The following is a 72,089-nucleotide window of genomic DNA, read 5'->3' as shown; positions in this document are numbered from 1 at the left end:
AATCAAGCCAAAGGTAGAATCCAAGCAGTCTAAACCCCAGATTGAAAATCAAAAGGTACCAAAAAAAATGGTATGGCAAGTTAAAAACTCAGAGAATGAGGAAGTAGACTATAATCGCTTTGATCCACTGGGGGAGAATAAGGAAGTGTCCTCAACTTTTGTCTCTAGCCCTTCAACCCAAGAAGTATTGAGAAATAAGTTAACCAAAGTCAACACCTCGATTACAACTCGAACAGAGGAACTGAAAGATCAGACTGAATCTTCAAATGACATAGCTGAAGTGGTAGCTGACACTAATGCGGGTAGGAAATGCAAGAGAAAGATGACCAACCTGAGGAAGGGGAGATCCCTGGCTCCCAAGAAGAAAATATTGACTCTTCACTGCTCATGACAAGTTCTGAAATACAAGAAGCCCAAAAATGTGCAATACTGGGTATGAACATTTTGGACTCAGACCAGAGCTCAAAAACAATAAACAATGATTTAAATGCTTCCAGAATCCCTAACTAGGGTAACGAAGAAGAAATTTCCAAAATCCTCAGTAACTCGGAAGCAACTCTTGAGATAGATGCTGAGTGGAAAATACCAAAATACAGGAACAAGAAAGGAACCACTCCCTCAGCTTCTCACCTAAGAAAATCCAACAGAATAGCTCAAGTTGATGTTGGGTATATCTCCTCTTCCCCAGGTCGACCCTCTAACCATAAAGTCAGGGACAAGGAGGCCAGTAAGAACATTGCAGATGGGACCCAAAAGACTCTTAAGGAGTTAGGAATCGGTAAGTAACTATGAAGATTATCTCTTGGAATATTAGGGGACTCAATAATCCTCATAAACATGACATCATTAGGAATATGATAAGGGACAGTAATATTGATGTTTTTCTAATTCAAGAAACCAAAATGAGTAGAGAAAAAGTTGAATCTTTGAAGTTTTTCAAAAATGGTAATGTTAGTGGTGGTAGTTCAGAAGGTGCTTCAGGAGGCATAGCTACCATCTGAAACCTTAATACTGTCAAAGGCCATGTTCTTATTCAGGAAAATAATTTCTCTTGTATCAAATTTGAGCATTTAAAAGATGGTACTTTATGGGTCCTCACTAGCATTTATACTCCCAATACTTTGAAGGATAGAAATTACTTTTGGAAAAAACTTATAGAAGCTAGGGACATTTACAAAAATCTTAGTTGGCTGGTCATGGGAGACTTCAATACTCCTTTGAGAGAGGAAGAAAAACTTGGAGGAAGCCCCTCTCAGCTGGAAAGTAGGTTGGCCCTTATGGACTTACACTTGGACTAATAGGAGAACTGGTAATGATCTTATCCAAGTTCGTCTTGACAAGACTCTCATCTCTGATGACTGGTATAGTCATTATTTCTGTTCTCTATTCGGCCCACATTTGGGTTGGGTCAGATCACTTTCCTATCACCTTCATTGCTGACTCAATTAATAGAAGGAGACACTTCCCCTTCAGATTTGAAAAAATGTGGACCCTTCACCTAGATATCAAAAGTAATATTCAGAAATGGTGGGGTATCCAATTTGAGGGAACTGCTATGTATAGAGTTGTTAAGAAGCTTAAAAGTGCAAAGGATAACATAAGACTCTAGAATAAATCCAGCTTTGGGAATATCTTTGAGGCTAAAGGTAAAGTCCAGGAAGACCTTAAAAAATACAAGTCCAAATTCAGAAGGATGGTTTCAGTACTGTGTCCATTGCTGATGAAAATGAGACTCTCAAAAAATACCATGATATCATTGGTAAAGAGGAAACTTTCTGGAAGCAGAGATCAAGATGCATTTGGCTTAAGGAAGGAGATAGGAATACTAGATTCTTTCATATGTCGACGATCAAGCATAAAGAAACTAATAGGATAACCAAACTAATGGTGGATGATGGGGAGTTGGTCAAGGAGGAAGAAATAAGGAACAAAGCTAAAAGGTATTTCTTGGATTTGCTCAAGAGGGATCACAAATTGGATGCTGAAGCTCAAACTTCTTTCCTTCATAACATCCCCTGTCTCATTGATGATCAAATGAACGTCTCCCTCTCTTCCATTCCTTCAATCTTGGAAATCAAAAATGTTGTTTTTTCTTTTGATGGTAACAAAGTGCTTGGCCTAGATGGTTTCCCCATGGTTCTTTTTCCAAAATTTCTGGGACATTGTCGGAAAAGATGTCTCCAATGGGGTCAAGGAATTTTTTGGGGCTAGAATTTTTTTGAAATAAATCAATGGTACTTTCATTGCTCTCATCCCCAAAACCCAAGGTGCAGACTCTATGGACAAGTTCAGATCTATCAGTCTTTGCAATTCTTTTTATAAGATTATCTCCAAGGTTCTTACTACCAGAATTCTGTCTGTCCTTCTTGGTTTGATTAATCACCAACAAAATGGTTTTGTCCCTGGAAGACAAATTCTCGACTCTATTATAACTGTCCATGAGAACATTCATTCTCTTGTTAGAGCTAAGAAGCAAGGTCTCATCCTCAAGCTTGATCTCTCCAAAGCCTATGATAGGGTTGACTGGCCTTTTCTTGTGAAGGTTCTTATGGCTTTTGGTTTCTCCACTAGAGTTATTGACCTCTTCAGATAGCTTATCACCTCTGCCTCTTTTGTTGTTCTTGTCAATGGTTCCCCATCCCCCTTTTTCCAAGCTTCTAGAGGACTAAGGCAAGGGGATCCCGTTTCCCCCATCCTCTTCATCATTATGGCAAAATGTTTTGGAAGGTCAATGGAAAATATGGTTATGCAAGGCTCCTTTAAGGGACTCCAACCTTCTTCTGCTGACCTCATTTTCTCCCACCAATAGTTAGTTGATGATACTCTTATCATGGGGTAATCTAGTATCTCTAAAGCTAAAATCCTAAAGAGTACTCTTTGTAAGTTTGCCTCAGCTTCTGGTCAGCTTATTAATTGGGTCAAAAGTGAAGTTTTTTTCATCAATACTCCTGAGAGAAGACAACAGAGAATCAACAAAATCCTAGATTGTAGGATTGCTGATCTTCCTGCGACCTATCTTGGTCTCCCCATGGGCATTGCACCTCCTGATCCTTTATGGAGCTCTCTAGTGGATAAATTTCATAAAAAACTAGCTAGTTGGAAAGGAGCCCTTTTAAGTCAGGCTCGAAAGCTCCAACTACTAAAAGCTTCTCTTCAAAGTATACCGATTTATGCCCTAAGTATTTTCAGAATTCCAGTTAAGTATGTTGACGCAATTGAGAAAATTCAAAGAAAATTCCTATGGTCTGGGATTGAGGACAAGAAAAGAATGTCTCTGGTGGGTTGGGACCAGGTTTGTAGACCGAAAAGTAAAGGAGGTCTGGGCCTAAGGAGAATCCAAACCTTAAATGAAGCTCTCTTGTCCAAACAGGTCTGGAGAATGTTCCATTCAAACACTGAATGGTGTAAAATCTGGCGAAGTAAGTACTCTCTTCTATCCTCCTCTCTTTCTTCTTTTATCAATTCGGAATTCAGTATTAATGGATCCCATATATGGAATCATGCCTCTAAGTGCAAAGAAAGCATTGCTAAAGGTGTGATTTGGAAAGTAGGAAATGGCAGGAGAGTTAAATTCTGAGAGGATCCTTGGCTTTTTGATAAACCCTTGACTAAAATCAATGAATGGGCCCCTCATGCTCCCTCCTGTATTAGAATTTTTGGCTTTTTAGTTGTAGAGTATTGGTCTGGCAATAAATGGAAGAACATTGAAAGTATCCACCCTAGCCTTACTAAGCTTAAGATCCATCTGTCTTTGGTCTGGTTGAATAAAGAGGAAGACTCCCTTATTTGGAAACATGAACCCAAAGGAATTATAATTGTTTCCTCAATGTATGGTGTCCTTTCCCCCACCCCTCCTGTTAATCCTTTCTGGTCTAAAGCCTGGATTAAGGGTTTGACCCCCAAAGTCAATTTTTTCTATTGGACCATCCTTCAAAATAAGATCTTGACCCTAGACAACCTCAAGGGCAGAGGTTTTTCCTTCCCTAATAGGTGTGCTTTGTGTCTTCAGGAGGAAGAGTCTATGGACCACCTGGCCATCTATTGTTCCTATTCTACCTCAGTCTGGGAAATATTTCTTAAATGTTTTAGTATTGATTGGGTGTTTCCTAACACTATCAGTGAACTGTTCTCCTCCTGGAATTTTCATTGGACTAATGCCTTTTTGAGATCTTTGTGGCAGCTATAAATCTCTTCCTCACATCCTATGGGGATTATGGAAATAAAGAAATAATCGTATCTTCAGGGACTTATCCCTCAATCAGGATATTGTTTTCCAGAAAATACAATGGGCAATTGTGGAGAATATTGGGATCATTGAGGGTCCCTGTTTCTCGACCAACCCCCTAGAATCCAACATTTTAAGCTCCTGGAATTTTAAGATTGCTGGTAGTTCTGACCCTAATCAAAATAAAAGACTTGAAGCTAGGTGGCAAACCCCCCCTCATGGCTGGTTCAAAGTTAATTTTGATGGTGCTGCAAAATGTAACCCAGGCCCTGCGGGTTGTGGAGCTATTCTTAGAGATGATAAAGGTATTTGCAAGGAAATGGTTGTTGTCCCAATAGGGAGCCAAACAAACCATAAAGCATAAGTAATGGCAGCTCTCCAAGGTATTCTCTTTGCTAAAAAATGGAATTGCCCCTACATATGGATTGAAGGGGATTCAAACAACATCATAAATTGTCTCAATGGGACCTCAAAGCCATCATGGTCGATCAACAATATCATTAAAGTTGTTAGAGACCTTATTAGCACTTTTGAAAAAAGTTACATATCCCATATCTATCGTGAGTCCAATGGCTCTGCTAACTGGGCTGCCAATGCAGTGGTTAATAAACATGAAATGATTACGTGGATGGGAGAACAAGGACTCCTTGAGAATGTCAGACTAATCATTTTTAAGGACCAATATAGAAGCACTCCAAAGGTTTTTGATGGATAGAATAAAAATGAAAAAGACTAAATGGAGTACTTCAAGTTATTATAATAATGTCAGCCTCATTTATTATAATACTTATTCCATCACTTCCCATGCTTTCTGGGTTAAATTGATAGTTCTGATAAGCTTTCTGGCTAAAACTCTCTGCAAGTTTCAAAACTCGGCTCTGAACAACAAAAATATAGGCAGTTTTAGATGGTGATACGAACCTAGCAGCTACAAAAAATGGAAACAAAAGGAGGCAGTCTGGAGCATCTTGCAGAAGGGTGGTTTTTTGAAATTCATGGAGAGACTCCATGGACGGGATGGCACGGTTACCAGTTTTTTCTGCAAAAACTGGAGAAAGGGTATGTTGAAAATGGGAGACCAGACTGTTGAAATTGATGAAGACCTTATTGCCCAAGCCACGGGCCTCGGAAGGGAAGGATGCAACTTCTATAGAGACAGAAAAGTCAGTAAGGAGGCCATTGACAGATATCTGGAAACCGAGAAGGAGAAAAAATGCCTGGTGAAGTTAAGTAAAACTTACTATCCCCCTAGGGCTTTTGTTAAACCTTGGCAGGAGGTACTCTTTGTTTTAATGCGCTACATTACATTAGATGGTAGGTTTACCAAAGTTTACGGCTACCATTTCGTCTTGTTGAATCATTTTAGGCATGATGAGAAGGTTAATTTTCCTTATTTTCTGTTATGCTCGATGAATGCCACTATTAAGGCCTACAAAGAGAACCCCATGGGGGACACTTCCATGCATCAAGGCTTAATGGTCCTCATTTATGACCACCTCAAGGCCAATCATATAACCCGCCCGCAGCCCTTTATAGAGTCTAAGGAGGAGGGGTCTGACTCTGTCTTTTCAGTGGATGAGGATTCCGATAGTGACCCATTGAGTGATTCTGAGGAGAGCTTGGATGTTTCGGATTTTGAAACTGGTAAGAAGAGGAAGTATATGAAAACAAGACCTTCTTCCTCTAAGGGCAAAAAACCTAAAAGTAGAATCCTCCAGATTAACTCTTCCCCAGAGGAGGAGGTCTTTGAAGACGCAGAGAAGGAGAGACCTTAGGGTTCTCCGAAAAAAGAAAACTAAAGTTCACACTCAGTCTAGAAACAAGCATAAGAGGAAGGAGGAGAATGTGAAGGAGCTGGAGGTTCATAAGCAGGAAAGGACCTTGGAAGCCGAACAGAACTTGGAGTAGGTGACCACTGGTGAGGCTCTTAGGGTTGAAGACACAGCTACTATTCAGGTCACTCCAAAAAAGGAACATGATATCCCTAGTAAGGTTGATCCTCCCCCTAACCCTCCTCCAGAGGGTATGCAAGGTTTCATGGACACTATGGAGTGGCTAATAACTGGTTACAAGAAAGTTGTGGATGACAAGAAAAAACTCAACCACAGAATTCAGATTCTGGAAACCATCAACTCTGGGTAAGGGAATATTATGGCTAATTACATTGAGGACCTGAAAAATACAATTGCAAAAGCTGAAAACATAAGAGATTCCTTCAACCCTAGATTTGAGAAAATAGAGAAAGACCTGTTGGAAAGGAAAAATCTTGCTGACGCTAATGATCAAACTATTTCGGGCACTGCCAGTAAAGTCAGCAAAATTGAGGATTGCCTCAAGAGTATTGCGGAATAGAGTTTAAGCATCTTGAAGATTTCTGCTAGCAACACTAATACTCTCATCAGCAAATTGGACGAGGAGAGGGAGACCCTGGATATTGACCTTGACATTGAAGGCATAGGAGACACTCAAGGACCCAGGACCAGAACTAGAGGCAAAAAGAAAGAAAAGAAACCTAACGAGGACCTGGAAGATCTCAAAGTTGTTGGAGCCACCTATGACCAGTTGGTGAAAAAGGCGGAGGACCTTCTGAAGACTATAGCTGTGTAGTGCTTTCCTAGTTTCTTTGCTGTTTTTTTCTTTAGCTGTCCTTTTGGTTTGCTGGTTTTTTTGCCAGTCGTTTTGTAAGCGGTTTATAAGCTCTAAACTTTTAATTGCCTTATCTTAATCTCCTATGTAAAAGGTTTCAGGTCTTGAAAACCTGTTTTTCTTAATTAATTAGAACAATCTCAGCTTCAAGGTTATTCATCTCCTAAGACACTTTCTTCAACTCTTGGATCTCCTGAGACGCATAATCTGCTTTTCTCTTTAGGTTGGCTCTATTCCTCTTCGAGGGGCCGAAATCCTCTTTCTGGCCTTTATCTTTATCATCTTCCAAGTCCACAAACAGGGTCCCCTGCTGGGTTTTTTCTAGCTTATCCACCAAGGTGCTCATTGTAGTAATAGAATTCTTCACAATTCTATGGCTTTGCTTCATGATGGTGTTAATAGTTTCCCAGATTTTGCCAATTTCCCCTTCCAAATGCTTAATCTTTTTCTCATTTTCCTTCTTCATCTTATCTATGAGCTCGACTATTCTTTGTAGGCACTCGACAATCAACATCTTCTCTTCCTCAGTCCACAAAGCCTCAGTAGCATTTTGAGGCACCCCTTTAGCTTCCATTTCATCTAGCTTACTAGAGACAACTCTGTTCTTTATGCTAAGGTTCTTTACTCATGAAAATCCCACTTAATAATCTTGAAGCAGTTAACTGCCCCATTTCTTGCTATTTCTAGTATATCATCAAGAAATTATCGGCCAACCTTGACGTATTGGTCTTCAAGTCTGAGATCTCCATATAATTTGGGCCTATTTTCTTTGTTGGTAAGAGGGTAAGAGGTATGGGAGCCATAAGTGGAATCTGGGGCAGTGGAGGAATCCACCGAAGAATCCTCAGAATAAGAAATCGAATTTTTCTTGGGGGGGGGGGGGGGGGCTTTCTCTTTATTTTTAGCTTTTTGAGAAATGCCAGTGAGGGTTTTCACAGAGGTGACTTTTTTATCCAAAGGCTTGCTCTGTGAGGTTTTCTTCAACACATTCTTGGGGGGGGAAGACTCTCCCTCTTCCCATTTAGTGTCCCATTCATCTCCGTCTTCAGATATACTAATATCAATATTATATCCTTCTGAGGCCAAAGCCAAAATGGGGTTAGACGGGGCCGACATATTTTCAAAATGCTCATGGATTAACTGAATAAGGCCAACATGCAGGATAGGATACTTCCTAGGAATTTTTCGGTGTTTCTTAATACTATGTTTCAAAGAGAAAAACAAGTATTAAGAAAATGAAATCCTCACCTTGTGTCAAAAATGATTGAGGAGGGAAAAATGGTAGTCATAGACTCTGGAAAATATGCCATCCACTGTGATGTATTCCATGCTAAATCTAAGCACCTCCCTCCATAGCATCTTTACCTTCCCAACATCAAAATAACTGTTAGAAATTTTGACCAGCACCTCACTTTCCTCATCAGTTTTGGGAAATTTGACACTTTGTTAGTTCCTGCTCTAAAAAAGATTTTGTAATCAATTGGTCAAATGCTTGAACAAAACTATCAAGTTGTTTTTTATAGGAATCAATGTATAATCAAAGATAAATCACAAATATTTGTAGTGGTTTCCCAAGCATAGATGATAGGTGCTCATAGGTTTCCCCATCATTTTTATTCACCCAAGCAAGTCTGAGTACTACAAAGGTGCATGATAGTAAATTTTTTTGGTGGTTTACTTTTGATTAAGAGGAAGCATATGGTTGAAGGATTGCCATTTCTTAAGAATAATTAGAAAATTTGTGAAGAATGTTTGCTTGGAAAACAAGATAAAAATATGTTTCTAATTGGTTTGTCTAGAAGAGAATGAAAGCATCTTGAAGTTATTCACATTAATTTATGTGGTCCTATGGCAACTCCCTCACTAAATAAATCCAACTATTTTATCACTTGCATTGATGATTTTTCTCATAAAACTTGGATCTATTGTTTGGTTGATAAATTTGTTGAGTTTAAACAATTAGTTGAAAAACAAAGTGGTCAATTCATTAAGGTAATTGGATCAGATAATGGGGGAGAGTATAGGTCAAATATGTTTTTGATTATTGTATAGGATATGGGATTCAAAGATATTTTACCACTTCCTACCATCCACAACAAATGGGGTTGTTGAGAGAAAAAATAGAATTATTGTTGAAATGGATCGAAGCATAATTAAAGAAAAGAACCTAAATAAGTATTTTTGGGGAGATGCAATCATTACAATAGTTTACTTTTGTTATGTGACTATTTATCCAAGAGAAGATAAAGTAATGAAACAACCCTTTTAGAACTAAAAAGGGAGATAAAAATAAAGGATATTATAATCCTTTGGTTAAATGAATATTAATAAATAATGTTTATGACAAACTCTCTTAAGAGGGAGGAATAATTATAATTATTAAAGGACAACTAAAGGTGGCCTTTTTGAAAGGGTATGATGGTCTGGAAACTACCCTTGAAAATATATATAAGTCATTTATGTGAGACTTCAAAGGGGGCATGGAGATCACTCAAGGAAGAAGAAGAAGAAGGTGGCTTGGTGGGATATGGGCATGGGAGGAAATATAGGAATTTAGAGGGCACAAAGGAATGAAGGTTAAGGTCATTGGTTGGAATGCACATTGGAGAAGGGGCACACAACATGTGTCGAACTCTAAGTATGGTGTACACTTGGGAGTGCCCTGGTCGGGGCTACATTTATTTCGTGTCATGAAGGAATGTGAGGTTCTGTGTAAGAACCTGTTCTCCTGGAGTTCTTACTTGTCATAAAAGAGCCTAGACCTATGACTATTCCTTTGAATTGTAGATAATATGGTTGGTTCTGTGTAAGAACCGGTTTCCTCTATGGGGTGCCATAGCCATAAAGGACCCGAGGCCACTAGAATCTTCTTAGAGTGAGAATGACTATTCCAAGTGCTCAAGATTAAGATAAGTATTGGAAAAACTTGATGCTATAAGCTATCAAGAATGCTTTATATATGATTTGCCAATAATATGGTTGAATTAAGTGGTCATGTTATTCCATTTATTTTTTTATTAATTTACTTTGTAGTTATTATCATTTACATATATTTTAATGATATTTATCTTTAATTAATGAACTTTACATTAACATTTAGTCAATTAATTTCGCTGCAAATAATTAATTAAGTTTGGTTGAAAAGTATCATTACATTTGGTATCAAAGCCTAAGGATCATGCCTTCCTACCTTTGAAATTTTCCTTTATGTTTTGAAATTTCATTTTAACTAGTCGTAAAAATGCTCCTAGTATATATCTACCATTATTGCCCTAACTTTGAAATTATAAGACTTGGCTATATAAGACCTAGATTATAACCTTTGTCCAAATGTTACTTTTTGTTTTCTATTTTTCTCATTGGCATTATTGAGATCTTCGATAGTACATATGTATTCATGTTCATAATCTTGATAACTTCCTATTTATACCATTGTAAGAGACAAATTAGGAAATGATTATCATTATTTTATAGGTGATATTTGAATGGTTTTCATGATAATTATTTCCTTTTTCAACATAAAATTTAAACATTAGGGAGTTAAAGGATGTGATTCATTTAAGAGGACAAGATTGCAAGTGTAATATAAGAATAATAATAATAATAATCTAGATTAAGTATGTTATAAGCTAGAAGATATATGATTTGATGTTCAATTCATACTTGATGTTAACAAATATATCAAATTAAGAAAAGAAAGGGAGGTTAACTTATATTCACATAAAAAGAAGTATAATTATTTAAAAATTAATTATTTTTTAAAATTTTCCATAAAATTTACCAATAAACATTAAGAAATGTAACAAAAAAAAATTGGATTCCAATATAGTAATTGTTCTAGAGTGATATTTGATGGATGGTATGGAAATATGAAGACCGAGAAAAATAATATGATGGCACCATCTCCTAGAGTATATACAAGCTTTACTGGTATAGTGATAACATTGAACAAACTGGTTACATGAGAATCGATAAAATGATGGTACATAGTCATTGTTGGATCTATTCACATCTACAATTATCGCAGTTGGAAGAAAATAAGTTTTTAGGAGAACATGATATTCCATTAAACAATTAGATTAAAGTTGAGATATTCTTGTAAACTCGATGTCCCTGAATTTCATAGACAAATGAACAAAGGCCAATCTGTTATGTATGTGTCATTTAGAACTTTAGAGATTTGGAAATTCATTTCATATTCAATAATTACGACTATAGTTGGAAATGACCCTTCCTCAATGGTCGTGACTGATATAACTAATCACTCCATGGATATTTAAATGGTACATCAGAAGATAACATTTGTAAGGTTAGACCATTCACATACTTTGTTATGAGATTGCATTTCTATGATGAACTAAATCAAACTCCATTCCTACCATTCATTCCCCTTTTGCCTAGAGAATATATCAACAATAAGTTGGTCCGACTGACTCGACCATAGTGAGAACTTGGGATATTCCAAGGCTTGCATCGTTACATGGTATCAACCTAGTCCTCTTTTTTTCGGTGTGTTAGAAAGTGAAGACAATTTACAAAAATAAAAACTTGATGTTTTATACATATCATCAAACCCTGTTGTTGACTGCATATATTCACTACTTCAGAGATCATGGATGATGACTTAAGTTTGAGGCACATTTAAGGATGTGGATATTAATTATTAACAAAATCGAATGCAAATTCATAAGCGTCAAGGGTAGGTAAAATCTCCAATTCTACATCACCCATATTGACAACCTCCACTCTAGGGGTATGAGAACCAAAAGATAATAGTGTTTATTATTGAATCATCTTTGGCATGTAGTTGTTTTGTTTCGTAATGTGAATTCATCTTATTAACGTGAATAGTCGGCAATTGTTTTATCAATTTTAATTCGAGTTCCCATTTGAGAATGCCCTTTTAGCCAAAATAAAATGGAAATCTTATCACAATATGATTGCTTGTTAAGAACAATGATTTTTGGGCTGTTTTAGAATAAATTATTCAAGTTTTGTCGGGTTTAGTAATTCATGTAAAGCGGTTGCTATTGTAAAAATAATGAATAGGTTGCTTCATCTTGAATGATTTTGTGTTATTTCAAAATGGTTGATATTAGTATAAGTATTTAGTATTTTCCATGAAATTTCAAAGGCAATCTAAGAAGAGGTTCGACTTTATTTCATTTCCAACAATTAAAGAGCTTATGTGCTATTTTTTATTTTTCTCCTAACATGATATCTTCAAGAAGTTGGTATTGTTAAGGTGATAAATTCCCAAATATCTAACTCAATATTAAATATTATAAATTTTATAATATTGATATTATATGGGTCATATTCAACATGAAAGATGTAAATCCAGCTTTAGTAATTTTCCTCATCTTTACAAAACCTTTTCATAATTCATATCCAAGTTTCTCACTTAAGAATTAATTATATAAATGAAGTATTAGATCATTAAGTAAAAATATTTTCTTTAATAGTCTTATGGTGGTCTATCCCCTCTGTTCCTCATGTAAACACATGTAGCACATTGTTATCAAAGGAATACTATGAGCAATCCAAATTTATGTGCTTATATTCTAGTTATAAAGTAGTGCCTTAAATATAGCTTGTCTCATTTAGTCATTTAAGTCTCTTTCCAAATTTAGATTTCACCAACTAAAATTCATAGTTAGTAAGCCTCTCTAGCTAGTGTTCTTCACTATTAGTACTCTCTCAAAAATGGATGTAAGGTTCACCATGGTTGAAGCTTATATATATATATATATATATATATATATATATATATATATATATATATATATATATATATATATATATATATATATATATATATATATATCATCTTAACCACTTGTCAAGGTCATTTAAAAATATAAATTTGATATATAATTTATATGATAATAGTGATTAGAATTTCCTTGGGAATCTCAAGAAATGTAGCAGCCTTCTAATGAGAGAAATGTTATGATTTGATGTTTTGGATTTGCATAAGATTAGAAAAAACATACATATTTTTTTGTGACTTCCTCCATAACTTGAGTTAATATATGTGAAGTTTAATAATGTCACCTTAACCATAATGTCCCTCCATAAGATTATGTTTGATTGAAGCAATTAGAATTTAAAAGTTGAAGGCCAAAAAGAGTTGTGTTCAAATAGTTAATTTATTGGTTTCTCATTGTAAAAACCCAAGCTTGAGTTTCAAAGTGAAATTTTAACATTGATAATACATGGTGTACCAATGTGGACATGTTGGTCTTTGGAAGATGACAACTTTAGGGATATTAAGTTTAAGGATCATCTATATTTGGCTAGTACTTTCTTAAACATGACAAGTGTCTTAGAATATTGAGTTAGTCAGTTGGTCTTTCTAATGATTAATTTTGTGTATCTATGTTAAATATATTATTGCTTTATAGAAAAAAAATATTTTTATAAATTTATTTATAGTTAACAGCATAAACCTGACATCTAAATTTGTTCAATACAATCTATTTTGTGGGCCCATAACCCATATATCCCAAAATTATTTTCATAACTAGAAAATTAGATATCTAAATGAGTTAAAATATTTTAGGAGGAAACATATGGACATGTTGGACTTTAAAAGGGGAGAAATGAACTTGAAATTTATTTGTTTTTCTTTTCTTTTAATGTTTAGAATCAATATCATTAAATTAACGTTAAAAATTCAAATACCATAGTTACTTAAACAAAAGAAAGGATAGAAATATTTTCTATCAAGCACTTTGTGGGTGATCATGATGCATTATTGTTTTCTTTTAAGATGCTAGTAACTTTTTAGTACTATCTTTATCTACTGTACTTTGTTATTGGACTTGATTAGCCTAATAACCTTGTACATGTGTGCTTTATTTTATACTAAAAGAGGATACTCATGTAGTCCGGAATGCATGATTATCATCTTGGACCATATGTTGAATAGATAATGTGAGTGATTACATAGTATGGGATATGCATGTCATTCCCTAGGTAAATGTTATGTCCACATAGAATGATAATTTTAAATTTAATTTTAAGTTACATGTTAAAATATATACAAAAGAAAATAGAGTGCATAGTAAGACAAATTGATGAAGTTGAAATATATGAGATAAAGAATAACTATAAATTTGGGATATACTTATAAGAAATATGTGTATATAGAATTATTATCATAATTTTGATCGGCAAAATGATTCTATTGAAATTATTTGTTAATATAGAATAAATAAATAAAGGTAAATAGATCTATGAATTAAAATAAGAAAAGAATGTAGATGAACTAAAATAAAATAGAAATGTTATCAAGTATAAATACTCAATGTTGGCATCTTCAATTATTGATTATGTATTTGTTTGAGTTGTGATGTAGATATATTTCATGCTACTGAGGACAACAACTAAACTACAAAGGGATAATTGTTATGTGACTATTTATCCAAGAGAAGATAAAGTAATGAAATAACCCTTTTAGAATTGAAAAGGGAGATAAAAATAAAGGATATTGCAATCCTTTGGTTTAAATAAATATTAATAAATAATATTTATGACAAACTCTCTTAAGAGAGAGAAATAATTATAATTATTAAAGGACAACTAAAGGTGACCTTTTCGAAAGGGTGTGATGGTTTGGAAACTACCCTTGAAAAGATTATATAAGTCATTTATGTGAGACTTGGGAGGGAGCATGGAGATCACTCAAGAAAGAAGAAGAAGAAGGTGGCTTGGTGGGCCATGGGCATGGGAGGAAATATATGAATTTAGAGGGCACAAATGAATGAAGGTTAAGGTCATTGGTTGGCATGGGCATTGGAGAAGGGGCACACAACGCCTGTCCAACTCGAGGTATGGTGTACACTTGAGAGTGTCCTAGCCAGGGCAGTGTTTATTTTGTGTTGTGAAGGTATGCGAGGTTTTATGTAAGAACTTGTCCTCCGGGAGTGCTTGCTTGCTTTAAAAGAGCCTAGACCTATGACTATTCCTTTGAATTGTAGATAATATGGTTGGTTCTCTGTAAGAACCGGTTTCCCCTGTGGGGTGCCATAGCCATAAAGGACCCAAGGCCACTAGAATCTTCTTGGAGTGAGAATGACTATTCCAAGTGCTCAAGATTAAGATAAGTATTGGAAAAACTTTATGCTATAAGATATTGAGAATGCTTTATATATGATTTGCCAATAATATGGTTGAATTAAGTGGTTATGTTATTCCATTTATTGTGTTATTAATTTACTTTGTAATTATTATCATTTACATATAACTTAATGATATTTACCTTTAATTAATGAACTTTACCTTAACATTTAATCAATTAATTCTGCTAAAAATAATTAATTAAGTCTGGTTGAAAAGTGTCATTACAACTTGTTGAATAGGATCTGCACAAAAGTAGTTCATGGAATGACTCCTGAACAAGCTTGGTCTGGTTTGACACCATCTATTTCTCATCTTAAGGTGTTTGGTCATGTTTCTTATGTACATATTCTTAAATAAAAAATAACAAAGTTAGATGAAAAATGTATCAAATGCATTTTTAATAGATATGGTTCTGAAAATAAAGCTTACAAATTATATGATCATGTCAAAAAGAAATTAATCATAAGTAGAGATGTTATCTTTCATGAAAGAGAAAAATATACTCCACATGAAAAGGTTAAGAATATTGAGATTAATTTGAAGAAGTCTAACCCTCCTATGAATGATGTAGGTGAAGAGAAATCTCATTTTCTTGTGTATGACAAATCCAAAGTTGATAATATAAAACCTTCATCCTCAAATGTGGTGACTAGGCAATATCAGAAATATCAAAGAAGAATTGAGAAAAATCACCCCCCTCCTCTCATGTTAGATACTAATTGATCAAAAGGCTACAATATCTCATAAAAAGGTTAACTATACTCTCATGACTCATGTTATGTATAAAAATGAGCCAAAATATTTTACAAAAGCTAGTGCAATAGAAGAGTGGGTTGTAGCTATGAAGAGTGAAATGGCATCTATTGAGGGAAATAACACTTGGTAGTTGGTTGAATTGTCTCCTGGTAAGGATGTTGTTGGTACAAAGTGGATTTACAAAAACTAAATATAAATCTAACGGGACTATTGATAAATGAAAATCTAGAATAGTTGCAAAAGGATACACTCAACAAGAAGGTATTGAGTATACTGAAACCTTTGATCATGTAGGTAGGATGGATAGTGTTAGATTAGTCCTATCTTTGGCTACTCAAAATGGATGAAATATTTATTAGATGGATGTTAAAAGTGATTTTTTGAATGGTTATATTGATGAGGAAGTTTATGTTTCTCAACCTCAAGGTTTTGAAGTTTCGTCCAAATTTTTTTTTGTTTATAGACTAAAGAAGAGTTTATACGGTCTAAAACAGGAACTTCGTGCATCGTACTCTAGAACTAATTCTTATCTTCTAAAGAAAGGTTTTGTCAAAAGTCAATCTGATCCTAATATTTATATTCGACATTTTGGTGAGGATGATCTCATATACACTAGAAATAATTCTTTATTATTTTATAAATTTAGAGCCATAATGGTTTCAAATTTTGAAATGACTAATTTTATATATAAAGAGATTTTCTTAAATTTCTTTAGTTTTTCATTCTTCAAGCCTTCTTGCAAGAGTACCACCGAACCCTTCCTTTCAAAATGTAGGTTGACATATGCAAATATCATATTCAACTTTAATTAATCTTGAGTTTTAATTGAAGGAAGACTCTCATATATATATATATATATATAATTTATTTTAAATTATCTAAATTTATAGAAACCCTTGGTACAATATTATGGGTATGCTATGAATCTTTTGTTACTTAAGAACTAGATTGGTCCCAATGAGCTAAAGTCTCTGGCCAAAGATTTTTTTTTGATATCTATCTATATAAAGCTCACTTGATTGTTTGAATACCATATCATATGAGATGGAGTCACGATCAATATTGATCTTGATAGACTATTAGTTATATATGGAAAAATTATTCTAATGAACAAAAGAGCCTAAATTGGCTATTGTTAATTCATGAGTTTTCAATAAGGACTATTGAATATAAAAATAAGTTACAAATAATTTCTTCTTACTTGTATATAATAATTATAATTTTTTATTTAATCAAGTGGTTTTTTCCCGAGTCCATCATATTTGGATAATTTACATCTTGTTAAGATTGATGAACTTATTATGTATAATTGAAGATAAAGTTTTGGTTCTTTGTAAAAAAAATTGAGGATCAATTAAAATGGTCCTTTCATATTTTATGTTTTTATCATGTTTTGTTAACTCTTATGCTTAATCATGTGTGTTTCTTATGTTTTTGGTATAATCCGTTAATTTTAGTTTAGCTTGTTCTTGCATGCTCAAAATTTAATGCACACAGGATGTTACTGCATTGTGTGGATGTTTGCATGTTGCACTAATGTCTAGATAGTTTAAGCTCTTATAAAACCTAGAAATACTTCAAATTTTTTACAAGGATAATACATCTAGAACATGAATTTACACAAAAAGGGACCATGATAGGTATACCTTGGCACCATGAATGGAAAGAAGTTAAGGAAAGGGCTAGAGGAGTCTAGAAACATGCTAGGGGAGACAAACACCAAAGTGGGTAAGCAATGTAATCTGAAGTTGTAAGGGTATACAATTTTTGATGTTACATAAATATTTTTTAATATATTTATAATTAAGATAATACAATTACATTTAAATGATTTTCAGTTTGCATCCAATCTCATATCAAAAAATTTCTTGGTTTCTCATCTCTTGAGTTGACATTAAACTTTTATAATCGAAAAATTGAATGTGAGAGTGGTCTAGTCATGTATATAGAGAGGCAAGTTTTACAAGGGAATAGGAAAAATTGTTTCAATAGAAAAGTTTAGCTAAGGTATCTAATGAATATTTTAATTTAAAATGATTACAAGAGAGGGTTTTCAAGTAATTAACAAACATACAAATGAAATTAGAAATATTATTTATTATCCTCCAAAAAAATGAGACAATATAGTTTGATTAAGTGAATCTCCATAATAATATATTTCTTTTCATATTTAAAGTACTCTACACGTTATGATATTGTTGGCCATTTGGAGGAATTGATTATGTGTTACATTGATGTTTTGTCATTGATGTCAACACTAGATGTTTTGGTTGCTTTACCATTATCCTTCTGGTCCCGGTAGGTTATTTGGTTTCTGGTTGGTTTATATCTGGTATGATCCGGTATGCTCCAGTACTATGTTTGAGTTATGGAATTGGCTTACTCATGTTCATGTTCAGTCAGTTGGTTTTGATCTGGTGATCGGATGCTATCCTATATGCTAGCAAGCTTGGTTTGTTGTTCCAATGAGGGTTTCACCAATATAGCTTTGTTGAAGATCTTTGATTATATGCATAAGTGGTGTTGGTGCGGCTTCTGGTGGAGATTCAGGATGTTTATGGTGCTCATGTTAGAGACTTAGTTGATTGGGATTATTTCTTTGGTGTGTGTGGACCTATATTGGGTCCCGGTATTGTCTAGGTTATGGAACGACTTAATGTAACGTGTGGATTGGACCTCTCAATGTGTTTCCAAGATGTCTTATGGGTTGGATATTATTTGTTTGGTCTTAGGATGACATGTGTTGTAATTATGTAATTGTTTTATTGTCTGGTGGCCAACCTTATTGTTTATGGTCGAGGGTTTGTATATATATGATGTAAGATCTCACTGTAGATCATATAGGAAAGGATATAGGAATGTGATATGGATATGTAAGGAGAGAATAATGTAATAATCATTCAAGCAGAGGATTTGGTCAATCATTGGTGATCGAGTTGGGTTTATGTAAGAGGATTTAGTCCTCTGGTATTGAGCTTAACCAAAACTGTATTCAGGCATAGGAGATGCTATCTTTGCAGTTCATTCATTTCTCCGGATAGTAGTATGGATTTTTATGTAGTCAATGAGACTCCTTTTGTGATGAGCAGTGCACTCTAGGCTATTGGCCTTCCTGCAAGTGTAGGCCTTTTCAATTGTAATTCACATACTTACTGCAGAAGTATTATCTGACTATGGGTAGGCTTCCCACCGTTGTTTTTCCCTTTACCAAGTTTTCCACATATAAATCATGGTGTCTTGTGGATGATATTTATACTTTGATTGTTGTATATTCTTAATTGGTTTATCTGCTATTTTGGTATTTGGTTTATGCATTCCAGTATTAATCTTTTGAGTTCTGGTAATAAAGTTTTAATTGCTTAAGGTTCTGGTAATCCGGTGACAACTAATTCACCCCCCCTCTTAGTTGTCTTCCGGTTATTTGAACTATCTAACAATTGGTATCAGAGCTCTGGTCCTCTTTGTAGAATATTAACCACTAGAGGAAGGTCCTATGGTGACTAACAATTCAAGTTCATCTAGTTCATCTGCTGCTATCTTTTAGAGAGATATTCCTAGGCTTGATGGAACAAATTATAGAGTATGGACGATTCAGATGGAGACTCATCTGAGATGTCTTGGTAAGGAAATTTGGGAGATCACATAGAATGGTGCTACACCTCATAATCCGACATCTGGCAATCCTCCTTCAAAAAAATTGGATAAGGAGCTTGAGAATGATTGTAGAGCAAGAGAAGCTCTCTTGTGTGCACTTTCTAATCAACAAATAATGGGATTAATTGACAAATCATCTACAAAGGCTATATGAGATAAGTTGGAGACTCTTAATGAAGGTGAACCTACTATGAATATTGCTAAACTTGATGGTTACCGAGTGAGATATGAAAACTCGAAGATGTAAGAAGATGAAAGGATTACTGCATTCATGGAAAGGGTAAATGAAATTGTTATGGAAATTCAATTTTGTGGTGGAACTTTGAGTGAAGATGACATAGTTTCTAAATTTTTGAGAGTTATACAACCGGCTAACAAGATGAAGGCTACTACAATTAATGAATTGAGAACAATGACTAATAATTTTGTCAATAGAGATACCTTGGTTGGTAAATTATCTGCTTTTGAGCTTGAAGAATTTGGACCTTCTGGAGCCGTGAAGTCTGAATCTACTTTTCATGCATCTGCATCATCAACCAACAAACAAGATTGGAAAGCTTTATATGCAAGGGAATTGGATGATATGAAGAGAGAATATGAAGAATTTGAGCAACTTGAAGCCCAACTTGCTAGAAGAGTACCTAAAGGACCGATAGGAAGTAAGTATGAAGGAAAAACACCTTTTAAATGTTTTGCATGTAATAAGATTGGTCATTTTGCATCTAGATGTCCTAAAAGGAATTCAAGATTTGAAGAGAGAGCTAGAAGATATTTTAAGCCTAACCCTGGATATCAGAACAAGTATAAGTACAAGAAAAACCAAGATAAATCATGCAACATAGCGGATGAGGAAGGTGTGACTGATTCTGATGATGAACCGACACAAGACTTTGCTAATGGTTTCGGCAATGGAAAGGAATGGGTGTTCCTGACTATCAAGGAAGATGTTCTGGTACTAGAAGAGAATGTACCTAAAGAGAAGGCACTTTCTACTAAAATTGAAGATAAGGATGAATGGGTAATTGACAATAGATGACCACATCATATGACTGGAGATAAAAAGAAGTTTCTATCTTTGCAAGAATTTGATGGCGGTCTGGTTAGATAAGGAGATGACAAAGCATGTATGATCAAGGGAAAAGAGACTATATCATTGGATGGTAAGAACAATACTGATAATGTTTATTATGTTGAAGTTTTAAGGCATAATTTTTTGAGTCTAGGACAATTGGTGGATAAAAGATTTCAATTGCAATTCAAGGATGGAAAATGCAAAATCATTAACAGATCTAGTTTGGAGATTGCAACCGGCACACAGACAAAAGGTAATATATTTCATTTGAATTCCGGTGAGAAGACATGTTTGATTGCACAAATTGATGAGAGTTGGCTATGGCATTAAAGACTATGTCATTTGAATTTTGATTGCATTGTAAAGATCAGTTCAACTAAGACAATTAGAGATATATCTAAGATTGTAAAGCCCTATAATCCGGTATGTAAAGAATGTCAAATGGGAAAATAGGTCAGAACCTATTTTAAGAGTATACAAGACAAATCTAATGATGTTCTTGATCTTATTCATACTGATTTGGGTGGCCCTGCTAGAATTAAAAGTTTTCAAGGTGATAGATATTTTATGCTAATCATTGATGATTATTCTAGAATGATGTGGGTTACTTTTCTAAAGGAGAAATCTGAGGCTTTTGAAAAGTTTAAAATCTTTAAGGCTAAAGCTGAGACAGAGACAAGATTGAAGATTGCATGTTTGAGGTCAGATCCTGGTGGAGAATTCACATCCGGTGAGTTTAATAAATTTTGTGAGAAACATGGTATAAGGAGACAATTTTCTACTCTCCGGACGCCTTAGCAGAATGGACTTGTGGAAAGGAAGAACAAAACTATCTTGGATGCTTCTGGAATAATGATGATGGAAGCTACTCTACCACATATCTACTAAAGACATTCAACAGAGTACATATCAAAGGAGAAACCGATAAGATACCTTATGAATTATGGTTTGGCAATACACCTACAATTAAGTATTTCAGAATCTTTGGTAGTAAATGTTATATCAGGAGAGATGATATCATTGGCAAATTTGATACTAGATGTGATGAAGGAATTTTTATTGGTTATTCTAATGAAAGAAAAGCATATAGATGTTATATCAAGAGATTGCAGAGAATTGTGGAGAACACTAATGTCAAGGTGGATGAGATGAATAAAAGTCAAATTAGAGTTTATGAGCAAGAACTGGTAGTGGAAATGATCATAACTAAACCGGTAACACCTTTAGCGGAACAAAATGTTGAACCAGTAACTCCGGCAGTATCATAAAATTCAACAATAACTAAAGAGCCAGGAAGAGGAAGAGAGAGTCAACAAACTCCTAGATATGTAAGGATGAATCATTCAGAAGATCAGATCATTGGGGATAAGAACAATGGAGTGATGACAAGAAGGTGATTGGCATCTAATGAGGTATGTTTAATTTCTCAAGTTGAACTAGTATCGGTAATTGAAGCATGTAAAGATGAATGTTGGATGAAATCTATGGAAGAAGAATTAGATCAGATTGAGAAGAATAACACATGGACAAGTTATAAGGAATAAAGCTAGATTGGTTTGTAAAGGATATTATTAGAAGGAATGAATTGATTATGGTGAAACTTTTGCACCTATAGCTAGGATTGAAGCTGTAAAATTATTTCTTGCCGATGCTACACATAAGAACTACAAGGTTTATTAGATGGATGTTAAGTGTGCATTTTTGAATGGGGATCTTGATGAGGAAGTTATATTGAGCAACTTGATGGTTTTTCATTTTCAGATGATAAAAACATGGTTTGCAAATTAAAGAAAGCTCTATATGGATTGAAACAGGCACCTAGAGCTTGGTATGCAAGGTTAGATAAATATCTTTTGAAGCTTGGTTTCACTAAAGGTAATGTTGATAGCAATCTATATTATAAAGTCACTGATGATGATATACTAATTATTGAAGTTTTTGTTGATGACATTATTTTTGGAGGTGAAGATAAGTTGTGCATGGAATTTTCTAAGAATATGGAGAAAGAATTCAAAATGTGTATGATTGGAGAAATAATTTTTTTCTTACGTTTGCAGATTACTCAGATTGATAAAGGCATTTTCATCTGTCAAACTAAGTATGCTAGGGAATTGTTGAAGAAATTTGGTATGGTAGGTTCTAAACCAGTAAGTACTCCTATGGTTACAAGTGATAAATTGTCAAGGAAAGATGAATTTGCACTGGTAAATCCTAAAAGATACAAGCCTATGATTGGAGGTCTGCTATATTTGACTCAGACTAGGCCTGACATAATGAATGTTGTTTGTATTGCATCTAGATTTCAAAGTGATTCTAGAGAAAATCATGAGAGTGTGGTGAAAAGAATTTTTAGATACTTGCAAGGTACATTTGAATATGGTTGTGGTACCCTAAGGATGATGACTTTACTTTATGTGCATATACAGATGCAGATTGGGTTGGTGATGTTGAGGACTGGAAAAGTACTTCCGGTGGAGCTTTCTTTCTTGGAAAGAAGTTGGTTTCATGGATCAGCAAGAAACAATCATGTACTTCTTTATCTACTCTTGAAGCTGAGTATGTTGTTGCTGCTACTAACTGTACACAAGTTCTATGGATGAAGCAAATGTTGAAGGATATTAAAGTGCATTGCATTGGACCGATAGTTATTCACTGTGCTAACTCTGCTGCTATAGACATATCAAAGAATCCAGTATTTCACTCTAAGACAAAGCACATATCTATCAAGTACAACTTTTTGAAGGAGAAGGTGGAAGAAAGTGAAGTTAGACTGGTTTATGTGAACACTAAAGAACAAGTTGCAGATATTTTCACTAAACCTTTGCCTAAAAAATCATTTGAGTACTTGAGAGACAGATTAGAGGTTTCTGCCCCTCTAACAGAGAACTGATTGATGTTATTTGGCATCAATCTGGTATGCATTATCAGAGATATTAGTCATTTTGGATTGATGTAGGGATGCTACTGCTGAGGGGGAGTAGTTAGCCTTGTGATTTAGTGGTTTTTGTCTTTTTGCTTTGACATTTTTGTCAGATTTTTGACATTGATGTCAAAGGGGGAGAGATATATGTAAAAAATAGAGCTTTACAGAGATATCATTCACAGGGGAAGTTTGGTCTTTATTTCAGAACTTAATTCCTATATCTTGGTATGGGAGATTGTTGGTTGTCTTCCATTGGGGGAGACTTGTTTAACATTTAGGCACTTGGATGTTTTTCACATCTAGTGTTGCCATAAATGCCAAAGGGCGAGATTGCTAGCCATTTGGAGGAATTGATTATGTGTTGCATTGATGTTTGTCATTGATGTCAACACTAGCTATTTTGGTTGCTTTGCCAGTATCCTTCTAGTCCCGGTAGGTTGTTTGGTTTCTAGTTAGTTTAGATCCGGTATGCTTCGGTATGTTTGGGTTATGGAATTGGCTTACTCATGTTCATGTTCAATCAATTGGTTTTGATCTGGTGATTAGATGCTATCCTGTATGCTGGGAAGCTTGGTTTGTTATTCGCGTGAGGATTTCACCGACATAACTTTGTTGAAGATCTTTGATGATATGCATAAGTAGTGTTGGTGCGGCTTCTGGTGGAGATTCAGGATGTTGATGGTGATCATGTTTGAGATATAGTTGATTGGGATTATTGCTTTGGTGTGTGTGGACCTAAATTGGATCCCGGTATTGTCTAGGTTATGGACCGACTTAATGTAACGTGTGTATTGGACCTCTCAATGTGTTTCCAGGATGTCTTATGGGTTGGCTATTATTTGTTTGGTCTCAGGCCGACATGTTTTATAATTATGTAATTATTTTATTGTCTGGTGGCCGACCTTATTGTTTATGGTCGAGGGTTTGTATATATATGATGTAAGATCTCATTGTAGATCATATAGGAAATGATATAGGAATGGGGTATGGATATGTAAGGAGCGAATAATGTAATAATCATCCAGGTAGAGGATTTGGTTGATCATTGGTGATCGAGTTGGGTTTATGTAAGAGGATTTAGTCCTCTGCTATTGAGCTTAACCGAAACTGTATTCAGGCATAGGAGATTCCATCTTTGTAGTTCATTCGTTTCTTTGAATTGTAGTCTGCATTTCTATGTAGTCAATGAGACTCCTTTTGTGATGAGTAGTGCGCTCTAGGCTATTGGCCTTCCTGCAAGTGCAAACCCCTCAATTGTAATTCACATACTTATTGCAAAAGCATTATCTGACTATGGGTAGGCTTCCCACCATGGTATTTCCCTTTACCGAGTTTTTCATGTATAAATATTTGTGTCATGTGGATGGTATTTATTTTTTGATTGTTGTATATGCTTAATTGGTTTATCTGCTATTTCGTTATTTGGTTTATGCATTCCGGTATTAATCTTTTGGGTTCCGGTAATAAAGTTTTATTTGTTTAAGGTTTAAGTAATCTAGTGACAATTGATTCACCCCCCTCCCCTCCTCTCTCAGTTGTCTTCTGGTTATTTGAACTATCTAACAGATATAACAAAATATTGACTTAACAATAATATCATATTTCAAGTATGTATGCCCTCGTATTTGAAGCATCTCCCTTCCAATATCATATTTATACAAATTAAATATATGCTCAACAATATAGTGTGAAGAAACACTCCTTACCTTACTTAAATAACATACCTTTACTATTAATTAAATTAGAAAAGAAAAATAAAAGATATTATAATTCTTATTCATGACGAATAAAATTAAATAATTGTTTAAAATTATTATTTTAAAAATGGAATATAAAACTATTGTATAAAAATAAAATTTTCAATTTTATCATTTAACATTTTTAAGATATATAAAATTTTAAATCATATATTTACTATTGCATATTGAGAACAACTAGACAAACTATAATAGACAATGTCAAAACTAACAAAATACTATATCAAATTTTTATTTAAAGCATAAAATTTTAATTCTATCATTTTTATTATGGATATTACTAGTAAAGAAAGGGAGTGTATATATATATATATATATTAGCTAGAATGCTTGTTTGGGGTAGGCATAGGTGAAGAGCTTTTCCCAAATATCTTTAATTTTCCATTATTCTTCTCCATCTCGCAGGAGTACCAACCAGCCTTTGTTCCTTTCAAAAGGCAGGTTGGCATACACACCCATATCATCTTCAACTTTAATTATCTTCAAGTCTTGAACGAAGGATGACTCTCTTGTAAAAACACTCAGAATTATCCACTGGACTTGACGATTACTTTGTACTCTACCATGGAATATTTATTGCCCAATCGTATGATGTCCTGGTACGGAAGAGGATTATGTTTCTCTGCTGAGCTTTCACACAAGAAGACTAGCATAACTGCAGCGCAGGATCTCACCTCTTCTACTCCAAGTTGGCACGCCCAACAACTTGGGAACTCAAGTACAGAGACTGGAAACATGAAAGAAGATAGAATTGAGTTCACTTCTCTTCCATAATAGATAAGAATATCATTTAAAAATCTGTCTGTGTTGATTATACCAAATGAGAATTCATGTCATTATATGGCTTGGAAAAGAATTACCTTTAAACAGTTAATGCCTTTCCAAACACCACTATGACAGGCTGCAATTTGTATGTCTTTGAGCAGTGAGAGACACTCCAGTCCTTCCATCTTTGTGAGCACACAACACCCATCTGCTATAAGGCTTTCCAAGGAAGTCAGTTGTGAGAGATCCTCAAGCTCGTGCAAATCCAAACACCCACACAGATTGAGGTCTCTAAGCTTTGTTAAATTAGAAAGCCCCGATAACTTTTTCAGTCTATCACACAGGTACAGCCTTAGACTCACCAATGTTATTGGCAGCCCTTTAACCTCCTCTGAATTTACACACCCTACAACTGTAAGAGTTTCAAGGTTGGGGCACGCGTTTTTACTAATGTAAAGCTTCACTAGTACGTTTGTGTAACTCAAATCTATAAATTTAAATCGAGACATAGCATAGCGAGAAGGGAATGAATATGGTTTACTGGACAAGCCTGCACTAATTTCTTCATCTCCCGCCGAAAGTATGACATCCCCAACTGGGCTACTTTGAACAAACAATTCCACAAGATTACTCAGATGTACGAGTCCCTGGGGTAAAAGTTGTATGCCAGTAGTGTTTAAAATTAAGTACTGCAAATTTTTCAGCTGTCCAATGGACTCCGGTATGCAGTTGAGCTTTAGGCAGCCCCAGAGACAATAAATTTAAAAGGTTAAGCTTCTCCAGGGAAGTGGGTAATGATGTAATCGCTGTGTTTTCCACTTCTACAACTTTTAAATTGCCCAGTTCTCCCATGTCTACGGTGGTGCAGGAGCACCTAGGTCCTAATTTCCTTGTTTTTGCAAATGTTGGCTTGTACTGACCTTAGCCAAGTTAGTGGTGAATAAGGACTCCAGGAGGGTCAGGAGGGTCCAAGAGTGAGTATTTTGGCAATGTGAGTCTAGGTGGAGGTCATTTTATCTACGTTTGCATTTTTGTGTAGTTAGTGTGTTTTGAGTAGTTTTGACCTTTTTGGCTGGTCAAAAGTGTCAAAAATTGACAAAAGCCTTAGAGGGGGTTAAGTAAGCCTTAGACATGTTTAAGATATCATGTGTGATGACTAGGTATAGGTCTTTTAGGTTGGAGAGATCAAAAGTGTCAAAAACACAAAGTTGCAAAAGTTGCAAAAAGTTGTCATGACAACTTTTGTCTTAAAGTTGGTTAGTGGTGGATTTAGGGATTTCTCAACGCCATGGAAGGATTCCACACATGGAAAAACTATATAAACCTCCTCCTACACGTTTGTCAAGGTTGGTGTACTTGGATTTTGAAAGCAATAATCAAAATACAAGATTTTGGACTGCACTTTTACATTGTTTTTGTCAATTTTGCATTCTTGTGAAAGCTTAATGGATTGAATCCATGAATCCAATGATGGATTGAGATTCAATAGTTTGTTGCAGAGTAGGCTCTTCATTTTCAAGCATTTTAATTAGTTTTTACTACTGTTGAAGTGATTTGATTCATAAATAGCCAGTTTTGGCTTGTAAATAGTCTTTTTTTTGTAAATATGGTTGCCCCATGAATCCCACACGTGCTACCATCATGACTAGTTGGGGTATGGTTGGCAACCTTCTGTATAGTGTAAATATGCAGGTTCAAGTGTTGGATAAGTGTTTGATCATGACTGACACCTCTTCCTAGGTGAGTAACGGAGCAACCCGGTTAGAGAAGAAGAGGTGAAGAAGTGTTGGATAATGCAGAGGTGAAAGGAAAAGCATCATTTCTGAATTTGGAGGAGTTCATGGAGTTGGGACAGACTTGTATCAACAAGGAGGAACCTTGAAGAGTCCATCTCATAGAAAAACCCCAAATTGCCTACTCACTGTCTGTGTAAGCCCTTGAAAACCTTGCAAACCCTCAATTTTAGGGTTCATACCTTGTACGGTCAGACCAGAGCCTAAAACCACAAAAATCTATTGGGCATGGGTATATCATCGAGGGAAAGAAAAACTTGTTTGGGGTTTTTTGAGTCGTTTTCCTCCAAGCCCTAAAAAACCAGATTAGGAGGCCTAATTAGGCCTAAATTCTTGTAGCCCTTTTTCGGGCAAGATTGTGAAACCAACAGAAAATCTGAAGATTGCAAACTACCAAAGGACTCCTTATGCATCAAAAACATGTTGAAAGACCCTAATACACCTCTGCAACATCTCATGTTAATTGGGGGTCAATATGACAAGTTGAGGCCAAGAAGCTAAAATTGAGCACTAGAGAAGCATAGTGAATTGATAGGGTTCTTAACCAAAACACCTAAAGAAAACACCCTAGAAGGGACAAGAACCAAGCCCTAGAAGAGAGTGAGAGGGACTTGGAGGCCTAGAGAGAAACTAGGCTTGGTGAATTGGTGGAATTGAGCAACATCAACTAAGTATTGAGCAGGCTAGGTAAACCCCATCAACTTGGTATCAGAGCCTACAAGATTTGGGCTAGTAAGGTTGATGTCCTTGTTGTCAGGAGAGTCAGTTGGAGACAACATGGTGACCAATGCTAAATTGGCAAGGAAAGTTGAAGATCAGGAGGAGGAGAATAGGCTCCTGAAGGAAAAGTTGGAAAGATTGGAGAGCAAGCTTGGTGATATTGAGACCAAGACAGAAGAAGTGTATGTAAAAGTGGAAGGAGTGGAAGGAAAGGGTAAAGAAGTGGCAGAGGTAGACAAGATACCTGAACCTGATTCTATCTTAGAGCAAGAACCTTTCTTGAGGGCATTGAAGGCCTTGAGTGGCAAGTCACTGGAAGGATTGCCATTGTTCACTGGCAAGATGGAGGCAGAAGTGGTCCTAGAATGGGTAGAAGATATGGAGAATCACTTTGAGTGTGAATGCATAATTGAAGCCCAGAGAGTTAGAGTAGCCAAGTCTAGGATGAGAGGCCTTGCACTCACAAGGTGGCAGTTTGTGCAAGATGCAAGGAAGAAAATGGGCAAAGCACCCATCTCTTCTTGGAAAGAGATGTTAGTTAAAATCAAAGAAGTCTATCTCCCTGATGACTATGAAGTGCAAATTCATAGGAAGAGGCAAAACTTGAGGCAGAAGGATATTGATGTCAGTAGCTACACCGAAGAGTTTCACAAAATTAGCCTTAGATCTCATGTGGTAGAAGAGGAGAGTCTCAAGGTTGCTAGGTACCTAAATGGCCTACGGTGGAACATCCAAGAGGAAATTAGTTTAATGAGACCAAAAATAGTGCATCAAACTTTTCAACTTGCTCTTAAGGTGGAGGAAAAACTGAAAAGAAGACATGACTCAAGCAACAATAGGGGCAGAGGCAAAGGAAAAGATAATAGAGGCCATAGAGGAGGCTTTGGTGGAAGAAGTTTTGAACAAAGAACACAAGGAGAGTCTATACTCACTGAAGAGCAAGATAGTGGCAGTAATAGAGGAGGATTCAATAGAGGAAGGGGATCAAATAGTGGTTCCAGAGGAAGGTCTAATAACCAAGGTAGAGGTTCCCTATACTTTGCAACAATGAAATGTTATCATTGTAACCAACTTGGTCATCTAGCATATAGGTGTCCAGAGAAGGGATTGTCATCACATGGTGGTGAAAGAAGAGTGAGCTACCTCCAAGAAGAGTCTTCAAGCAGAAAGACTTCAGAAGTTGCCTTAGAGTCAGAAGTAGGTGACAACTTGATGATAAGGAGAACTTTGATCAAAGAACCCGCCAGAGAAGAGCCTAGCCAAAGAAGGTCCTTGTTTAGGATCAAGTGCAAGATTTTGGATAAAGTGTGCAAGGTGATTATTGATTCAGGGTCTACAGACAATATTGTGTCAAAAGCGGCAGTGAGCAAGCTCAGATTGCAAAGGATTCCACACAACAACCCTTACAGAGTCACTTGGTTGAACAAAGGACAACATGGACAACATGGGTGGATTTCACCATTGGAAGGTATAAGGACAAGGTGTTATGTGATGTCCTACCCATGGATGCATGCCATCTTCTCTTAGGAAGACCATGGCAATTTGATAGACAAGCTATCCATGATGGAGCCAAGAATGCATATTCATTCAAGAAGGATGGAGTCACTTTCAAGATTTAGTCTATCCTTGAGGAAGGTGAAAAAAAGGCAGCACGTCCTAATGTTCTTTTGGTGAGTGAAAAGCAGTTCTTGAAGACACTTGAGGAAGGTGAAGGCATAGGATTTGCACTTGTGGTGAAGCCCAAAGAAGAAGACAAGAAAGAACAACAAGATTGGCCAATAGAGGTGAAAGAATTGTTGAAGAAATTCAGGGGTATAGTAAGTGAAGGACAACCAGCCACCTTACCTCCTAAAAGAACCATAAGCCATCAAATAGACTTCATTCCCGGAGCATCCTTGCCTAATAAAGCAGCCTATAAAATGACTCCTCAACAAAATGTTGGAATTACCAAGCAAATCCAAGAGCTCTTAGATCAAGGCCTAATTAGGAAGAGTATTAGCCCTTGTGTTGTCCCTACCGTGTTGGCACCAAAAAAAGGTGGTAGTTGGAGGTTGTGTATTGATTCTAGAGCCATAAATAGGATCACCATCAGATATAGGTTCCTTATTCCTAGAATAGGAGACCTAATGGATTGTTTAGGGGAAGCCAAGTACTTTACCAAGATTGACCTTAAGAGTGGGTATCATCAAATAAGAATCAAGGAGGGTGATGAATGGAAGACTGCATTTAAGACTACTGAAGGTCTTTATGAGTGGCTTGTAATGCCATTTGGCTTATCTAATGCTCCAAGCACCTTCATGAGACTCATGAATGAGGTGATGAAGGACTTCTTAGGTAAATTTGTGGTAGTATATCTTGATGATATTCTCATTTTCAATAATGATAGAGTAGCACATATGAGTCATTTGCAAAATGTATTACAAAGATTATATGATGAAAAGCTACCCATGAATTTGGAGAAATGTGAGTTTGCTAAGGAGGAATTGGTTTACCTTGGGTTTGTGTTATCTCAAGGAAACCTCAAGATGGACCCAAGCAAAGTTGAAGCCATTGTAAATTGGCCCACTCCTAGATCAGCAACAAAGGTGAGAAGCTTCCATGGATTAGCCCAATACTATAGGAAGTTTATTAAGTAGTTCAGTGCAATATGTGCCCCAATGCTAGAAACCATTAGAGGTGGTATGAAGGTCAAGTTTCAGTGGAATGAAGCAGCAAACAAAGGTTTTGAAACCTTGAAGGAGAAAATAGCTACCCAACCGGTACTAGTGTTGCCTAGTTTTGAGAAACTATTTATTGTAGAGTGTGATGCCAGCAATGTTGCAGTAGGTGCTGTCCTAAGTCAAGAGGGAAGACCAGTAGCCTTCCATAGTGAGAAACTAAGTGATGCCAAGAGGAAATACTCCTCTTATGATCTTGAGTTGTATGCTTTGGTGCAAGCATTGAAAAAATGGAGACACTATCTCCTACCTAAAGAATTTGTGGTGTACACAGATAACCAAGCATTGAGTTTTTTGAATTCCCAAGACAAACTCAGTCACAAACACATGAAGTGGGTGGAGTATATGCAAGCCTATACTTTCACCATTAAGCACAAGAAAGGGCAGCAAAACCGGGTAGCTGATGCACTCAGTAGGAGGCTCTTGACAATCCAAGAAATTCAGTTGAGAAGCATAGGTGTGGACAGTTTTAAGGATTTATATGCAGAGGATGAAGACTTCTCAAGTGCCTACCAAGTATGCAAGGAGTATCAAAATCATTTCCATAGTGAATACTCAAATTTCACTTTGCAAAATGGGCTATTATTCAAAGGTGGACAACTTTGTGTGCCTAGAGGCTCAATGAGGGAAAATCTAATACAAGAGAAACACAATGGCAGCCTTAGTGGTCATTTTAGAGTCAATAAGACTCGAGAATTGGTTCAGAGATTCTATTATTGGCCAAGGATGAATCAAGATGTGAAGAGGTATGTGGAGACTTGCATAGTTTGCCAAAAAGCTAAGGGTACTTCAACAAATGTCGGTTTGTATCAACCTCTTCCCATTCCAAGTAGACCTTGGGAATGAATTAGTATGGATTTTGTGGTAGGTTTGCCAAAGACTAAACAAGGATATGACAATATTTATGTCATTGTGGACAGATTTAGCAAAATGGATCACTCTGTGCCTTGTAAGACCACTCATGATGCATGCCACATAGCTCAGTTGTTCTTTAAGGAAATAGTAAGGATACATGGTTTACCATTGAGTATAGTTTCAGACAGGGACTCCAAATTTATGAGTCATTTTTGGAAAACATTATGGCAAAAGCTTGGCACAAACCTCTCTTTTGGATTAGCCTACCATCCTCAAACAGATGGGCAGACCGAGGTGGTAAATAGAAGTTTGGGAAAATTATTGAGGTGTCTCACCAAGGAATATGGGCAGACATGGGATCAAGTACTTGTTCAATCTGAATATGCATACAATGACACCATAAGTAGGACTACTGGTAAGAGCCCTTTGGAAGTAGTCTATGGTGTGCATCCAAGAGGCATTTTTGAGTTGAGAGATTTAAGAAGTGCAACAATCAAAAGTGGATATGCAGATGACTTTGCTCAGTCCATGAAGGAGGTCCATGAATCAGTTAAGCAATCTTTGAAGGAGAACAGAAGCAAAATCAAACAAAAAGTTGATGAAAATAGGAGAAATCTACAATTTCAATTGGGGGATCTTGTTATGGTGCACTTGAACAAAGCAAGGATACAACAAGGTGTACCAAACAAGTTGAAGATGAGGAGGATAGGTCCATGTGCCATTTTAGCTAAGTATGGTGAAAATGCATACAAGGTGGATCTTCCTAGTGACATAGGCTTGTCATCGGTTTTTAATATAGCAGACTTGGTAGCATGCAAGGGACCAGTCCAAGGTGTGGAATTCAGTCCTAGAGAGGTTTCAGATGATATAAATAACCTTCAGTTACCGGCCAAGCCTAATCCTAAGGCCGAGAAGGTGTTTAAGTTCAAGAATTGCTAAGAAGACTAGGCATCAAGCCTATTGGGAACACCTCATTAACTGGCAAGGAATGGATGAAGTTGAGGCTACATGGGTGATGGAGTTAGAGTTCTAGAAGCTTGGCATTGATCCAACACTGATTCCTCAAGAGGTGACATGATCTCTTTTTGTTAGGGAGAATGGTGCAGGAGCACCTAGGTCCTAATTTCCTTGTTTTTGCAAATGTTGGCTTGTACTGACCTTAGCTAAGTCAGTGGTGAATAAGGACTCCAGGAGGGTCCAAGAGTGAGTATTTTGGCAATGTGGGTCTAGGTGGAGTTCATTTTATCTAGGTTTGCATTTTTGTGTAGTTAGTGTGTTTTGAGTAGTTTTGACCTTTTTGGTTGGTCAAAAGTGTCAAAAATTAACAAAAGCCTTAGAGGGGGTTAAGTAAGCCTTAAACATGTTTAAGATGTCATGTGTGATGACTAGGTATAGGTCTTTTAGGTTGGAGAGATCAAAAGTGTCAAAAACACAAAGTTGCAAAAAGTTGCAAAAAGTTGCAAAAAGTTGTCATGACAACTTTTGAAAGATGTCATGACAACTTTTGTACCGAAGTTGGTTAGCGGTGGATTTAGAGATTGCTCAATGCCATGGAAGGTTTCCACACATGGAAAAACTATATAAACCTCCCCCTACACATTTGTCAAGGTTGGTGTACTTGGATTTTGAAAGCAATAATCAAAATACAAGATTTTGGACTGCACTTTTACATTGTTTTTGTCAATTTTGAATTCTTGTGAAAGCTTAATGGATTGAATCCATGAATCCAATGATGGATTGAGATTCAATAGTGTTTTGCAGAGTAGGCTCTTCATTTTCAAGAATTGTAATTAGTTTTTATTACTGTTGAAGTGATTTGATTCACAAATAGCCAGTTTTGGCTTGTAAATAATCTTTTCTTTGTAAATATGGTTGCCCCATGAATCCCACACTTGCTGCCATCATGGCTAGTTGGGGTATGGTTGGCAACCTTATGTATAGTGTAAATATGCAGGTTCAAGTGTTGGATAAGTGTTTGATCATGACTGACACCTCTTCCTAGGCGAGTCCAGGAGCAACCTGGTTAGAGAAGAAGAGGTGAAGAAGTGTTGGATAATGTAGAGGTGAAAGGAAAAGCACCATTTCTGAATTTTGAGGAGTTCATGAAGTTGGGACAGACTTGTAACAACAAGGAGGAGCCTTGAAGAGTCCATCTCATAGCAAAACCCCAAATTGCTTACTCACTGTCAGTGTAAGCCCTTGAAAACCCTACAAACCCTCAATTTTAGGGTTCATACCTTGTACGGTTAGACCAGAGCCTAAACCCACAAAAACCTATTGGGCATGGGTATATCATTGAGGGAAAGCAAAACTTGTTTGGGGGTTCTTTGAGTCGTTTTCCTCCAAGCCCTAAAAAACGGGACTAGGAGGCCTAATTAGGCCTAAATTCCTTGTAGCCCTTTTCCGAGCAAGATTGTGAAACCGACAGGAAATCTGAAGATTGCAAACTACCAAAGGACTCCTTATGCATCAAAAACATGTTGAAAGACCCTAATACACCTTTGCAACATCTGATGTTAATTGGGGGTCAATATGACAAGTTGAGGCTAAGAGGCTAAAATTGAGCACTAGAGAAGCACAGTGAATTGATAGGGTTCCTAACCAAAACACCTGAAGCAAACACCCTAGAAGGGACAAGAACCAAGCCCTAGAAAAGAGTGAGAGGGACTTGGAGGCCTAGAGAGCAACTAGGCTTGGTGAGTTGGTGGAATTGAGCAACATCAACTAAGGAAGTGTTGAGCAGGCTAAGTAAACCCCATCATACGGGGAACTCTCTGAGAGTTGAGCAACGCACGTAGAGATTTGTGAGAAAGCTTTGAGATGTAATGTGGGTGGGTAAGCTCTCCACTCTGATGGATGTGTAGTCTAAATACTCGAGCGTTCTGATATTTCTCAGAATATCTGAGGAGATCATTAAGCAGTCACAAAAGTACAACGACAGGTACTGGAGCTGTATTAATTGATTGAAGGAATCTGGGAGAGTTTTCAAATTACCTCAATTAGTCAAGTCAAGATGTCCTAGATTTGTTAAATAGCCAAAGTTATGTGGAAGCGATTGTAAATCGTAGCAATAACCTAGGTCGAGGTGATTGAGAGATTTCAACTCACACAACTCATCTGGTAAAGTTTCCATTAAACCTGCGCGCAAAAGTATCTTTTCCAAATGCTTGAGAAGTCCTATTGATTCGGGCAAACTCTTGAGGCGGTGTACAGAAAGCTCGCGCAACTGTGTGGGAGCCTGCAAGCACAAGTTCTCTCATCGGATAAGTAACAAAGAAGCTTGGATCGCAAAGTAGTTTAAGTATTAAATTAATAGCAGTTTAAATTCTTTACCTGTTTATGACTCTGCCACAAAGTGTCAAGCTGACAAGATCCCTTTAATAGCTCTAAAACTCTCAACTTTTGCTTGGAGAAGTGGGAAGGAATGTTGGTGTAGTGACAATCATCCCATCGAAGCCATAGCAGTTCTCTTGAGAAATCGCAGAATTCTGTGATAACAGATTCACCTTGGGCTGCAAGCAGCTTTAATGCGCTTCCTACAACCTGAACAGGGTAGCCTCTCAGCATAGTTGAAACACCACAAATCTCCAACACCTGCAACCAGCATGCCTTCCATGTCGACATTGGCGCTGCCATTCTTTCGCTTGCATATAAATCTGGAGACGGAGATGTACAAATTCCTCGGACCTCCATAATTAGTCCCTACAATTACGATAGATAAAAGTCATGAGAAACAATTAGTTTAATACTACAGAGATTCTAGGAAAATGTTAGTGTCTTTTCTTTTTTTTTTTAATTAGAAAGTTAAAATTTAAGAAATGTTGGGTTCTCCATTGTTCTATTATTTTTAGTTTGAAGAATTAATTTGTAAAATTCTGTTGGAATAGAGAGCAGAAGAAACAAATCAATTAAAGATGGATTGATATATTTAATTAGAAAAACGTTTCAAATATGTTCAAAATATTGTATAAGTATAAATATTTATCTATTGGAAAAGATATCAATCAGGCAAGGTTTGAATGTTTGACATGATTGTTTGTTATGACTCAAAGGAGGTCATTGTCTTGTTATATGTTATAAGTAAAGCATGTATATTGATACTAGGTACCATTTCATTGGAGAACCAATAAATAATGGAGAAATATACTTGGAGTTTTGTATAGTTGGAAAACATCTTCATAAAGATATTGGTGAAATTTGAATATCTAAGACACAATTTGGGATTGTGATGCAGCTAATGGTAGAAATTAGTTGAGATATTGAAATAAACTATTAAATTCTCCCACCAACAATCAAATAACTACCATGATAAAACAAAATGGTTAAAAAAATTTGAATTGTTTGAAGATCTAAATTTACTAGAGATCACATTTGATCATTCTATAAAGTTGTAAGAATTTGAAAAGATTACCTATATTTTTTGGTATGAGGTAGCTTGCAATATTAAACATTCATGATTGCACTAAGCTCAACCTTGATTGGCTATGAAGATTTGAAAAACTACTATCAATAATAAGAAAATTATTTATAGAATATATTACTCAATGACTTGCTATTTTCACAATTTAGCCATTTTAGTCAGCCTTGTCTTAATTCATTTTGCCACAATTTTCTCTCTTGCCACAAGAAAATTCCATTATAGAATCAAAGCCATGCAAGGATAGATGTCATCCATTGTAGAGGCATGAGATTTGTAGTTGGAACACTTACTATATGTGGAACAAGCAACAACAATATTACTATTAAAAGAGGATGCTAGATGCTAGCTATAAAATGTGTTTGGGATTCATTCTTAAAGCAAAATTGTAGTGTGGATGATAGAGATCTAAATTTAAAAAGTTGTAATATCAATTGTAGGGATCATTGCTAAACTTAAAAGTTGTAGCTTTGATCATAAAGTTTATCACAAAATCTATGAAGTTTTTAAATTGCAAAAATTATTGCAAATAGTAAATGATTAACTAAGTAGCTTTGATTATGGAGATCATTATTAAATCTAAAAATTTATATTGCTGATCATAAATATTATTTCTAATTCTACATGAAATTTTTTATCACAAAGATCTTGCAAATTATAAATAATAATAAGTTGAGTATTATCTTTAGAAAGTTGAGTGGTGGTGTCGACTTTGAAGAATTCCATCACTAGATGACAAGTATTTTTCTTTTGTTACTTCACCTCTTATATTGATAGAACTACAAAAGACGTCTTGTTATAGATAATGATGAATAAAAGAAATGAAAGATTTGCAAGTGTCATAATTGTTCTTGTCTTTTTGAGGGGCAATGTTTCAAAAGAGAAAAAGAAAAAGGTATGAACTAAGGTAATGACGGGTGTTCGAAACAAGGTTTAAATCTTATGACTAAATTGACAAATTCAAAACAAGATCGATAGTTAGAAGCTACAAACACAATCAAAATGTTCAACAATTTGATGTTTAATGATAAAATTTGTAGAAGACACATCTATTTAAAGATTATTAGATCCATAAATAGATAAATTTTAAATTATACATATACTTACAAGCTGACGGCGGGACAAGTGCGTGCGAATATCCTCCGGTCGCCTTTGGCGACTGGGTTGGCTTTGATTATCTATAACACTCCTCACCATATCTCTGAGATGATCATGCATACGGACAACCAGGCGGTCCTCCCCCTTAATCTCATACCCTTGATTTTCATGAACAAATTCGATAAAGGCATTTTTGCTCAAGGCTCTCAAGACTCTGCAAACTACTCCACCCCGATCCATCCCATATTTTCATAAGCATATTTTTCTCTTCTCCCGCAAAAAACCAAGCAATGTCGAGGAATATCTCCTTCTCCTTTCTGTCAAGGACATCGTAGCTGAGCTTAAGTATATCTATTATATCCTTATTTAAAATATGCTTGCCAATTTTCTCCAGCGTTCCATTCCAAAAGGCAATGTTCTTTTTATGGAGAAATGATCCAATGACCTTCAGGGAAAGTGGTAAACCAGAGCATGCAATAAAAGAACTTTCGACAAGAGCTTCGAATCCCTGTTGCGGATAGGGCAGTAGAAAAGCGTGCCTGCAGAAGAGCTCTCTGGCATGCGACTCTCCCATTCCTTTTGCCTCGTGAAATAACACAACTCCGTAGCTTGTGAGAACACCCTTGTCCCTGGATGTCACAATCACCAAACTCCTCGCTCCAATCACTTCCTTCACTAGCAAGGCATCCATTTGTTCCACCTTGTCTACATCATCTAACACCGTTAAAATCTCTGAGTTTGCAGACGATCTCTGAGAATTTCCTTTTGTTGTATATCTTCTTAGCGAGAGCGGTCTTGCCATATCCTCCCATTCCAACGATACCCACAACTTTTTCATAACTGCTCTGCTCATGATCTGACTTCAATATTGTGTTTTGGAAAGCTTGAAGGGCATCCTCCAGTCCAACGGGGTGTTTAGCCACCTCCAACACTTCTCCTTTTGTTTCTTCTACCACTCTGTCCACTATACTCCTCAACAGCACATCCTTATCACTAGAACAAAACCCAATTACAGAAAATAAATTAAAAAACAACCCGACATGTTTTAGGTATTCTACAGCTTTTCAAAACCTAAAATAGGGCAAATATGTTCTTACTCTTTGCTTGTGTCGAGCACCAAGCCCGAAATAAAGGAAACCCTGTGGAGATCATCTTTCCATTTCTCAACAATGCGGAGATCAATTCTGTTCTTGTTCTTGAAATCTTTGAATGCGTATGCATAAGGCCCAGAATTGATGTATCGAGAATGAAAGGGCTGCACGTCATAGAAGACAGTAATGATTTTAGCCCCGGTTTTAAGCATGAAAGAGAGCTCCGCCAAACACCACGGCGACTCCGCATATCTTGGGGAGAAAATTGCTACGTGGATTTTACATGTGGCGAGAGCATGCTGTATGGCCGCCGGTAAGAAATCTCCTGTCTGCAATTCTTTCTGATCTAAAAACACCCGCAGATTAAAGGCACTGAGATGGCGATATAGTTCATCCGCAGGAGTCTTCTTAACGTCTGGTCCCCTGTGATTTATAAACACATCGTAGGACGGATACTCTGAGGGTTGCCCATACTCGGCCTGAGGTGAAAGAGATTCAGGTGCAATGCCCTCAAAAGCATTTTCATTCTGTGAACCCATGATTTCATGGCCTTAATCCAGAGGACTGAGGAGAGCCGAAAGGGTCATCATAACACTACCTGCTTGAGCTGGAAATTCCAGCTTTCGTACAGGTAATAGGTAAAAAATAGGGCTGTGTATATTCTGGCTTCAAAATGGATCTTTCGTACAGAATGTTAGCGATAGATTAATCAATCGCAATTGTTAATTGCAAAATCGATGGTGTAAAATGTGCGACTAACACGCGTCAATCCGTACTGTTGTTTTGGAGCTAGAATAGATGCGTCCAAAAAATAGCATCCCATGCGAAAGTGGGAATTCTATGGGCGAATGAGACGGCTTAGTGTGTGGTCTAAACTTGAATATTGTACTATTGCTTAGTGGAATCATTTTTGTGGAGTATGGGTCTTATTGAAAAAAAATATCCTTAGAATAATTGAAAATCTTGTGGAAAAAGATTGTTCTGTGGAATTATTTTGCTATTAGGGGAAGCGTACCAGTACCTAGTGGACGTAGCTAACTTTGGGGATTTTTAACTTTCAAACCATACATCAAATTTTGATTTTTTTTTTTTTGTTGTCTCCATATACGACTTAGATGCTTATAACTAAGGATTCGGCTTCTGGGTAGTAATGATACACGTTATGGAATTCGTTATGTCCACAAAAGTTAAAAAGTGGTCATTTAAAAGTGTCACCTGATATGTAATCACCTTTGCACCAATAGTAGATAACTCAAAATATACAATAGTAGTGGACAAATGCCCCAATAGGGGAAGATCACCACTAGCCGCCATAGCTAACTTCGCACACCCACATATCCTAAACGGTACATCGGATTTTGATTATTATTATTTAGATATCTTCATATGCGACTTAACTGCTTATAGCTATTGATCTGGCTTCTGGGTAGTAACAATGCACGTTGTGGAATCAGTTATGCGCACAAAGGTCAAAAAGTACACATTTCAAAGTGTCGCCTGATACCTAACTAAAGATGTTTCAGTAACCGTCAACTCAAAATCACTAGTACTTGTTGACAAATGTCCCAATAGTGGTGCACAAATGTTCCAATAGTGATACACAAATGAGACAAATGTTCCAATAGTTGTGCACAAATGGGCCAATTAATTACAAACTATTGGTACAAAACAAATAATGGTGTTTTCACTATGACGAATGTGTCGACTTGAATTACATCCTCAAAATGCTACCTGCAACAAGTTAGTTTCACAAAATACAAAGGAAATGCTACAGGAAATCCAAATTCAACCAATGAAACTACATGAAATACATATTAAAATAAAACATTATTTTTACCTTCATGGTTTAAGTCTCATTGTGTCCTAACTCCACTGTTCCTAGTTGCAGATGGTGTGCTCTCAGATAAGCACTGATGGCTTCCAAGATGGCATATGAAGAATGGACTGATAACTAGTAGTTAACTGATACTATGATATGCAATGCTAAATGATTATGCTAAAATGGTTATGCTATATGATTATGCTATTTTCTTCAAGATTAAAACTCATAGATGCATAAGTTTTACAAATGATTGGCTTACAAATTCACCTCAAGTCTAACTTTCTCTCAACTCAAACTATTGATTTTGTAGACCTTGAGAGGATAAGATGATGTGGCTTAGAACAACGGTCGTGATCAGATCTATAGATTTGGATGGTTGTGAGCAAAGGTGAAGGTTGAGAGAAAGGGGGAAGGAGAAGACAAGTGTCACTCATTTCACCTTGACTGGGTTGTTGATTGAGGGAATCTAGGGATGGTTGGAGAAAATTTAGGCATGAGAGGACAAGTGGACTCAAGTCCTTCCTAAGATGTAGGGATGTTGGAGAGAATATAGAAAGAGGTTATGAAATATGTGTACGTACACAATATTTCATTAAATTTGGAGGTTTCAAGATAAATGATGAATTAATATTTAAGAAATATTAATTTCCTTAGCCACATGATGGATGAGTTGGCAAAGGGAAGATGAAGTGGAGATGGAAGGTGAGTTGGATAATATATTAAATAATTTAAGAAATCATTTAAGGTGACGGTTATTAGAACTATGTTATCCATTGGTGCTCTTCCCCTAGTAGATCACCTTTTTTGATCATAATTAGCCCATTTGTGCACCACTACTGACCTATTTGTGCACCACTATTGGACATTTGTGCATAATTATCCACTATTGGTACATGTGATATTTGTTAATGAACTTTTCATTACCAATTTTTTGGGCTCCTTTACAATCTAGTAATGGGGGATAGGGTTGACAAAAAGTTGTCCGCTATTGGAGCTATTCCTACAACTGGTACCCTTCCCCTATGTGCATTCTATTTATTATTTTTACAACTATACATGATGCTAGGGACATGAATAATCAAGCATAGCCAAACTTCTTTAATATCGTTAGTCATGTTGAGGGTGTGTAATAAGGATCAAACTTGGTGCATGTGTTTTGAGCACAAAGTGTTCAACATGTACATCGTAAAAGATAAGTTTTACTAGATAAATTGAATGGAGCTTTATTTTTTACAAATTTAAATCTTAGATCAAATTATCACTTCAGAAAGAAGATATTCTCAAGGCAACATTTAGGACTCAAGAGGGTCATTATGAATTTTCGGTAATGCTATTTAGTCTTATTAGTGAACCATCTAAATTTCAAAGTTTGATGAACACTATCATTAAGATATTTTTGAGTAATTTTATCTTAATGTTCTTTGACAACATATTGATTTATAGCAAGACATAGGAGAAACATTTACAACATGTAGATCAATCATTACACATTCTCAAAGATCACCGACTCTATACTAAGCCTTCTAAGTGTGTTTTTAGTCTCAAAGAGGTGGAGTACTTGGCACACAATTTTGCTTTTAGGAGTAAAGGTGGATCCTAAAAATATCAAGGCTATGATGCAATAAAGTCCTTCCACATAATAACACTAACACACGTAGAGACTCTCTGTTACTTAGATTGCAACACGAATATAATCAAATATGCAAATACAATTTTGGCCTTTTATTGGCCTCTCTCAACTCACAAACTAACAACTACAACCAAAATGAAAATAAGTTCATTTGCATATTAAATATATTCAAATTTGTAATTTTTTTCTTCCAATTACATTTTTCTTTCTTTGTATAAAATGTAATAACTTATACAAATTGTTTTCAAAACCTCTTATACCATTCTTAACACACTCCTCCATGTCACTGTCAATGCGTTACCTCCTTTCCTTACCTCCAATGCTTTCACACATTCTTTTCAACCATAGCATCCCCCCTTGTTTCCTCTTCTTATCTACACACACTCTTGAGTCAATCGCTGCCCACTAATTATCTTTATGGTTACGTGCCCCATCATTCTTATTAACCTTTACCCATATTTTATTATTTGCATAAGCATTTCCTCTTCTCTGTTCATATGCGTTCAATCCTTCCTTTCTTATGCTGCCAATAACAATGCAATGCACACCTTATTTGCCTATGCAACCCCTTTCTTGGGCTAATACCTCAAAATCCTTTTAGGGACCCCTTTTTTACCACTCTGCCCATATTTTTTTGATCGCAACCGCACACTCACTATCGTGTAGCTACTCATGCTCTCTTCCTAGCCATACTTTGGCTCTTTGCATTCAACACACCACCACACTCTTTTCTCTCTTTGTTACTACCACACTTCACCACCTTCTCTTTATAGAAACTTCACCATTGGATCAAAACATCTTTACACATTTGCAACCCATGTTTCACTCTCTCCTCCATGTGATGCTCTAATCATGTCACATCCCTAAATTTGGCAGAGTCACTTCTCCACATTTGGGGAAAGTCTTCAAAATTTGTTGAAGACTTAACCTTTTTCAACAAGTTAACTTGTTGAGTCTTCCAAACTTGTAAGGCCCTTACAAAAGCCTTGAAGGTTATCTACCTTCCAACAAGTTAACCTCCAAAGTCTTCAAAGAGCATTTAATGCCTCTTACAAGACATCACCTTAGCCCATGATAGTTGTCCCTTTGACCATCTTCCAACTTTGCACAAGAGTTTAACTCTTGGACAATAGCCTTCATCCTTGGATGATAGCTTTATCAAATTGCTAATCCTCTTAAGGTTAACCCTGAAAGCTTAATAAATATCTAATGCTTACTTAACATCCTCCTAGGTCCCCTCATGATGACACTTGTCAACATGAGATTGGATTAAAAATATCACATGGATTGATAACTTTCAATCCTAACCCTTCTCAAGCCAATTCAGTATTGGCCATCCATTTGACCAATTCCTCTATAAATAGAGCCTATTTCTTCAATCCAATCATCCAAGTTTTATGCATCTACACTATAGTCACATAACATTTAGCATTTTAGCCTCTCTTTGGAAATAGTAATAAGATCATTTACTAGCATCATAGCCTAGATTTATCATGTTTTGCATATCATGTTAGTTTCATTCCCATGCTAGCCTAATATCATCTTAATATAGCGTTTTCATGCTAGATTATTTTCATATCAATCTCATAACCTTGCACCATCTCAATATCATAGTTTCATATCTATATCAAAATCACCACTAGGATCTTAGTTGCATTCATTTAGATCTTAGATTATACACGATCTCTCATTCTTTGAGTAGTCATCCCAAGATCAAGTTCTCTTCCAAGCTGAGATCCACCTTGAATCTCAAGGATCCTTGGAGATAGAGGGCAATGATACGTGCCTAGAGATTTTGTTTCATTTGCTTGTCTTATGATTTTCTAACCTCTAACATAATGTGTCATTGGTGTGTTTGTGTTGTGTGCGTCTCTTTTGCAGGTACCACAATCTGAGCATACAATTTGAATTCTTATCTACAATCAACCCTTACAAAATGAATTTTGTTTTTATGGCTGCTAACATTATTTGTCAACTGATTGTGCTTCTCTCCCTCGCATTGTTGGCAAAGTTGTTTGACAAAGGAAACTTGGAAAGTTGTGATTATTGTCTTTTCGCTTTCAATATTACTGAAAAGTCTAGCAATGGCAATTCCACTTTTGAAAGACATGTATGTGGATTCAATAGAAGGTTTAAAAAAAATGATTTTTATGTTATAGAAATAGAATTCATTTTGTTGAAGATGAAACATTTTCAAATATTAAGAGGTAAGTATATTTGCATGTTAAGACATGTGGGCACGCTCTCCATATGTTTGATCTTCTAACAAAAATTTGATTTGAGGCACAAAATACTCATTTTCCCTTAACAAACAAAGGATAACAGGTATGCAGACGTTATATTTAACATTTAATCTAACTAAAGGAAAATATAACACATTAATGTGATAATCATGAGTCAGAATTGAGGCTTGTACAAAAATGCAAGATATATTTCAAACAAAAATTGAAATATCTTATCAAGAAATATACCAATAATTTTGCATTCTTGAGATCAGCTAAGGCAATGATCATAGATGAACAAGCTCTAAATTTTTTGACAAATTGGTGATTATCTTGAGTTTGAGAGATTGATTATCTTGAGTTTGAGAGATTGATGTGAGTTATATACTGTTTAAGAAATTCATTACCATCCTGCATACATATCTTATTCACTTTATAAGAAAGTCTAGAGGTTGTTTGAGTTCCTAAATCTACATCAATTAGATAACGAGTGTTTAAGAATGTCCTACAATATTGCCTTTTTATTCATGTTGATGTTCTATTGCATATTGACTACAAATTTGAGGTGCTTCAATAGTTGCAATAACTAATAATATTTGTGTTTGAATGAGTCTCCAACAATAATTATTCATATATTTGTGTGTCTCTTTTGCAGGTACCACAATCTGAGCATACAATTTGAATTCTTATCTGCAATCAACCCTTTCAAAATGAATTTTGTTTTTATGGCTGCTGACATTATTTGTCAACTAATTGTGCTTCTCTCGCTCGCATTGTTGGCAAAGTTGTCTGACAAAGGAAACTTGGAAAGTTGTGATTATTGTCTTTTCGCTTTCAATATTACTGAAAAGTCTATCAATGGCAATTCCACTTTTGAAAGACATGTATGTGGATTCAATAGAAGGTTTTAAAAAAATGATTTTTATGTTATAGAAATAGAATTCATTTTGGTGAAGATGAAACATTTTCAAATATTAAGAGGTAAGTATATTTGCATGTTAAGACATGTGGGCACGCTCTCCATATGTTTAATCTTCTAACAAAAATTTGATTTGAGGCACAAAATACTCATTTTCCCTTAACAAACAAAGGATAACAGGTATGCAGACGTTATATTTAACATTTAATCTGACTAAAGGAAAATATAACACATTAATGTGATAATCATGAGTCAGAATTGAGGCTTGTACAAAAATGCAAGATATATTTCAAACAAAAATTGAAATATCTTATCAAGAAATATACCAATAATTTTGCATTCTTGAGATCAGCTAAGGCAATGATCATAGAGGAACAAGCTCTAAATTTTTTGACAAATTGGTGATTATCTTGAGTTTGAGAGATTGATTATCTTGAGTTTGAGAGATTGATGTGAGTTATATACTGTTTAAGAAATTCATTACCATCCTGCATACATATCTTATTCACTTTATAAGAAAGTCTAGAGGTTGTTTGAGTTCCTAAATCTACATCAATTAGATAACGAGTGTTTAAGAATGTCCTACAATATTGCCTTTTTATTCATGTTGATGTTCTATTGCATATTGACTACAAATTTGAGGTGCTTCAATAGTTGCAATAACTAATAATATTTGTGTTTGAATGAGTCTCCAACGATAATTATTCATATATTTGTGTGTCTCTTAAATTGCAGGTACCACAATCTGAGCATACAATTTGAATTCTTATCTGCAATCAACCCTTACAAAATGAATTTTGTTTTTATGGTTGTTGACATTATTTGTCAACTGATTGTGCTTCTCTCCCTCGCATTGCTGGCAAAGTTGTCTGACAAAGGAAACTTGGAAAGATGTGATTATTGTCTTTTCACTTTCAATATTACTGAAAAGTCTAGCAATGGCAATTCCACTTTTGAAAGACATGTATGTGGATTCAATAGAAGGTTTTAAAAGAATGATTTTTATGTTATGGAAATAGAATTCATTTTGGTGAAGATGAAACACTTTCAAATATTAAGAGGTAAGTATATTTGCATGTTAAGACATGTGGGCACACTCTCCATATGTTTTATCTTCTGACAAAAATTTGATTTGAGGCACAAAATACTCATTTTCCCTTAACAAACAAAGGATAACAGGTATGTAGACATTATATTTAACATTTAATCTGACTAAAGGAAAATATAACACATTAATGTGATAATCATGAGTCATAATTGAGGCTTGTACAAAAATGCAAGATATATTTCAAACAAAAATTGAAATATCTTATCAAGAAATATACCAATAATTTTGCATTCTTGAGATCAGCTAAGGCAATGATCATAGAGGAACAAGCTCTAAATTTTTTGACAAATTGGTGATTATCTTGAGTTTGGGAGATTGATTATCTTGAGTTTGAGAGATTGATGTGAGTTATATACTGTTTAAGAAATTCATTACCATCCTACATACATATCTTATTCACTTTATAAGAAAGTCTAGAGGTTGTTTGAGTTCCTAAATCTATGTCAATTAGATAACGAGTGTTTAAGAATGTCCTACAATATTGCCTTTTTATTCATGTTGATGTTCTATTGCATATTGACTACAAATTTGAGGTGCTACAATAGTTGCAATAACTAATAATATTTGTGTTTGAATGAGTCTCCAAAGATAATTATTCATATATTTGTGTGTCTCTTTTGCAGGTACCACAATCTGAGCATACAATTTGAATTCTTATCTGCAATCAACCCTTACAAAATGAATTTTGTTTTTATGGCTGCTGACATTATTTGTCAACTGATTGTGCTTCTCTCCCTCGCATTGTTGGCAAAGTTGTCTGACAAAGGAAACTTGGAAAGTTGTGATTATTGTCTTTTCGCTTTCAATATTACTGAAAAGTCTAGCAATGACAATTCCACTTTTGAATGACATGTATGTGGATTCAATAGAAGGTTTTAAAAAAATGATTTTTATGTTATAGAAATAGAATTCATTTTGGTGAAGATGAAACATTTTCAAATATTAAGAGGTAAGTATATTTGCATGTTAAGACATGTGGGCACGCTCTCCATATGTTTTATCTTCTGACAAAAATTTGATTTGAGGCACAAAATACTCATTTTCCCTTAACAAACAAAGGATAACAGGTATGCAGACGTTATATTTAACATTTAATCTAACTAAAGGAAAATATAACACGTTAATGTGATAATCATGAGTCAGAATTGAGGCTTGTACAAAAATGCAAGATATATTTCAAACAAAAATTGAAATATCTCATCAAGAAATATACCAATAATTTTGCATTCTTGAGATCAACTAAGGCAATGATCATAGAGGAACAAGCTCTAAATTTTTTGACAAATTGGTGATTATCTTGAGTTTGAGACATTGATTATCTTGAGTTTGAGAGATTGATGTGAGTTATATACTGTTTAAGAAATTCATTACTATCCTGCATACATATCTTATTCACTTTATAAGAAAGTCTAGAGGTTGTTTGAGTTCCTAAATCTACGTCAATTAGATAACGAGTGTTTAAGAATGTCCTACAATATTGCCTTTTTATTCATGTTGATGTTCTATTGCATATTGACTACAAATTTGAGGTGCTTCAATAGTTGCAATAACTAATAATATTTGTGTTTGAATGAGTCTCCAACGATAATTATTCATATATTTAGAAAGTTTAAAAGTTATAATTACACACAACATAGGCTGAGAGATAAGAGCATATATTAGTTTGTTATAATTGATTCATGTTGGTATTGGTGGAGTTGGTCATGATAGTTCTTGGAGTGTTTAGTTTATCTTTTCTATTTATAAGGGTCTTCATACTAACAATTTGATGGAGGTGGTTGCCATTTTATATGTTGTGGAGTGCAACTGTCATCTTGGTTGGAGAAGGCTCATTTGTGAGTCTGATTCGTAGGTGGTGGTGAATTTGTTGAATAGGCAACATTTAGGAGATGTTAGTTGACATCTAGCTTTGGTTAAACAGATTCTATATCCGTGTGCTTCTTTGGATTCTGTTACTTTCATCCATATTCCTAAAGAATGGATTGGGTAGCGGATTGTTTTGCCAAATGGGCCTCTGATAATATGCAAAATTGGAACATTGCGGATAGGGGTCAATTACCCCTGCATTTGTCTCAGAGATTGGCCCACTTAATAAAGATTGATAGGACTATGTAAGACCTTGCTTTGTACTTCAACTAAAGTACAATTTCATTCAAAGTTGTAACTTTAGCTGGATATAAATAGTTATATAACTTTTGTAACTGACCTTTTATTACTCATTAATTCTTATTGGAAATTTTAGCGAAATTATCTATCCTAGTCATGAACATTGTATAGGTGCATTCTCTTTAATTTATACATAGTTCTCTGATATTGTTATGATGCACATCCCTCTCTCTTAATTAGGGTTTGTCATTTATCTTTAATTCTTGTTCAACTGCTAGGAATTGATTGAACTCAAGGATGTTTTCTCAGTTCACAATTCTTTTAATGTTTAGCAAATATTTATATAGGAAATGAAGTGAAGGCTTGACCAATGCAATAAGCCTACAGATGTCAAATTTATCAAATAAAACAATTTATTATTTTTCAGGAAAGTTGTTATTTGAGGAAAGATTGAGCGGAAAATCAATACATCATTTTTTCTGAAACTGTGGCAGTACTTTCAAGAGTCTAGAATACAATGGTTCTGTGGAAAGGTCAAAAACCATTTTGTTTCAATGACCGCTAGGAAATCTCATGGAATTTTCTGCAAAACGGTCTTCATAATCTAAAAAACAAATTTGGATCCTAGGTTGTAGCTGGACTATCTTTTAGATTAGTTCAACTTGTTTTTTTGTTCTATATAGTCTTTTTGAACGACAAGGACAAATATCACTACTTTGAAGGCAAATTACATAAGGAGCACCGTAGGCAAATAAATGAGAGATGTAAAATTGCTGCCATATCATGCCTTTTAAATTACAAAAGTTGAACTCATATACATCTGCAATCATTCTTTGTACATACTTTAGTGTTGGTCATCCATAACCAGTAGAATTAGTGGAGAGAACTTAAGCATAATCTTATGGTTCAGTATTAGAGATCTAAGCTGAGATTTAACAAATATGAAAAATCTAGTGGATAGAAACTAATAGAGAATTTTTTGCAAATTCAATGACGATAAGCTTCAACGAAAAACAGACATAATTTGAATCTGATATTATTAGCATTTAGGGTTTCCTAGAAAGAACAGGATAGCTAAACTGGTACCAAAACTTTGAAAAGATTGTGCTAAGAGTCACCCAGTAATGCATTCAATCGCTAGTATGCCTATGACAAAGATGTAATTGGCTTTTAAAACTGTACACTGCATCTAACATAAAACTGAGAAAATGACGAAAATAATATGAGCAGAACATGCTAGATTAAATGCTGCAAGATACAATTAACGCAAGTTATGTTTGACTTAAAAGATAATTATTACTCCTCCCAATCTACAATGATCTTATTAGTTATCATCACTAGTGTAAGTAAAAGTGATCTTATTAGTTATAATCACTAGTGTAAGTAAAATAAAAAAAGGAATTTGCAGTCATTTGCCCAGGCATTGAAAAGGTGGGGTTCTAAACCGTTAACAACGAAGAATAGATGATGGAATGAATATTAAACCTTAATAAATAGAATCAACAAAATGAAAGAATTAAAAAAAAAAAATTAAAGATGATAAGAGATATTTAATAGCTTCTAAAAATTGAAGATATGACTGATACGTAGGAGATAAGCTAGTGGATTGATGCTGAGTCAGAGATCGAATCTTTGTTTTTTGTTTTTTCTAAATAAAAACCAGGATGCAGGTTAGAAAAACAGTTATTTCCAGATGGCTAATGGAAAAGATTTAGCATTTCAGCTTCCATTGTTTACTGGAGAAAACTATGATTATTGGAGTATCAAGATGAAGACCCTACTTTTATCCCAAGATCTCTGGGAATTTGTGGAAGGTGGCTACACTATTGATCAGAATACATTCAATACATGGACAACACAACAGAAAAACCAGCTAAAAGAAGATAGAAAAAAGGATAACAAAGCTCTTTTCACCATTCAATCTACCTTGGATGTTTCAATTTTTCCTCAAATTGCTAGTCTGACAAAATCAAAGGATGCATGGGAGCCTCTACAAACTGCATACCAAGGTATAGATACAATCAAATTGGTAAGACTTCAAACTTTTTGAAGAGAATTTGAAAATTTGAGGATGAAAGAATCTGAGTCCATTCATGAATTTATTACTAGGACTCAAGGTATTGTGAATCAGCTTAGGACTCAAGGAGAAACTATATCAAATCAGAAAATTGTAGAATTTTTTTTGAGGTCTCTTCCTCCTAAATTTGATCCAGTAGTAATTCCCATTGAAGAAAGTAAAGATTTAACTACTTTCAAAGTTGCAGAATTAATTGGTTCTTTGCAGTCTCATGAAGAGCACATGCAACGTTCTATGGAAAGTTTTGTTCAAGCTTTCCAGTCTTCTATGAATATTGAGGAAAAATCTAAATCTCCTCCCTCTCATACTGCTAAATTTCAAGGTGAATCTTCTGGTAATAATAGAGGAAGAGGTAGAGGAAGAAGAAGAGGATGAAAGAGAGGAAATAAAAGAGGAAGAGGATGAAGTTCTATTGATAGAAGGAGTATACAATGCAGATATTGTGAAAGATATGGACACTATGAATTTGAGTGCAGGAAGAAGAAATCTGACTTGAATAAGTCAAGAGCTAGCTATGCAGAAGAGTCTTCTGATGCAAAGAATTATACAATCTTTGCATTCAATTTAGCAAAAGAACCCCAAGAAGATGTCTGGTTCTTGGACAGTGGTTGTTCAAATCACATGACAAGTAAATCTGATTTCTTTGTCAAATTAGATGATTCAATGAGGAGTAAAGTTAAATTTGGAGATGATAAGGAGGTTGATGTAATAGGAAAAGGTACCCTTGCTGTCAAGACTAAGCAATGAGACACCACAAATATCCATAATACTTTCTTTGTGCCAGAATTATATCATAGTCTTTTGAGTGTAGGACAACTTCTAGAAAAGAACTATAAAGTTGTATTTGAAGATAGCTACTACAAATTTTTTGATAAATCTAATAATCATCATCTTGTAGCAAAGAATTATATGACAGAGAATAGATTGTTTCCTCTCAAATTGGTTTCTAGTAAGTTGCATGCACTAAAATCAACCATAGATGATTCATGGTTATGACATCAACGATATAGTCATTTGAATTTTCAAGGGCTAACTTTGTTGAATAAGAAGAATATGGTGAGAGGTCTTCCTTCAATCAAGGCAAAAGAAGAAGTTTGTTTAGGGTGTGCACTTGACAAGCATCACCGAGACAGTTTTTCGATGGGCAAATCTTGGAGAGCCAAATCTCCATTAGAGCTTGTGCATGCTAACATCTGTGGTGATATGCAAGAGCCATCATTGGGTAAGAACCTTTATTTTTTGACATTCATTGATGATTACTCTCGCCACACTTGGGTTTATTTTTTGAAGAAAAAATCTGAAGCCTTTGCATGCTTCAAGAATTTTAAAGCACTGGCTGAAAAATAAAGTAGGTATCTTGTTAAGATACTCAGAACAGATAGAGGAGGAGAGTTTACTTTTAATGAGTTTGCTGATTTTTGTGCTAAGAATGACATCCATGGACAACTTACTGACGTATATACACCTCAGCAAAATGGTATTGCTGAAAGAAAGAACCGTACCATTATGGAAATGGCACGAAGCATGTTCCAGACAAAAAATCTTCCAAATAATTTTTGGGGAGAAGCAATTGCCACTACATTATATATTCTCTACCGTAGTCCCACAAAAGTAGTTCAAAATCTGACTCCAAAGGAAGCCTGGAGTGGTCACAGGCCTTCAGTAGCTCATCTTCGCATCTTTGGATGCTTGACATATGTCCATATTCTAGATCAAAAGCGGAAGAAGTTGGATTTCAAATCCCAACTTTGTATTTTTGTGGGCTACTCTACTACAACTAAAGGCTACAGATTATATCATCTCGAGACAAAGCAATGGATAGTTAGTCGGGATGTGATTTTTGATGAAGGTGGAGTATGGCAGTGGAAAGATGATGTCCAGAAAAATCCATCAATAATCATAAACACGGAAGATAACAGTGTTCCTCCTCCTCTCCCCACAAGCTCAAGTGGAAGTTCTAGCTCTAGTTCTAGTCCTCCAAGCTCACCTAGTTCTTCAAGTAGCACAAACTCGGGTGAAGATTCACGTCCACCATCACCTCCAGCATCCGTTCCATGAAAGGTATGAAGTTTAGTTGATGTTTATCAAAGGAGTACCAATATAAATGCAGTTGCTAATTTTTCTTTGTTTAGTACAATTAAAGTTGAACCCTCTGTGTACGAAGAAGCAGTGAAAAAACTCGTATGGGTTAATGCTATGAATGATGACATGAATTTCATTTATAAGAATAATACTTGGGAATTAGTTTCACTTCCCAAAGCTAAGAAGGTGATTGGTGTGAAATGGATTTACAAAGTCAAATATCATGCAAATGGTTCAGTAGAACACCATAAGGCAAGGCTAGTTGCCAAAGGGTTTGCACAAACTCTTGGAGTGGATTATGCAAAAACTTTTGCTCCTATGGCTTGACTTGACACAGTCAAAATTATATTGGCTATTGTAGCACAATACAAGTAGCCAATATTTTAGATGGATGTGAAATCAACATTCCTTAATGGTTACATAGATGAGGAAGTTTTTGTAGAACAACCTATGGGTTATGAAGTTCCAGAAAAATAACACTTAGTCTACAAGTTGAAGAAAACCCTTTATGGGTTGAAGCAAGCTCCTCATACCTGATATGCTAGAATTGACAGTTATTTCATGAAGAAAGGATTCAACAGAAGCCACTTAGATCCTGCCTTGTATGTCCAACATATTAGTAATGATATTCTCATAGTTTGCCTCTATGTTGATGATTTGATTTAAAAAGGTAATAGCAAATCTCTTATGGAGAAGTTTCAAGAAAAAATGAAACAAGAGTTTGAAATGTCAAATCTGAGACTTATGCACTATTTTCTTGGTGCAGAAGTACAACAAACATAAAAGGGTATATTTATTTCTCAATCCAAGTATATAGTTGATTTATTGAAGAAGTTTAACATGGTGGCATGCAAAGCATTTGCAACCCCCATAGCCCTTGGTGAAAAACTAACCAAGGAAGATGCTAGTCCCAAGGTTGATGCAACTTGGTATAGGAGTTTGGTTGGTAGCCTCATGTACCTCACAACCAGTAGGCCTGATATTATGTATATTGTGAGCCTTGTCTCTCGGTTCATGTAGGATCCACATGAGTCACATTGGCAGACTGCTAAAAGAATTTTGAGGTATGTGAGTGGTACATAGAACTTTGGCACTCAGTATTCTCCCACTGAAAAGTTTGAACTATTTGGTTACACAGATTTAGATTGGTTTGGTTTAGTGGATGATAGGATATCAACATCTGGTTATGTGTTATCTTTTGGCTCTGGAGTTGTATCCTGGAGTAGTAAGAAACAAGAAATAATGGCTCTTTCTTCAGCAGAAGCAGAATACATGGCAGCTTCATCAACAAGTTCTCAAGCGGTATGGATAAGAATGATTTATCGATGGATGGGCGAACATTCTATATTTCTTTGGCACATTTTGGAAATATAATTAGACAATTTGTCTTGCTATTTGTCATGTCATCTTGGCAGGCTTCGGAAGTGTGATCGGACAAATTGTCTTCCAATTTGTCAGGCCATCTTGTTCTTGGAAAGAAAAATTTCATGCTTTGGAATGTTTGGCATGCTCAAAGGCTTTCCTCTTGCTAGGGAGAAGTTCATATATCCTTGGACAATTTTGGACATGTCTTATTCCTCAGCAAATTTTGAATGACTTTGTTCCTTGGATATGAAAGGGAAAACTTTCCACATATTTAGACAGATTTTGGTTGATGCTTCACTTCAAACTTGGAAGGTTATCACATGTATATCGGATATAAACAATCTTCCTCTTCCAAGGAGGGTTTGGGAATTATTAAAACTTCCTTGTTGACCATGATAGTAGCAGTTTGACATTGTGAATTTAGATTACTCTTTTTTTTTTTTGCCAGGGCAAAATTTATTCTTCCTCGGGCAAGTCCACTTACAATTTATTGTCTTGGACGATCTTGGATGAATTTTATTTTTTGGTAGATTTGAAAGATTTCTGAGAAATCTATGTGTAGATTTGAATTCTTTTCCCAAGGTAGATTCAAGGATGATCAATGGTGAACTCATAATTTTATCAGCAAACCTTGGTGATGATGAACTTGAACCTTCTGAATGTCCCTTTCAAACCCTTGGACTTGCTTTATTCTTCCTTTTGGAGATGTTCAAGGTAGAATTTTCTCCTTCAAACTATTATCAATGGCGAATTTAAGGAGAATATCAAACTTATTTTATGCAAACCTTTGATTTTGCTTTAGTTCTCATCCAAATTTTTCTAAAAATTTTATAATCTAGTTGGAATTTGGAGCTGCTTCCTCTAAAGAATTTGAATTGTTTTTTTTTTCAAACCCTTGAATTTATTTTACTTCTACAAAGGTACTTTGATAATATGATCAGATTTTGGCATGAATCTAATAATCTTTATGCCTGAGAGCTGTTCACTTTGATTTCCAAACCTGTAGACATGGCAGATTTTGAAGTTGGATAATCTGATTATGCATTGAAGCTACTAGCTTCTCTCAACTTTGGCAAATTTTGACAGAGTTTTGATGCTTCCTTCTTTGCTATACAAACTTCTTCTTGGAAAACAAAGTATTAATGAATGGGCATCATGTCTTTATAGCTCTTAGCAATTTCTAGAAGCTTTGTGTTTTATTCTATCTTTAGAAAACTGAAACCCTTTGCCTTCTTCTAGAAGGAAGCTTGGAAGATTCTCAAAAATTAGAAAGTTTTATTGTTTTATCCTCCCTCTAAGAAGTTGGAATTTATCCTTAGAAGCTTCCATCATGTTTTAGAAAGTTTTATTTGTTTTAAATCTCCTTGTAGAAATTCAAATTTGAGGAAGGCATGCCACAATATTTTATTTTATTTTTTGTATTATTTGTGACTTTAATTGCCAAGTCATCTTACTTGCCATTTTTAATTCTCTTGGAATGCCATATCATCTTTTATTGCCAACTAGGAAATTTATATCATTTTTATTCTATGTCATCTTCAAGTGGGCCTTACATTCTTTCTCAAGCTTTGGTGAATTTTGCACATCCTCCTTATGCCATGTTTTTAAAGTGGACATGGAAAGAATTTCTTGCTTGTGCCATGTTTTTAAAGTGGACTTGGAAAGAATTTCTAGCTTGGACATGAGGTGCACGTTAAAAATTGTCAGACATTTTTGGTGCATGAACAAGCTTAACCTTAGGCAGGAGTTAAGTAACCCTTGCCATGAGTTAGTTAACCCTCGGTAGGAGTTTAATATTTGTCGGACAATTTTTCTTGGACAATTTTTAAATTGATCCCGCTCAAATTTCTTTCACATTTTAACTGATCATCTGCCATTCTACCCTTGAATCTTGTTGAACTTGTCTGCAATTTTTATTTCTTCAACCTGGATGAAATTTTTGATGTGCCATTTCACTTGCCTTCTTTTGACTTGGTCAACAGTGTTCATGCCATGTTCATACCTTGCTGGTTCATTTGGACAAAAACCGATTTCCATTTTGTTTTTTGCACTTGGAGACCTCATTTTTGAAATCTAAGAACATGGGTAGGAAAAAATTCGGCATGGACATCAAAACCCTAATCTCAGAAAAAAAGAAAATTTTTCAAGCCCTTTCTTTTTACACTTAGAAGCAAAAAATTTGGAATCTGGAGACATGGGTAGGATCAAAATGACCTAAGGAACAAAACCCTAATCTTAGAAAAAATAAATTTTTTGATGCCCTACTTTTTATATCTAGAGGCAAGATTTTCAAATTTCGACAAAATGGGTAGTAATAAAATAGCTCAAAGAACAAAACCTAGATGTCCGTTTAAAAAAAAAATAAAAAAATCTAAAAATAGCAGGTTGTCAGAAATGGCTCAAAGCAATTGCGATTTTCATCCTTCAGACCTTCTAAACACTTTGGCAGAATTCAAATTTAATTCTGAGCATAAATTCTCAATCTGGCTTGGGATGAATTCTCAAAAACTCTTACTCCTCATTGTAAAAAGACTGGTGATTAGCAGATGCGACGCCAAAACAGAACCCTAAAAAGCAAAAAAAATAGGGGGTCCCCATTTACAATGGGGTGATGTGTGAAATAGGTCACAACATCTAGCACCAACCCAAATAAATGTTCTTGAATATTTCAAAGATAAGGCCAATCTATACCTAGAAACTTTGGAAAATTCTCTCCAGTCCATCAAATGACTAGAAAACATACTAAAAAAGGAAGCGAAATCTCAAATTGGATCATGACACTTCATCTCAGATTACAAGTGTGTGCAAAATGTGTTCATTTCTATCTCGTAAGAATAATATGACTCTTTTGTTCCATCATGGCAAGTTGTGCAATTGTGTAACTTATTTGTTTTGTCTTAACTCCAAAAGCATCCTTGGATAGAGCCTTGCTGCCAACGAGCGTCCATAGCCCTGACAAGGTTATCTCTATAATCTAAGGAGGATTGCTCTACTTCCGGCGATTTAATTTCTTTCTTATTAAGGGTACACCTGTAGAGATTCCCGCACACCCAAAGCCAAGTGTTTTGATTTTTCATTCCTTTCTTTTTCATTCTTTTTAATATTCTTTTTCTTTTCACATATTCCCACGCTTAGGCTAGCAAGCAATGAAGCTCACATGTTCTTGAGTATTATAGTGGCATTGAAGTAAAACTTTTGATGATTTTCTCTTTTTTATTCTTTGTTTGCCATGAATTCACTTGGGAGACCATACTGACTCGGAGAATTCATTAAGTGTAAAAAAATATAATAATCACATGATATTGGTGTCAAGGCACAATAAATGATCATGTTCCAAGTCAAGCACATTAAGTTCCAACCAAATGACGAAGTTGAAAAAGAACAACCTCAGAATGTACTTCATAAATAATTATCCAAGAAATGGACTGAATATAGTTTAGTACAGACGCTAGAGTTCTTAAGAAACAACGCCCTTCACAAATGGAATCCTCTTTATTGAAAGAAAAACAAAACAAACAAGCAAACTAAACTAAGAAAGCAAAACAACTAGACTAACAAGGCAAACTAACCTACTCTAAATAAAAAAATTAAACGAACAACACTCAAAAGACCTAAGTATATACAACTCCTAGCATGATTTCTCAGGATGTGTAGCAACAACAAAGAAACAATCATAGTCCAAAGTTTTGCAAACTTATCTTTAAATTCAGAAAAATATTCTCCTAAAGTACAAATCTGAAACTCAAGAAAAACTTCAAGAAAGATTAGTAACTGGGGCAATTCGTCTGGACCATGATTGATCCATAAACAAGTTGTCTTTCCTAAATCTCCATAATCAAAATGATATTCTTTATAGGCAACAGTAGGGAAAGATACAACTTGGTGGTCTTCATTTGTAGACAGGAATTCTTGCTCATTGTCCATTGCTTCATCAGGAGGTTGGAGTTGATGGTGGACCATACCACTTGCATCCGAAACATGTAGATCAACATCACGTCCCAAGCTGGGTAGAGTGTGTCAGGAATTGGATTCAAAGGGGAATTTGGAAATTTGGAACATCTCATGTGCTGGCTCCTTTTGAATCCCTGACAATGGATCAAGCCCCAACCTAAATTGTTCTTCATTTTCTATCTCTGTCACAGTTACTTGTTCATTAGGTAGCATTCCATTTTTCTCAATTTCATCTAGCAATTCCTCCATGACTGTGATCATTGGATCAAGCGTCGACCCAAATTGTATTTCATATTCCGTTTCCATCTTGGCAGCCCATTGATCGTCAAATATTCCATCTTGTTCATGCATGATTGAAGTTCTTCGTTAAGGATTATTCCTTCTTGAAGTGCACCATCTCTATTCTGAACTAAGTCCTCTATTTCTGGTTCTTAATGATCTTCAGTAACTTGCAATTCTATATATTCATCTGCTTCCATACGATGACAGTTGCCTCTTGCTTGGATGTAACTCATTGCTTCTTTGGTCTTTATTCCAATGGCCTCTTGTTCTAGTGTGATGTAGGAACAATCTTCATCCACTTGAATGTTTGATTCAATATTTTTTCCCAATTTTCTTCCTTCACAAGATGTTGCAATGCTTTGTTGTTTTGATGCAGGACTAAGATGCTCATTCCAAATGCATTTCCTTGGCAATTCTAATAATCCCAATTGACATCTAGCTTGGTTGATGGCCTCTTCGCATATTGAACAAGTGAATTTTGGATGTGGTTCATTGTGAATATGACACCAACGAGGAAGCAAAACGCCTTCAAGTCTTTCATTTCCTACCTCTATCTGATTTTGAATTCTAAGTACGAACCTTGTAAAAGGATCATTTCCATTGCCCTCATTGTCAAGCTTTATGCACAATTCTGGTTTTGGAACATCCCAAAAGAAAATTTTCCCTTGTAGAACCAATTCTATCCTTGACAAGAATGTCAAGTAATTCATCTCATCATGTTGCATCATTTCATGAATCCGACACCTCCTTGGTATGGCAAATTTAGACAAATTCCTGGGGTGCAATTGTGCATTTAAATTTTCCTAAATCGAAGTAATGTCCACTAGGAGACTGTCCCGACAATAAGAAATATAGAATGGTCGCCCATCCATCGAGAAATCCTTTTTTTGATTTTCCATTTTCTAACTTTTTTTTTTTTTTTTTCAATTTTTGGATTTTTTTGACATAAAAATTCCAGAACAAAATAATACACACAGCAGAGATTTCAGAATTGGCTCTTTCTTGCTCACTTCAGCTGGAAACATACACACCTTGAACATATAATAGCAGATTTTTATTCAGCAATGTAGAATACTAGTTTGTTATAATCTAGCAACTTGAGTCCCAGATGCCTTTATCTAAAAGAAAAATAATTTTTGAAACATGTTTTCTTAAAAAAATTGCATCTAATCTTCATTACATAATGTGATTGATTTAAAAAGAAAATATTAATAACACATTAAATACAGCTGGTTACCAGGAACTAATAAATATCATTATATAATTTAATTGTAATAACTTATAATCCATATTTTAATAATATACAATCAATAATCACATAAACAAATATCCAATATATACCATCTGAAAACAGTGACTGTATAAAATTACAAACATATCTTGCTTTCTTTCATAGCTAGAGTGTTCTCATTCAGAGCGAAATTAAACTTGAAATCATTACAGAGAGCCACCCATCTGACATGCGTCAAACAAATACCAACATAAACCAGCATAATTTTTTTGTATAAGATAGAACTTGAGAATCTTAAAAAAAGGAAGGATTAGACATATGAATGATAAAGCTATGGACTGAATTTGTAAAAGTCTCCACTTTATCATTTAAACCATTTAGCGAATCTATTATTGCAAGCACCACCAACAAATAAAGCTATTTTTTCAATGGCTTTTTAGTCCAGCACAAAAGTAATTAAACAAAAAGCATTTGGAATATCTAATTTTACTTTACAGCATTTGCAGATTTTATTGGACAAGAAATGTCATCCAAGTATTGATGTGGCATGCAGATTTTATTGGACAAGAAATGTCATCCAAGTATGGGCTCCTCCTAACTGGTGTGAGCTGAGCTCTGCCTATGATAATGGTCGAGTTGGAGCTCACACCAGTGGAGGACTCCATACAAACTGGAATGGAGGGGCCTTCCTTTTATTCTAACCTCATTTTCAAGCTTATCATGATGAAAGAGTGAGTGCAAAGGAGACTGGCCTTGTAATTACAGATTGGAATGGCCTTGTATTGGTGATGTTGTATTGTACTTTTATTAACTGTGAATATGGTATTTATCTATATATTTCTTGAAAATGTGTTATGCAACCTTAAATGTTTTATTTGGTTGATATATTGTTTTTAATTTTTTTTCTAATCGTGTGGACTCTACTATAGATAGGATTAAAGAGTTGCAGGATTTTTACAGAGCAGCCTTGTTCAGCAACAGGATGACATTCAACAAAGCTAGCCGCTGGGCCTGGCAAACAAAATAATGAAGAAGAAATATGTAAATATGGGCTGGATAATTTGCTGTAAAACTTTGTTCAAGCAGATTGTTAGATCTTTCTTAGCACGTTGCTTAAAAGACAGCCCTGTCTAGTGTTTGTCTGCTATAGATGGCGATAGGATTTTGACAGAGCAGCCTTGTTCAGTAGGGGAAGGAGACTCTTAGATATTTTATAGATTTTCTTACAATTTTTTGTATCTTTTTTATAAATTTTGTATATAAATATTTTTTCCATTAATTGTTGGTTTGTTTATTTACATTTCATTTAACATGTAACCAAAGTTTTTTATTTCTAAATAAAAGCTATGAGCTTATATTTGTATTGGAGAATAAACCAGTTACAATTGTGTATAATATTTTCACGAGTAAAAGTATGATTTAATCATAGATTTACAGCCTATAGGAATAACAATGATAATTATAGATATTTGAACAAAAATAGGTTGAAACCCAGAGATAAATTCTAATATAAGCATGTGAATCCAGTTATAGAGATTCCAAAATCTAGACTGGAGTATTGATACTCAAATGAACCCTGAACACCTGAGACACCATCCTCAATTTCCATTGTGGCTATACGTTGACAAGGATAAGGCAAATGAACTTTGTGGTTGAGGAAGAGAATGAATACATCTGTCAAAGAATGCATCACCCACATCTGTTTTGTAAGCCTTTAACAGCACCCTCTCATCTTGATTGAAGAGGGCTCTTTTCAGGGCAATCCGTTATTGCACTGTGAAAAGTCATACCTGGAATGAGGGAGTCTTTGACATAGTTAGCTACCAACTAACATATAAGGTCCGTGGTGTTCCAGGATGCATGCAAATTACATGACAAAATATCTAAAGATATTAGTTTTAATGATATTGATGATTTTGTCAAGGTCTTGGTATAGATGATGTTGATATGTGTGAATATGTTTTTTTATTTTACAGGTAATATGGTGGATGTATGTATTTAAGCACTTAGATTTATTATGAAATATTATGGTTAATCACATTTTAAAAGGCTAATAAAATGGCACCTGCTTTAAAATTAGTTAGATTTGATAGGTTTTATAAGTAGCATAAAAACAATTAAATAATATAGTAATTTAATGAGCATAAACTCCATTAAATAATAGAAAAAGTTTAAATTTTGTTAGTGACCTTAATGTTTGTGGTGGGTTTGGAGCTCTAAAGTACTTACCTCCTTTTGTTTTGGTGGCAGATTTATAGTTTAATGTTTATCTATTTTGAGTTTTTGGTGTCATATTTCATATGAGACTCTAGTGGATGAACTCCAAATTTCGTTTTATATAGTGATTCAAACTATGATCTTAGTCATTGGAAATGTTGTTTGTTCTAGGTACTTTTTTCCATTGATTGATTAATCTTTAACAAAATTTAGATTTACTAGAATTTAAATTTTCGTCAAATTTTTGTCAAGTTTGATAATTATTTTAAATACTAGTAAAACAAATCTATCAAATTCTTTTTATTGTTGGGTATATAAGTTTAAAAATTCATTTGACAATTAAGATGTGTGAACATGGATCAATTCCATATAAATATAAATTGACACTCAATTCCTTAATTTATATTATCCTATCTCTAGTGGAGGTTCCATAATTGCTTAATATAGAGCTTGCCATTATGAATACGAAGCCGATAGAGTTTATCTTTTATAGAGTCTTCTAAATAGATGTGGTGGCCTAGAAAAATATGAAGGAGAGTCTATTTACATGTATGGAAAAATGGATTTGAGTTGAGAGAATTTTTAGAGTGTATTTATTGACATATTTGCCTAATGTGGGAGGTACAATATTCGAAGGATTATTATTAAAGATGATCAATAGAGATGGAGTTTCATTAATTGAAGAAATATGTAATTATTTATTATTTTAGCCATACTTTGTTTATGTTTGGTAATCAATCCTTGAAATCATTTTGCGTTTTAGGAACTTCAAATGGTAGGATGAGTTTACTTATGTTGTTGTTATGGATAATTATTATTCAGTCTCAAATTCTAAGTAGGGAAAAAAGTCATATAAGAACATTGTCAAATTAAGAATTCAATAAAACATTCATATGGGGTTTCACCCTTAACCCGAATGGCTGGTAAGGTTATGCTAAGGCTTTGGGTTCTTCCTATGTATGTCCAAGCTTCAACTCTTGCCAACTGGGTTTTCTAGTTGTTATGAATCCTATCTACAATCTAAGGGGTTTATAGGGGGCTCGCCTTGTCTTGAACTAACCTACAAATTGCTTTCCTACCCTTATTGATTCCCCCTTGTACAAAAATAAAAATAAAACATCCATATGGGACTTATTGACATATTTTTAGAAAGAGACAATATAGAGAGTTACATGTTAATATTTTTATTAGTGCAAACCCAAATGAGTTCACCTTTAAATTGGAATAAAAATTATGCAAAGTTTGTATTTTATTTGTTAAAAGTTGTACATTAACAATATATAGAAAAAATATAGGAAAATGTGTTAGGAACACACAGATTTTGAATATATAGAAACAAAACCCGTAGAAGACAAATTCAATTTGGAACATTTTAAGAATTAAGCAATCTAATAAAACTCTCTTTTTTCAAATCTCTAGAAATTGGAAGGTAAATTTATAGAAAAATATTTCAATTTGGGTTTGAGTTAAACATGTTTGTAGTGATCTTGCTCTTATGTTAAGGAAATATGGGAATTTGACAATGCATGCTAAGTGTTTAGTAGACTATTTGAAAGAACTTAGTGTTAAAGATTACAATGGATTTTGGATAATGGTTACATAAATTATGAAGTTAAATCATTTGAATGAATGCTATAATAAGGCATTAAGTTACTTAATATTTTCTTTATTTTCACTTGTTTAAGCCTAGTAGATGAAGGGCTGAAAGTTCAAAGTTGTGTCACACTTTTATAAAGGAAGTGACCAACATTGATTCAACTTTTAAACTTAAATCATTAGAAAGTAACATATATGTTTCAAATTTTGAAATGATATAATTTAATGAAAGGCATATCTTTTACTATATTTTATGTTTGTATTAAAAACTAATATTAAAAAAGCTCGTGAGGGGTAGGAGAGTTTGCTTGGGCAATGGGTTTTCTCGTCATTGGTCTCAAGTTCGATTCTCCAAACCCGGTGTTTATACGATGTGTGTAATATATGGGCCCTTAACCACACCCTAGTGATTAGTCTTGCCTCAACTTGCCTCATTAATGGGCGCCGAGAGGGAATACTATTGGTAACAAAAAAAAATGTATATTTTTATAAAAGCCCGAGGAGGTCACCTCCATCCATATCCATTCAGAAGTGGTTAGCTTCAAAGCGAGGAGGTTAAATGGGATACAACTTTTTATGTAGTGAATTTATTTTATTTCAATTTTTTTAATTAATAGCTTGCGATTTTAGTGCATGGATTAATTTTTTTTAATATAATAAGTGCGATATAAATATAACACCAACAAGCACAATCACTCATCATTGCATCAAGAGGTTTAATAAGATGTCAACCATTAGCCTAGTGACATCCATTTGCACAATCACATTTACATCCATTTCCACCACCATATTGACATCCATTTCCACACTTTATCTCTTTACATCATTAACTTAGCCTTGGGGCCTCACTAAGTTGCAAGAAAGTCTTAAGCTTCAATCCTTACATACTAGGTCCTACAATACTCTTTAACACCATTGAGTTTTCTTAATTTTATATCTACATTAAGTGAATAGATTTTGTAGGTATTGAAAAATAAATTCTTCTCAAAATCATTTTGATGTAATCATGTCATGCATAAACATGGTTCTTAATGCAATTACTTGCTAAAATAGAAGCTTATTAGATCTTAATCATCTTAATTCCTATAGTGTCGTAAATTATCACCGGTCCAATTTACACTGAGATGTTTGTGCTTTCACTTTAGCATGTTCTATTCCCATCCCCTCTCTAGGTCTGATTTGTGCTTATTTCCAAAAGTTGATGTTATGAACAACTTGTTTTGGGTCCCATACAAGGGCACCTATCTCCCCAACACTTTATTTTGGTCCCCTTTGTAGTGGAACCAGGGAGTGGTACATTCTGGTCTGGACCATGGTGCCCTAAAATGTCATGGTCCCTCTTAATGGGGCCCAAATTTTAAATAAGGTAGGTGTTGTATCTCCCTGGTGGGAATTCATCCCCATGGTTATACATGACCATTGGAGGTTGGCCTAATCGGTAATTTACCTAGAAATCCCTATATAAAGACATTATATCAATTCATTTTAGATCTTAGTCTCCAGCCCTAATATTCATGTATATGTGAAGCATTGATCAAGCATTCTTAGAGGCCTTCAAGGTTACAGATTCATCATTCAACCATTGTGGAGAAAAAATACATCAATCTTATGCAAGCATGTGTGTGTGATTAGAGTTTTTCATGTTCATGTGTTTGTGTAATGGTGAAAAATTAGGGTTTCAACCACAAGAAGGATAAAAACCGCTAAATTTTACTTAGGTACCATTACATTAAAAGAGGGAAGTAAACACAATGGATCTAGCCACAAACCAACAAGGATAAGGACTGAGAATTCTATTGGATTTACTGGTTATTTGATTTGAATTGCCCTCTTTTAAGTTGAATTGTTAAAATGTTGAAATTACGGTGAATGTGTTGGAATTGATGTAAAAAAGCATGAACAACTAGCTATAGTCGTTGGATCGAGCCATGAACTTGGATTTGAGAAATGCAAATGTATTTGGATATGTTCCCAAAAGGAGCTCCTGATTTGTTGGGGCCGTAGTGACGGTTGCTTTGGTCCTCTACACTTTTCACACTCCAATGAGGGACCAATTCATCATTGTAAATAAAGCCAATCCTGAAGATCATATCTCTGTACCTAATCTTGCACACAATAGAGAAGGGAAATAGGTTGGGAATAGGAACTTGCCTTAGGTCAAACCCTAGTTTTGGAATTATCCATGAAATAGAAATGAAATATGATGGAATTACAACATGGAAATGTTCTTTTGAGGGAGATGTTGAATAATGACTGAAAACACAAATGTTATACCTCCTTGTGAAGTTTTGTTTGTCTCTATTACTGCGTCATTTATTCCTCATGGCAAGAGTGGGTCATCTTTTCCTTTTTATGTTGGAGTCCTAGTTCATGCCATATTACCTTGGTTCAAGTCTTTAATGTGTCCTCAAATCCTTTTTCTAGTCATCTAAAATCAAGTTCAGACAATTGATTGAACTCCTTGAACATGTCGAATCGTTCTGAACTGGGTTCAACAGGTTCATTTAGGTTCATAAGGTGTTCAGAAAAAGTTTTTTTTGTGCTAACATTTTCTCTAAGTGTTTTACAGCAGCTCTTCCAAAATTTTTTTCCTGTTCGGTGATATAACATTTGTGTTGAACTTATTGAACTAAGTTCAAAGGGTTCAAATATGTTCAATGTGTCTGACACAACAAGTGGTTAACAGTTTAATGCGGTGTACATATTGAACTACTTAAACACTCAAGAAGTAGGTTTAGGATGTTCATCTGGGTTCAATGTTGGTGGGTCCCGCGGTTTCTAATGTTTTGGGAAGTGCATTCATTGCTAAATATGGAGAGGCAGAACCATATCTTAAAGTGATGTCATTCTTTCTCTTTTTCAAAGTAAGTGAACGTCTCGGGAACTGGCAGTTTCTTAAAGCATGCCACCATGCATTCAATGCATGCGTGCGAAGGTCTAATCTACCAACTTGCCACGTCCAGACAGAAATTGTGAAATCATTGCATTTAATGTATGTGTATCATTACCTTTCTCAATAAGGTATGAAAATCATTTGTGTTCTGCATTTGTTACTTGTTGCTGGAATTTTGTTTATGTTATCCCTGGATAGGAGTCTTTCTTGTTGCTAGCCGTTGTCCGATTATGCAACTGTGAACGTGAGTCTTTCCTTATTTTCTCCAGTGTCTTCCCTTGCATTTTCTCTCATACAGAAGGTTTTACTGCAATCAAATTTAGGTTTCCTATTTTGAAGTTATGAAGTCCACTCTGCATTTGTTTGGAAACGTCTTTAGCTTGGCATCCACAGAAGCCATAGTTAGTGATACTGACCTGAAAGGAAAGGGTTTGACAATAAGGGATTTTCTCGGAGCCTTGGCCTAATGCCTTATCTTCCCATGCCTTAGTTAGAAGATTTTTGGGAAGACTGTACAGATGAACTTGAAGTTCTCAAAAGGGAAAACATGAGATTGGTGCTAGAACAAGTTGTCTCTTTGCAAATAAAGTTAGACGTTAAAGGGCTTGAAGAGGATTATCTTGAATTGTTTGAACCAGGATATTTAGCTCATGCAGATACTGAAATGCTTCCAATTAATTGGGATGAGGAGGAAAATGATGACATACAATTGAGGACCGAATGAGTTCTGGAAAGAACCATGGCATGGGTGGCTAAAAAGAGAGCAATAAAATCAGGCGCCAAGTCCCTTTCTACAAGAAATAATAAGGATCCTCTATCTTCACCAAAACATCCTTCTAACAGTGCTCCTGTTCGTGCAGGTAAGGATACCAAGTCGTCTTAGCCTAGACGCAGGTCTATTCCAACTCTGGATTTCAGTACCCCTCGGCATACTCGATCATGTAATGTCGCCCAGAGGAAGATGGACCAGGTCAAGGATATGGGAGTAAAAGATGTCGTGCTTGAGGCTCAGATTTTTGAAATTGAAGATTTGGATGGTGAAGTTGCTTGTGCTCTAGACTCTAAAACAGTGACTATGGCTATGATGCCACCGCCAAAGATGATTGAAGGAGCTACTCATTTTGCTGCGACCCCTAAATGGTTAACAACCTCAGTGAACAAGAAAAGGAGCTTTCTTCCTATGACCATTCCGATTCAGGAAATGGTTGCTAAGTACTCAAAGAAGAATCCAAAGCCGCAAAGGTTCAAGACCACCGCTCACCTAAACAATGACGAAGAAAATGGAAAATGGATGGCCGAAATTGCCTCATACAAGACGAAAGATGAAAACAGAGAGGTTGGTCCTGATGATTTTGAGATCACAAAAGTAGAGTTGGGAAAGATGAGCAGAGATACAGATAACCATTTTTTCCAAGTGTCAGCAAAGAAAATGCTTACCCGCTCAGAGAAGGATGGATGGGAGAAAAGAGAACTTAAAAGACACATAAGTGTTTTGGCTCAGTTCATCGATAGTATCAGTTGCCTTGGAGAAATTCCAATATCCCATGCCACTGAGAATTTCAACCCAACTTCTCCAGAAAACAAGAAGTTGATGAACCAAGTTCAACGAGCTAAGAGCATCGCTGAAGCAGTTGAGAAGTGGATTGAACAAATAATCAAAGACAGTGAAAAGTACATTAGTGACTCCCGAAAATTGTGTGATGAAGTAAAGAGCCCGATTTCTGAAATCCAAAACTAGCTTGTACCGTGGGAGAAAGAAGAGCACAAATGGCAAAATGTCCTGCCTCTGTTTGCCAAAATCGAAGAATACAGGACTACCAGGTTTCTAACAGAACATTCAATTAAGCTGGTGGCCGATGAATGTCAACTTTTTGTGCTGAAGAAAACTATCATGTGGTGAGTGCTTACCTTCCAATCGGTAATTATAGATGCAAGAACCTCTGTCTATGAACTCCAGGATTTGCAAAGTAGTATAGTCAAGGATAATAAGGTGGTTAATCCCGATCATGATTGGGAGTTAAGAATCTGCGGGTCAAGCACACAAGAGGCAATCAAATCTTTCCAGTTGAACATGGAGAAGATTAGAGTCAAGAGTAGCTTCACGCCAGAGCATATAACCAAGGTGGCTAGGATCAAATCTATGGTTTTCATTGGGAATGATCAGTTACCGAAACACTCAGAGAAGATGGTGCAACATAAGTGGAATAAAGAGGTGGCAAAGGCAAAACTCAATGTAATGAAAGTCCTGAGCCAATCCATGGTTCAAGAACTCACAACTTCTCATGACGCCCGCAAAGATGGAGAAGATGACAATGATGGAATATGACATAATGCATCAATTTAGGACTAGTTTCCTTTATTTTTAAAAACATTTCTCATAGTTATGCAGAAACTTCGGGACATCTATCCCAAAATACTTCTTGTGGTTTTTCGTAACTGTTTTACTGGGGAGTGGTAGAGTTTTCAGGGAGACCTCCCTCGTTTAGACTATAAATTAAGTAAAACAGATGGTAGAAAGGTTAGATTTTAGTAACTAATTTTGTGAACTTCGACTGAAGTTTTTGTTTTGGTATTTTTTGTTCTTAATCAAAGGAAGAATCAGATGATTGAGATCTGTTATGGAAAAAGATTGGTAGATGTATTTTTGTGCCTTTGTTGCATAAGGATATATATATGAAATCTGATCATATTGTTTTTGGGGAGAAGAAAGATCTGTGTATTTTGAATCCGTATATACAACATGTCTTTTCATATGTTCATCCGATCAAGTAACAGTAATTGATCATTTCATTGCAGTATTTCATTATTCCTCTGATGTTCTTTCCTTTGAATGTGTTGTTAACTCTAGAAAAGATTCATGATTGAGGGCGGATTTATTTTCCTTGAATCTGTTTGTTAGGTGGAAGAAGTATATTGAACTTTGTTTCAGTTACTGTAGTTACATGTATTGAAAATTAAGGAAATAGCTTTCATTGTTTATGAGACATGAGAAAAGTTGTAGCCTTTCATCCAAGAATGAAATAGGCGGCCTTACACGCTTTCTGGTTAAAAGGTTTCATTCAGATATAAATAAAAATAAAACACATTTCTTGAAAAACCAAGATAGGGAGCTGTACCTATGCAAAAATTTAGAGGGAAGTGATTTGAACAACACTTACCCAACTGTTCAATGAATCATTTGTTCTTAGAATAAGGTAACAGAGTTTAAGATTAATCATTTAAAAACAAAGAGCAAATCTGTTCACTAACATATTTTTGGCGACTCTGCTGGGGAGCAAAACAAAGAGAAAATCAATTTTTCAGTAGACCGGAATGTCGTAGACATAACAAAAGTGAACTCAAAGTGGCAAAATTGCTCTAAGTTTAGGAAGACTGTTGAGATTGAGTCTTGTTTGAAGTAGTTTAGTTTTCCTATGAGTAATCACCCTAGATTCTTGTCCATATACTAGAGCACAAAGAAGAGAAGGACTGGTTGATAACTGTTTTGAAAAATTACAAAATCTATCATTTGCCCCAAGTTTTACTCCTAGAAGGAAGGCTAAAAGTAGACCTTCATCTCCTGTTAGAGTTACCCCTATATCTTCTTCTTCCCCTTGGCAGGCACTAACACTTACTGGAATTCAAGGCCCTCCTCTTTTGACCATTCATCCTGTGTTCATTATGGCTCAACCCTGGGGTGCGGCTGTTGGACCTCTTTCTCTCGCAGTCCATAATCCACTACCAAAAGGAGCAAAGGATGTTTTACCCAAATATAAAGGTGACAGGAAAGTTTCAGTTGAAGAGAATTTGAACTCTTTTAATGTAGCAACTGGAATCCTAGCAGTCCAATATGAGGACGTGGCTGTTAGGCTTTTTGTCCAAACTCTCACCGAAGGGGTAGCAGAATGGTTTAGTCAGCTGCAAGTAGGATCCATAACTGATTGGCAAATGATGAAAACTGCTTTTGAAAAAAGATTCCAAAGCGCTGATGATGAGAACATGTTACTAGCTCAACTCACACAGATGAAGAAGGAAATTCATGAGCTGATGAGGGATTATGTAGGAAGATATAATAAGATTATTCACAAAATTCCTCAAGCCAAAAGACCAACTGCAGATAATCAACGATGTATCTTCGTAAATTCCATGCCACCTGACGTAGGATTTCACCTTAGAAGAAGTAGGTCGGCGGATCTAGAGGTTGCACAAAATGAGGCTATACATCTTGAAGATGATCTGATAACAGCTGGAAAATGGAGGAAAGATGTACAAACTCCTCAGGGACAATCTCAGTCTTCTACGTCATCTACTGATCTGGTTGTTCAGTGGCTTGTCAATGATATGATTGCTTTAAAGAGGCAGATACCTAAGCCTGGGAACTCTTATCCACAACCTTATCAGGATATAAGTAGGAGAACTTTAAATCAGTATAACTATGGACGATCGTTGCAACTTCCTGCAGTTCCACAAAGATTACAGATAGAGGCACCTCCTGACAAAGGTGTCATGTGTTCATTTCATCTTACCACTGATCATGATGGGGTTCATGACCTGATATGATAAGGCACGTTTAGATGCAAAACACAAAGGATGAATTAGGAGAGTTCACTGAAGCAAAAAGAATTCAAGAGGTACCTGGCGACTCTAGAACATTCTACCTCGAGTATGAGTCAGATTCAGAAAAAGGTAGTAACATTTTGGCAACTCTTGAAGGTTCTTCATGTGCGATTCTAACAAGGAATCAATGAACCTCCCAACCTTCTTCCTTTGTGAACCCTTCTGGAAGCAATTTCAAAGGCAAAGATCTCCCAGGTAATAGTTTTTCAAAAGTTCCTAAAGTTAAAATTTTGCAAAGGAACCATCATAAGATTCCTTCCTCTTCTTGCTCCTTTGATATCATTGAGTTCTGTAAGGCCTCTATAGTTCAACTTCCTACCACTAAGTATTTAAAGCTTAACCCAAAAGAGTTGGATAAACTAGTCAAATACGTTAAAGGAGATTCCTTTTTGGAGTCCCAAGTACATGGATGCATGGAAAATAATGATTTAGCTGCTGCAGAAGGGTCTTCATCTATCCCTTGTTCATTAGCTAATCTGGCAGATCCCTGTGCTTTTCATGATACAAAATCTGGGCATGAGGTTGAGATTCCGAAACCTAAACCTTTCTATATTTCCCTTCTCCTGAATGGCCAGAAGTTAAGTAATTGCATAATTGATTCAGGGGCTTCAGACAATATAATGCCTTCTTCTGTGGCTAAATCCCTAGGTTTGACCCTCACTAAAACATTTGGGAGATATTTTTCAATGGATGGAAAATAGGCTCCTCTTATTGGTCAGGTAAAGGACGTCCAGACAGTGCTGGCAGCGTGCCCAAACAAAAGAGTAAGATTAACTGTATTGGTTGCGGATATTCCGACGAGTTATGGAATGCTTCTGAGTAGGATGTTTTGCAAAGATCTTGGAGGTGAAATCAAAATGGACTGGTCTGAAGCCATCATTCCCCTTGGAAATCAAAAAATTAAGCTTGAACCTGAGCCCAAAAATAAGTACACTATTTTTCCCTCAAATAACCCCAAAGCCCAAATTCTGTTTCAAGAGTGTGAGTTTGGAAACTATCTTGTTCTTACACCTGGTGAAAAGAAAACGGACAAGGTAGTTGATGAACTTAATGGGCTATGGCAGATGGAGTTCGATGGAAGCTGCGCTAACTCCGGTTCCGGAGCAGCGGTGGCTTTGTTGTCACCAACTGGTAATATTTTCCCCTTTTCCTTCAAGTTGGATTTTAAGAACACTAATAATACTGCTGAATATGAGGCACTATTATTGGGATTAAGTGAGGCTAAATGTAAAGGAATTAAGTTGCTTAAAGTCAAAGGTGATGCAGAGTTAATCGTTAGGCAGGTGAGGAATGTCTATATGGTTAAGAATGACAGGTTGAGGCATTATAGGAATAGAGTTTGGGATGAGTTAGAATTCTTTGATGCCTTCTCAATT

At 35.4% G+C, this 72,089-nt stretch overlaps 2 protein-coding genes and 1 long non-coding RNA gene across 3 annotated transcripts; 1 reads left to right on the top strand and 2 right to left on the bottom strand.

Annotated features, from left to right (window-relative positions):
- Positions 1–37,691: 37,691 nt before the first annotated feature.
- Positions 37,692–38,216, bottom strand: LOC131072961 (disease resistance protein RUN1-like). The gene has a single exon (XM_058009283.2). It carries the CDS (start codon positions 38,214–38,216, stop codon positions 37,692–37,694), a length of 525 nt encoding a protein of 174 aa, XP_057865266.2.
- Positions 38,217–38,235: 19 nt separating this feature from the next.
- Positions 38,236–39,155, bottom strand: LOC131874439 (probable 2' cyclic ADP-D-ribose synthase BdTIR). The gene is made up of 2 exons (XM_059217816.1): positions 38,623–39,155; positions 38,236–38,518 (listed from the first exon to the last, which is right to left on the bottom strand). Exons 1-2 carry the CDS (start codon positions 39,153–39,155, stop codon positions 38,236–38,238), a joined length of 816 nt encoding a protein of 271 aa, XP_059073799.1.
- A 20,828-nt stretch (positions 39,156–59,983) lies between these two features.
- Positions 59,984–61,334, top strand: LOC131072932 (uncharacterized). Its single transcript, XR_009112784.2, has 2 exons — positions 59,984–60,233; positions 60,341–61,334. It is a non-coding gene; the product is annotated as an uncharacterized LOC131072932 (long non-coding RNA).
- Positions 61,335–72,089: the final 10,755 nt, after the last annotated feature.

This window comes from Cryptomeria japonica, chromosome 3, assembly GCF_030272615.1.
Source record: "Cryptomeria japonica chromosome 3, Sugi_1.0, whole genome shotgun sequence".
NCBI lineage: Eukaryota > Viridiplantae > Streptophyta > Pinopsida > Cupressales > Cupressaceae > Cryptomeria > Cryptomeria japonica.
Note: the sequence above shows the minus strand (reverse complement) of the source record. Positions and strands in the feature narration are given on the sequence as shown.

What these genes read in the sequence shown, in the direction of transcription:
- LOC131874439 (XM_059217816.1), bottom strand. Translation starts at nt 39,155, where the DNA reads ATGGGTTCACAGAATGAAAATGCTTTTGAGGGCATTGCACCTGAATCT. An exon ending in GTGCTCGACACAAGCAAAGA is followed by an intron (nt 38,519 to 38,622) that starts GTAAGAACATAT and finishes GTTTTGTTCTAG; the next exon opens with TGATAAGGATGTGCTGTTGA.
- LOC131072961 (XM_058009283.2), bottom strand. Translation starts at nt 38,216, where the DNA reads ATGGATGCCTTGCTAGTGAAGGAAGTGATTGGAGCGAGGAGTTTGGTG.